We start from the raw sequence: 72,089 nt of genomic DNA, 5'->3' as shown, positions 1-72,089 counted from the left end.
TTCAGCTTTTCAAAGGCCAAACTCGCAGATTCCCCAAGTTTAACACAAAGTTGATGGAATGAAGTTGCTCTAAATTGCATTTTAGTTACGCACAACAAAAAAGCAGCTTCACTGATGGCGCTCTCAAAAATCATATGATGGCCGTACGGAACTCAAACTCGGACTGAGCATGCGGGATGAACACACCGATTTAAACAACACAGCATTGCCAGATCACTCGCTGTATTTTTAGTTTCATTACTTTTCTCATACACCTCCTTAATGTAGCATCGACAAATGAGGAATCAGATAATAATTATCAAGACCCTAAGCAGTCCATAGGCGTTGATATACATCAATGGGGACAGTTGAAAATGAGTGCCCCGACCGGGACTCGAACCCGGGATCTCCTGCTTACATGTCCGAAAGCACAGATACCATCTTCATGTAATTAAGGCTAACCGACCATTGACCTTCTTCTTCTGTGCGGATACACACGCAAGGCCCGAACTCTTACGGGACTCGGTAAGACTGGCTGCCGCGATTAATGAGCATAGTGGGCAAGGGCACTACGAAAGTAGTGTGTGGACATTAGGTTGGGAATGTGGGTCTCACGGGGAGCGTGCAAAGGATAAATCCCTGCAGTCGCACTATTCTCTGTGCCCACGGTGGCTGCGACGATTAGAGCGCATGCCATGAAAGCTGGAGATCCCGGATTCGAGTCCCGATCGGGACACACGTTTTCAACTGTCCCCGTTTATGTATATCAAAGCCTGTCAGCAGCTTAGGGTCTTTATTTAATTATCACTTCATTCGAGAGAGCTAAATGGTCACCGATGGTATCTGTTCTTTCGGACATGCAAATAACGGAATCCACTGACCCATGAGAACTTTCACGCAGGGAGGATTGCTATAGCCTGGCGTATTTGAACGAGCAGTTTTGAATCGGGGAAGCTTGTCGCCTGTTAGAGTGATTCTGTTTTGAGCAAATATTATTTTAGTAGTGAAGATAGTGATGCGAGCAACCAACTGAAAACGTCGATTCAACGGGTTTTTGGAACGCAATGGACTCATTTAGCTGTAGTTTTACGTATCGACTGATAATTCATTCATTCTTTAGATTGAATTCAATCTATGGGAGCAGCCGATAGAAAACAGTCGACGCAGTTCGGTGCATTTTGGTGTTGAATGCCAATTGGTAGTTTTCAGTCCAGTTTTTCGTCTATGTTTATGGACAGTCGTTTCTTAATACACTACTGGCCATTAAAATTGCTACACCAAGAAGAAATGCAGATGATAAACGGGTATTCATTGGACAAATATACTAGACCTGACATGTGATTACATTTTCATGCAATTTGGGTGTACAGATTCTGAGAAATCAGTACCCATAACAACCACCTCTGGCCGTAATAACGGCCTTGATACGCCTGGGCATTGAGTCAAACAGAGCTTGGATGGCGTGTACAGGTACAGCTGCCCATGTAGCTTCAACACGATACCACAGTTCATCAAGAGTAGTGACTGGCGTATTGTGACGAGCCAGTTACTCGGCCACTATTAACCAGACGTTTTCAACTGGTGAGACATCTGGAGAATGTGCTAGCCAGGGCAGCAGTCGAACATTTTCTGTATGCAGAAAGGCCCGTACAGGACCTGCAACATGCGGTCGTGCATTATCCTGCTGAAATGTAGGCTTTCGCATGGATCGAATGATGGGTAGAGCCACGGGTCGTAAAACATCTGAACTTATACTGTTCAAAGTGCCGTCAATGCGAAGAAGAGGTGACCGAGACGTGTAACCAATGGCACCCCATACCATCACGCCGGGTGATACTCCAGTATGGCGATGACGTATACGCGCTTCCAATGTGTGTTCACCGCGATGTCGCCAAATTCGGATGCGACCATCATGATGCGGTAACAGAACCTGGATTCATCCGAAAATATGACGTTTTGTCATTCGTGCACCCGGGTTCGTCGTTGAGTACACCATCGCAGGCGCTCCTGTCTGTGATGCAGCGTCAAGGGTAACCGCAGCCATTGTCTCCGAGCTGATAGTCCATGCTGCTGCAAACGTCGTAGAACTGTTTGTGCAGGTGGTTGTTGTCTTGCGTACGTCTCCATCTGTTGACTCAGGGATCGAGACGTGACTGCACGATCCGTTACAGCCATGCAGATAAGATGCCTGTCATCTCGACGGCTAGTGATACGAGGCCGCTGGGATCTAGCACGGCGTTCGTATTACCCTCCTGTACCCACCGATTCCATATTCTGCTAACAGTCATTGGATCTCGACCAACGCGAGCAGCAATGTCGCGACACGATAAACCCGAATCGTGATATCCTACAATCCGACCGTTATCAAAGTCGGAAACGTGATGGTACGCATTTCTCCTCCTTAGACGAGACATCAGAATAACGTTTCACCAGGCAACGGCAGTCAACCGCTGCTTGTGTATGAGAAATCGGTTGGAAACTTTACTCATGTCAGCACGTTGTAGCTGCCGTCACCGGCGCCAACCTTGTGTGAATGCTCTGAAAGCTAATCATTTGCATACCACAGCATCTTCGTCCTGTCGGTTAAATTTCGCGTCTGGAGCACGTCATCTTCATGGTGTAGCAATTTTAATGACCAGTAGTACAGTAAACTTTGTGTCTTTACCTGAATGCCGAAAAGCTCAGTAGCTTGGGAATCGAAGAAACGATATGACTGGATAAAAAGTGAACATCAGTATAAATTCAGGTCAATAAATAGTATCTGTAAGGATGATTCATAGAATGGAACTGTATCAACTGGTCTCTGTTCACGTCACTTCAGTATTTACTGAAATAGAATTATCGGTCATTGGTGAAAATCAGCAGGAAGAGAGACAGACAGAATTTAAATAAACTTAAATAAAAAATAATTGTTCATTTATTTAAACGTAAATGTATAATGAAGCACTGGTTAACCTTTTAAAATCAACTAATAATCCACATTTAATGCGAAAAAGACGAGAAACTCGCATTTAAATAAAGAAAAACATAAATTTTGCAAACACTTCATTTTTAGAACTAATTTATTTTTCATTCACATCTCCTTGGAATAAGAAGGTTTATTTATCTCTAAAAAAGTTGGTAACCCTTTTAATGGCACACGTTGAAGCGAAAAGGTTGAATAAACTATGTAAAGAAAATAATACGTCAAACACGGAGAGTGACGGAAAACATTCATATAGCTTACATGTACGCAGAGACCAGTTTAAAAAGAAAAAGAAAAGAAAAATCACTAGTTAAAGGCCGGTGAACCAACGAGTAGGCGGCAAGGAGTTGTATGTCCTCACCTCAACACCAGTGCTGTATTTCTAATAAAAGTAGTGGGAGATTGACTTAAAGCAGATCCCATAATTTGGAGTGTACTTCAGATTGCTGAACTTGTAGATTAGCCTTCTCGCATTTTCTCTCCTCGGCCTGCTTGTGTGTTTCGATCGATTCTTTGTTGTAATGCTCGAAGTTTCATAGAAGCAGCGGAAGTTCCCAAATTGCAATGAACTGTAAAAATGGGAGATGGGAACCAGACTTCTGCAACGTTACCGTAAATAAGTTGAATGTGCTGAAGTCTCTTCCACAGTCCGATGTGCTCACAGGGAGTGTAACAACACAACCAAAACCTGGTTTCAGGTTTTCAGGAATGTTCTCTCCATTATTGTGAGTGTAATCTTTGAAATATTTCTTACATTTATAAAATAAAGAATGAAACGTTCACACAGTTTTCTTACGCTTCCTCCCCTTTCTAACCATGGGCTCGCAATCTCTTACGGCCATCTTTTACTGTCCAGAATATCAGTGTCTTTATGAACGATTTGAGTTCTTGATTGTCATTAGAAATTAGCGTTTGCCTTAAATTGGCATTAAGGCATTTTATATTAATCCCGAAAGTCATTCTGCTTGATTTTCTTCTAGGAACAAGTAAAATGACTTTGAAAAGCCCTTATGAAAGACTTTTCTTTGCTTTCTTCACGCAAGAACTGACATTTCCTTCAGCTCTTCAGTGGCCCTTCTTCACTTCATAATTGCCCTGCATGACGACGGGATACTAGCACCGGTCTATTGTAGGTTCTGTGAGAGGATACCAATCTCTTCAAGAACATCAATAAGCAGTAGAATGTTGCAAGCGAACTCAGGACTCGATAGTATTTTCTACGGTTTCTGAACTCGTCCCTTACATTTGATTTTCTAATCACGTCTTTCGAACACCTATTAAAATGAGCATTTAAAGCCTGGTAGGACTTCCATTCTGCTGGCACTAATCTAAATGTTGAGGCCACCCAACGCACTGAAAATACTTTAGATACCTAGATAATTCTCCAAACAGTTCTTGGGCAACAGCTGACAGAGCAGTGTTTTGCTCTCGTGGTGATTATTTTGAATCTGTATATCCACAAGCTTGTGAAAGTTTAAATACTATTTTTTATTTTTTGCTACTTTCCCTTTACTCACAAAAATTTATTTCTAGTGTTCAACTACAAGGTTTTACACAACACACTACTTTCTCTTCTTTCCACGTCTGCATGTGGTTAAATGGGCTGCAGAATTCCCATGTTTATAAATTTTTTTTCTCAATTGTTTTACCTTGAGCTTGTTTACCTCCACAAACTAGACCCATCGAAATACTAATCTGTGATTTACTCACTCTCATATCCCGTACATCTTTACAGACTGAGCACCACTAGCTTGTGTTCTCCACACACCATCCACTAGTATTTTGCCCTACATTCTCTCGACTTACTGCCGTTTCTAGACACAGAAAAATTAGATTTGTTTTGGTGCTCCAAATAACAAACAATTACATAACATAATTAGGTTTTACCTACAACAATACCTGTATCGCTGCTACTATTCGCATTTGAAGTAGATGGGCCGTTATCATCAAAACGTTTTTTCGAACCACGTGGACCATCTTCTGTAGTTGAAATCCCGGAATAAGATTTACTGAAATAATCTACTGTACTGTGTTTCTTACTGACAAAAAGGGCACCAAATACTAGCTCTACTTGTACACTTATTACTTAAAAATGTAATGCATCAGGCCTTAAAATATGAAAGTAATATGCTGAAATGCAGAAGTCAACAGAACTGCTGATTACAACGCCCATAACTACACAGAAGAAAACTGAACCGCTGTAGCTGTGCCGTGACTAACGATTAAAACTGCCAACAATCGGTCTGTGAACACAAAAACGAAAGACCTGACAATGGTAGAGAAACTGGCCAGGTGCGATTATGTCTCGCACACTAAGGGCTCCGTCCAAACTGAATTATGTATAGAGACAGTACGTCCATTCCAGAAATCGTGAATTCGACTACTTTTGTTGTTATCGACAATGATACTAGCAAGATATCGGTCCCAGATTTCCGAGAATCTTTTAATTTCAATAATATAAAAGTGGCCAACAGTCACACAAGAGACAGGCGACCATTATTGTAATAATCAGTAGTTCTCTAGTCAGGCTGACCGGGTAGCGGGAATTGCTTATATGTTACTAATTTCTTATCTTACAGCTTAGGTTTCAGATAGGAGTCAAGTCTGGTTCCATCATTAAAGAATGCAACATCAAAATGAGGAAGAAGTGTGTTTAGTCTTGCCACACGTTATTTTCGTGGAGCTCATTATACAATGTGAATATCTGAAGTGTCAATTTACTTGTGAGTATGTAAAGTGACACACTAGCTAAGTGCATGCTCCACCGCAAGAGATTTGTTCTTTTTTTATTGGGTTGTCTGTCAACGCCATTTAGCAATTCTCAGTTGACTTCGTATGTATTAAGCTCTATGAAGTAAAACTGAGCATTGAAAATAATTTAATTAAGAGACGTGACAAAAATATATTAATGTAGTAAGAAAATTAGGGGGCGGGGGATGGCACCCACCCGCGTTCCTGCCATGCTCCTCGCCGAACGCGGAGGTTGCAGGCTTGTCCGCTCTGTAAAGCGGGATAGGCGGCGTACTGTGGCAGATCTGGCCACACAGTACAATGCTGGTGCAGTTACAAGTGTTTCGGAACACTTATTCAGCGCAGATTATTGAAGATGGGGCTCTGCAGATGACGACCTGTACGTGTTTCCATGTTGATCCAACAATAATTAACAGCAATCGCAGTGTGCACAGACTTGTCGAAATAGGACCATAAATTAACGGAAACGTGTCGCTTGATTAGATGAACCACATTTCTTGCTATATCAGGTCGATTATGGTGACCAGATACGCCGTCATGCAGGTGACAGGCTGCTCGAAACCGGCCACGGACGCAGGCCGGTGTGGGGAGTATTATGCTACGGGACTCATTCGCCTGGGCATCCATTGCATGTGTGGTAGTACTGGAAGGCACCACGGCAGCTGTGGACGAAATGAAAATGATTTTGGGCTCCTTGCAACAATTCGTCAAAGGAAGAAGTCTGTTGATGTGCTACATGGACCATCAGTTTCATATCGTGCCCATGCTGATTTTGTACTAAGTGATGTTGATGTTCAAGCAGGGCAAGCTTGGCTTACTATTTTATTGTTCGTTTCCATTCTGCATTATTTTCATTAGTTACTTGCTTGGAAAATTTCCCATCGCTTGATATAACTGCATATCGAATATTTATGGTAACGCAAGCTGAAATTTCTACAAGGACTAACATTAGTTATCTTACAGCAGGCAGGTATCGAGCTACGGTGACTCCGTTGATGTGTCTTTTTGCATCGTCCTCTGTTGCATGTCCTGTTATTTTCATGATTATCACTTTGGGTTCATCTAATTACAACTAAATGGAAGTACTTCTTTTTGGTTCCACCTATGAAATGTACACACACACTCACGCACACAAACACACACACATATTAAGGAAGCAAAAAAGTAAAATGCATCCAGATGTACACCTAATCACAATAAATCCCCACCGATTTACACCCTCGCGTACACACACACACACACACACACACACACACACACACACACATGTACCAAAGGTATTACCAGCCCATGTTCGACAGTTGGAAACAACATGCAACAGTTAACAGCGACATCCAAAACATCATGAAGTAAATGGCTGATCAGTTCTTAGTGCTGTACAAAAAAGTTATAACTGCGAATGGCAATAAGCCGAAGAACAGGTATAGAACAGGAAGAAGAACATTTGAATAGCAGCATCTACGAAATCTCGAAGCAGAATTTTAATTATTATATCATAAAGGAATCAGAAATTGCGAGAGATATTTATTACCTAGATGAATAATGTCCAGAATGTAAAATAAGACACTGTAAACGCAGATATGTATATATTTCAAAGCAGTGATGATGCAAGGCTTGGACAAAAATACACAGCGAAGGGAACGTATGCTCGGATATACGTGTAAATGCTGCTGGTAGCCAAGGATGCAGGTTGCACTGTTGTATTTGAACACGAACGACACCTGTCCAAAGTCCTCCAGTGAATTCTAACGTGGGCGACTTGTTGGTACTCGTACGGTGGATACTTGTGTAAGTAATGGAGCCGAAGTGTTTGGTGTTGCAAGAAGCACCGTATCGAAGTTTAACGCCGCATACAGAAAAAGCGGAAATACTTCATCTGCTAAAACACAACGCGGACGACAATGTGTGTAGTGCCGTTGTGATGGACGGTCATTGAAGAGGATTCTGGCGACAGCTACAGAAGTCACTGCAAACCTGGATGTCGCACCTGCGAACCATGTCGGTGCCAAAACAACGAGGGAGATCCGTACGCTGGGAATTGCAGGGCGAGATGGAAGGCTCGAACCTCTCATCTGCGGTACAAACGCGCTGCTAGAAATACATGGTCGCGAAACCATAAAACCTGGTCTATAGAGCAACGGAACAAAGTAATTCCGTCGGATAACTTCTTTCACACTAACGTCTCACTGGATTTAAGTTCAGAGAGTGAAACATGGCGGAGATCAGTCTTGATACTCCGTGGGCCCCACTGTTACTCTGCAAGGATTACGTCACCGCTTTGGCTGATCAGGTCCATTCCATGGTGCAATGTCTTTACCCCAGTGGTGGTACTGTTTTGCAACAGATCGTATGGTCCACGACTGGTTGCGCGAGCACAGTCAGCAGATCTCAATATTAATGAGCAATCAGCATTTAGCACTGCTTGATCGAAAGTCACTTCCATCATCGTTACATCCACTTGCAACTATTTTGCAGCAAGAGTGGTATAAGAGTCCCTTGAAAACCCTAACGAGGGCTTATTAATTCATTCCGAGCTGTCTTGAATGCCAGTCGTATTCGCCACGGCAGTGTATCCTTGTTTTGTGTTTGCACATTTTTGCCCAGCCACTTTAGCTTTCAAATAATAAAGGCAAACTCGTTTCATCCAGTGGTAACTAAACGAACCCAAAGTGATAACGTGCTACAGTGGTTTGAGGAGCACGACAAACTCAAGTTGATGTCTTAGATTAGCCTCCTGATAGTGAGATGTATGACGTCAGCTCCGCAACCACAATGCCTCAGTCGGTAAGTTACGGGAATTGTGTAAGCTATAGGTAGTCATTCGGAGCTACACATCTCCAAAGCCCACCAAGGACTTTTCAAATCCGTTCCAAACAGAATCGCTGCTATATTGTGTTGCAAAGATTGACCACGACGCTATTAAGCACGTTGTGATAGTGTTTTTGATCGTGTAACACTTACTTTCCCTTTACATATGGTACCCTCCAGACGTTCGCTCAATTCGTAAAGATCGTCTCATTTAAGAAGACACGGATAAGTACACAACCAATAAAAGTATGATTTCACACAAATGGAAATGTTATCGGCTTCATTTCCTAACATCATTATCAGATCATCTGTGTATGAGCTCGTCAAAGCACAGATGAACCAGCGAGGAGAGGCCGTCGCTGCTCGAGTCCAACCTGACCTCCTTAGTTATCCTTTGACAGGTTTTCAGTTCATCTGGTGACGATAACAAGCTAGAGAACATAATACTCACAATTCCTTTTATTTTACCAGGGGCTGGAAGATATAATACAAATCTTCATTTAAGCATTAAATAAGTTTCGTTTTATAGAATATTTAATAAATTTAATACGTAAACAATAAATAAAGTAACTACTATGAGATAGGTTGCTTCCTAACCGTATGCCTTCAACCCAGCAGGAGTTTATTTAGATGCTTCTGGTAATCAGAGACGGAACGAACTTCAGAATGAAAACCAATAGGTCTTCATTGGTGTTGTTGATGTGGGAATACTATATGCGGTGACTTTATCCTGTATCATGAATGTACACGATTTTTAACGTAATTTATCTGGGAAATAGCTCAGATATCCGTACAGATATATACACACATCAAAATAAGTTGTCTATCACCTCGGTTCCGAGAGTTCCGAAACATGTACAGAAAATTGGAATAGAGATCAACATAAACATCAATTCCGCCCTTTTTATTGCTCATGAAAACCATACGCTGTATGTTGTACCACCATACAGTGAGACCTTCACAGGTGGTGGTCTAAATTGCTGTACACGCTGGTACCTCTGATACCCAGTAGTACATCCTCTTGCGCTGATGCATGCCTGTATTCGTCCTGGGAAGCTATCAACAAGTTCATCATGGCACTGTTGGTCCAGATTGTCCCACTACTCAACGATGATTCGGCATAGATCCCTGAGAGTGGTTGGTGGGTCACGTCGTCCATAAAAAACCCTTTTCAATCTATCCCAGGCATGTTCGATAGGGTCCTTGTCTGAAGAACATGCCGGCCACTCTAGTCGAGCGATGTCGGTATCCTGAAGGAAGTAATTCAGAATATGTGCACGATGTGGACGCGAATTGTCGTCCATAAAGACGAATGCCTCGCCAAAACGCTTGCACTATCTGTCGGAAGATGGCATTCACGTATCATACACTCGTTACGGCGCCTACCATGACCACCAGCGGAGTTTGTCGGCCCCACATAATGCCGCCCCGAAACAGCAGGGAACCTCCACCTTGCTGCACTCGAAGAACAGTGTGTGTAAGGCGTTCAGCCTGACGGGTTGCCTCCAAACACTTCTCCGACGATTGTCTGGTTGAAGACTTATGCGACACTTATCGGTGAAGATAACGTGATGCCAATCCTGAGCGGTCCATTCGGCATGTCTTTGGGCCCATTTGTACCGCACTGACATTGTGTCGTGGTAGCCAAAATGGCTCTGAGCACTATGGGACTTGACATCTGAGGTCATCAGTCCCCTAGAACTGAGAATTCCTTAAACCTAACTAATCTAAGAATATAACAAACAATCATGCCCAAGGCAGGATTCGAACCTGCGAACGTAGCGGTCGCGCGGTTCCAGACTGAAGCGCATAGAAACGCTCGGCCACAGCGGCCGGCTCGTGGATGCACAGATGGACCTTGCCATGGACGTCGCGAGTGAAGTTGCGTATCCTATTGCGGACAGTTTGAGTCGTAACATGACGCCTTGTGGCTACACGAAAAGCATTATTCAACTTGGTGGCGTTGATGTCTGGGCTTTTCAGAGCCATAATCCGTAGGTAACGGTCACACACTGCAGTAGTAGCCCCCGGGCAGCCTGAGCGAGGCATGTTATCGACAGTTCCTGTCTTTCTGTATCTCCTCCATGTCAGAACAACATGTTCACTCCGAGACGCCTGGACACTTTCCTTGTTGAGAGTCCTTCCTGGCACAAAGTAACACTGCAGAAGCAATCGAACCGCGGTATTGACCATCTAGGCATGGTTGAACAACAGACAACACGAGTCGGGTACCTCCTTCCTGATGGAATGACTGGAACTGATCTGCTGTCGGACCCCTGCGTCTAATAGGGTTGCTCATTCATGGCTGTTTAAATCTTTGGGCGGGTTTAGTGGCATCTCTGAACAGTCAAAGGGACTGCGTCTGTGATACAGTAACGACAGTCAACGTCTGTCTTCAGGAGTTCCGGGAACCGGGGTGAGGCAAAACTCTTTTTGGTGTGTGTATGAACGTGATAAATTCACTTTAGTCCAGGAAACAGCAGGCTTTCACAAAATTAGCTGGCTTCCATACAGTGCATCTCTTTGTTCCTTAGTGGAATATTAAAAAAGAACTCGCAGGCTTCATTCCAATCTGTGATTCTTCTTACTTGATACAATAAGGGCAAACACTACTCCCGTTATCCTAAATATCGCTAATTCATCTTTATGCATTAAGCCGCTATTACATAGCTCGAATTGCTTCAGCTTATAACATCCATTTTCACCTCGTTTATTCTATTTCCGAGAATTACCACTAACGATACCATGTTCCGAATGCTGACTCAAAGCTTGCCACGCTGCTATGCCCACAATTGCTCCTTGATTATAGCAAAGTATAAAACAATTGAAATATCCACCTTTCTGAGAATGTATTTAATTTTCAATATTTAATTCAAATCTAAATAATTTTCTACTTATGCATCATCACAGGTTGGTTCAAATGGCTCTGAGCACTATGGGACTTAACATCTTAGGTCATCAGTCCCCTAGAACTTAGAACTACTTAAACCTAACTAACCTAAGGACAACACACACATCCATGCCACAGGCAGGATCCGAACCTGCGACCGTAGCGGTCACGCGGTTCCAGACTGAAGCGCCTAGAACCGCACGGCCACACCGGCCGGCCAACATCACAGGTCAAACGAAATTAATCATCAATGAGTCTTCTGAAATGTATGTCACGCAAAGAAAAGAAAAAAAGTTACTTCTTTCTACGTGATAGGAGTAGAGTGTTCAGTGAAGTAGCTGCGTAAAGACGAGAAGACGGGATTGGTCCACCCGACAGCGCTGAAAGAGAGGTTAAGAGAGTACAGGGAATAAGTGATTCCATCTTTTGATTTATATTTCCACTACTTTCATAGTATAGCTTGTTCAGCTGTGCATATGAAACATTGTAGATTGTCTGCTGGCATGAAAATTCCTTGCGGATAACAGTTTCACTGCTAGGTCATTCCTCGTGAAATCAGTAACCCTGTTTTTACTGCAATCATCAGCAGTTGATGTATGGAAACCTTCGGGAGTTTTGCTAGTACCGATAGTGCTTCAAGCGCAAAAGCATTAATGTGACTCCACTTGATCTGAGGTATTCTTCGACTATGTTGAGTGCCGTCGACATGGGGACTTATTTACTCGGTGCTTCAGTCTGGAACCGTGCGACCGCTACGGTAGCAGGTTCGAATCCTGCCTCGGGAGTTGATGTGTGTGATGTCCTTGGTTAGTTAGGTTTAAGTAGTTCTAAGTCTAGGGGACTGATGACCTCAGATGTTAAGTCCCATAGTGCTCAGAGGCAGTTGAACCATTTTTAGCTTATTTACTTTGTATATCTATTCCAACATTTTTTCCTTGTCAGCAAATAAAACAGTCATGTTTACTTCTGAAACTAATACACTCATTAACCACGTAGGGAGGCCGGACAAACCGCGCATTGCTCGACTTCCAGGAGCATATGAAAAGTACTTATCAACGTGGTCAGTTTACATAACGTCTATACCCACAACGTTGTCATCAGCATAAGGCTGAAGAAGGGTTAGGAATTAGTGGCTAAGTAATGGCGAAATGACGTGCTTTGTTTCAGAAGTTTACTAGCAGTGTTGTGAGAGATAGCGTTAATTGCTTCGAGTGTTTACTGAGCTCCGAAGAAAGGGCGATCTTTTACTTGCAGCCGAAGCATATAACTGTAGATATTTTCGACTCCAGCCGCATCTGACAGCTGATTGCCTGTAGATAGTATGCTCAAGACCCGTCCCTCGCTATCTTATCGCTGTATCTATCGATTCGAATAGATCCACGTATCACGGATCTATATGTGTCTGGACTGCAGTTATTCGAGCAATATATATCGCTGAGAAGCCACAACATGTTCTTGCTGCTCATGCTGTGTACTTCTTTCCTCGCGGTTCATGGTGAGTCTCTTCATATTACTCAGTTATCGATAAATGTCTTCGTCGTACAAATCGTGTATTATTCGGAATAAGAGGCTGTGGTTTAACTTACGGTAATCTGAACGTTTAACTGCAGTTCCTTAAGGTGTATAAGATGTAGTGAAGTCATTTTCATCGCGTATAAAAAGTGATATGGTGCTCATAAGTCAAGTTGTTACGTATCACTTATTTTGTTCCTCTGTCTTTAAGGAAGTTATTGTGACACTAATACTATAATATACATCGTATAATTATTCCTCCTACGTGAACATCCTTTCTCAAATTTGAGCCTCTGTGCGTGAAATAGGTGTGTGATGTATGACCTTATGCACTCATTTGTTTATATCTATCACTCATCCAGTCGGTGTCCATATAGCATTTTAACGGGTAATAATTTCAAGCTATTCAGCTGCATTTACGCTACTGACCAATAAAATTACAAGAAGTATATAACTGACGTGAAATGTACAACACGCTCAGATATGCGAGTCATTAACATTTCAGCGGAACCATGTGAAGTAGACAGGAGTAAATTCTGCATGTAAAGAAAGATTATGAAGTTGATATATCACTCAAAAATCGTATTTGAATATTGTTTTTTTGTGAGAAGATCATGTTATACATCGTGTAAAAACGGATTAATTTTTTATGCAAAGGTATAGTCTCTGGATTAAATAGTTTCCGAGGCCGGAAAACCTAGCCCTTTGTTTGTAGCCATAATTCATGGAAAGGAAAGCGTTTTACCTACTGTGCCAGAGTACGTCATATAATTTGTGGACAAGCCACATGTTTCAATGTTAATCCTTTCATTGTACCAGGATAATCAGTCTTTTTTGTTATTTCATAAAATGACATTCGTGAGATCACCTTTGTACGACTTGGCAGCAGGCTAATGCAACAGTTACGGGTGTCTCACTGAGCGTAGTTCATCTTGGATCGTTAAATAAAGGTTAATAACATGCTCAGATAACTCGATTAGACACACAATACGTAGCACACAATAAGGCTTTGAGAGAAATGAGTAAACTGTATGCTTCTGGTGAACTCTCTCATTACTTTACTGATGAAAGTATACGTTCACGGTCGCAGTCGGTTAACATAATGGTTTTCGAACCGCGTCATGTTGTAAAATAAGTGTAATGGATGAAAAACAAACGACGTTGCGTACACTGTTGCAGTGGACTTACTTTCGTTTTTCTGAGGTAAATGACGCAGAGGAATGGAATGGCAAACTTAAATGAATCGTTTCTTTTGTTCTTTTATTTACTGTTATTTTAAACATGTTGCTGTTCTACATCTTGGAAATTTTTATCATAATTTCTGTGGTTTTTATCCTCGAGGAAAGCAGATCCACAAGACTTTCCATAAAAATCGTCTCAACACATACTGTACACCATTACATCATTTACGTACAGTCATACTGCGGTACAGTACAATAAGTAATCTGTTCCTCATTTCCTTTCTCCCTGACAACTGAAGCTTATTAATTAAAAAAAATTTAAAAATAAAAGTTTTTTATGCCTAGACCGCAATTTTCCTATCACAATTAATGTTCGATAACTAGCGTCGGTTGCTATCTGCACCACCTTCAAATCGTTCAACACATGAGGAGGCGATGAATGAGCATTGGAAAGTATCGTTATCTGTAGTCATACAGCAACGTGCATTTTGTAAATATCAAAACAATAAAACAGTAACTAGTCGAAAACGTCATCGCGAGTGAGCCAGTTGGATTCATCGCGATGACGTTTTGAACTACGTACTGTTATTGTTTTGGTACTTACGAATGGATGTTGTGGCATGATTACAGATAACGATGCTTTCCAATGCTTATTCACCTCCTTTTTATATTTTGAACGATTTGAAGATGGTTGCAGATAGAAAACGAAACTAGCAATCGAACATTAACTGTGGTAGGAAAATTGCGGTCTAAGCATTAAAAGCTTTTATTTTTAAAATTTTTTTTATTTAATAAGTCACACTAAGACCACCGTCTCTCTCACCTGACCATGGCCAGGCTTCACTGAAACTGTATGGATATTTGACTGAGTCCATGATTTATTCTTCCTGTGACCAATGATCTTTTGCCTTTCTTATATGACAGGAAGGTACGGGGATATCTCTCCTTTTCGTACAGAGTCAATCAGTTCACTACAATGTTACTAGCTTGCGAGGTCGATAGTCTTCTGCCCAACATATACAAGGTAAATACCGTACGCGTGGTCGATTCAGGATACTGAAACGAGATATTCGGCAAACGATGGCCCGAAGAAGACGACGTAATTTTAACGTTAATCGTCTTGACTCTTAGTATTTACAGAGATACCGAAGCTCACGTGGATCGTTTTGTGGAACAACACACGTTGTTAATTGGATTCAAACGCACCTGAAAAGAAGAATGTAACGCTTATTGATATTGGCGTGTGTGAAAAACGAGCTAGAATTGAAAGGCAAGCTATCGGAATCGGCCAAAGTGGGGAAAAAAAAAAAAAAAAAAAAAAACGCGGGAGGACCCTTATGGAATCTAGAATCACACTTCAAGAAAGGTTGTTCCAGAGCAGTCCGATAAAGTACTATACGACGTGAGAAATCGAGTCTTCAGATTGTCTAATATAGTGATAGAAAAAATGGTTCAAATGGCTCTAAGCACTATGGGACTTAACATCTGAGGTCATCAGTCCCCTAGACTTAGAACTACTTAAACCAAACTAACTTAAGGACATCACACATATCCACGTTCGAGGCAGGATTCGAACCTGCGATCGTAGCAGCAGTGCGGTTCCGGACTAAAGCGCCTAGAACCTCTCGGCCGCAACGGCCGCCATAGTAACAGATGTGTGGAGTTTATGCCGATGCAAGACGCAAATAAAAGTCGTCTGGCTGAATTTGCATTCGTTGCTGATACGTCTCGTGCCACCGTGCACATTTACAGGCGTCGTCAAGAGAGCAGCTTCATGTTCTCCGTCACAACCTTGTTCAGTGTATTTCGTTCAGTCTGTCCGTTCATACCAGTGTCGTAATAAAGCGTGCAAGTACCTGGCGATCAGAAAAGCTATCCCAAACTCACCGCGCTGTTCTGCCACACTATTCGCATTAAACAAGCGTGTCTCGTTTCCACTCATTTATGAACATCTCTCATCTCAGGAACACTAGAACAGAAATGCTCTGACGACAGACGACACGGTTCATTTTACGTTTTGCGGCGCATACATGTAAACATCAGTGTGAAAGAAATTCAGGAAGAACAGCACGATGGGTTTGGGATAAATTTTCTGATCGTCAGATACTTGGGCGGTTTATTAGGACACTGGTATGAACGGACAGACTGAACGAAATACACTTAACAAGGTTGTGACGGAGAACATGAAGCTGCTCTCTTGACGAGGCGCGTAAATGTGTACGGTGGCACGAGACGTATCGGCAAGGAATGTGAACTGAGCCAGACGACTATTATTCACGTCTTACATGGGCATAAACTCCATACATCTATCACTATATCAGACAATCTAAAGATGTGATTTCTTACGTCGTATAGAGTTTTATCGGAATGCTCTGGAACAAGCGACAGATGATACTACTTTTTTTAAATTTGTTGATGAATAAACGTTTAATAACAACGGTATGTATATTTACGTAATATGCGCTACTGGACAGAAATCAGCGCTCTCTTTTTTAGGTATAATTGGAACGACCGTGAAGTGAAACGTGTGACGTGGTATCGTAGGGAATTTCATTGTGTTGTCTTACCTAATCCCAGACGTGCTACATGGAAATGCGTACGCATGCAAACATTCTCCCCGTAGCTGTACAAGAGATACTACTGTGTTAGAGACTGTGTATGTGGTTCCAGCATGATGTCTGTTCCACTTGTCAGTCGTGTTGCAGCGCAAACATTGAATGAAATACAGACACACCATTGGATAGGGCGAATATTAAAATAGAATTACCTGGTAGGTCGATCTATCTGACTCACCTTGATTTATTTCCGTGGCAGCATTAAAAGAAAGAGTCTACCATAAAGCACCGAACATGCCAGGTGACATGAGCCAACGAAACGCCATAGGGTGCGCCGCCACATCATTCACTGATGTGTCATGTCTTGATATATCGAACGGCGATTAGAAACATTCCTTGCAGTTGAAGCGCCGGCACAGTTTATCGGCGTTAGTAAGTGAAGTAGCAGCTCTGTCACAGCAGTCGCAAGCAGGCCGCGGTGCCATTAGACGCAGAGCGGACCGAAACATTATAACGTCAGATGCGGAAATACCATCAGGCCGTTTCTGTATTGGAACCAGGGGCCAGCGCTCGCATTACTGACGACGCAGCGGAACGGCAGACCTACCACAACAGGAGCAAGCCAGTTGCCCACTCTGTGGTCGCTACCTTATTTCTGCGTACGTGATTGAAAGCAGTGAAAGAAGAGGACACCAAACCTGTATAAATACCCATCATTTTCACTGTAGGCACTCTCAGTCCTACAGTTACACAGAGTACGCGAAGGAACTCGCCCCCTTCTTGCAGCGGTGTAGCGTAGATCTCTAGGAGAACGTAGCGTTCCGAAGGATTCGAAAAGGGCACAGGTCTTCCCCGTTTTCAAGAAGGGACGTCGAATAGATGTGCAGAACTATAGACTTATATCTCTAACGTCGATCAGTTGTAGAATTTTGGAACACGTATTATGTTCCAGTATAATGACTGCGCTGGAGACTAGAAATCTACTCTGTAGGAATCGACATGGGTTTCGAAAAAGACGATCGTGTGAAACCCAGCTCGCGCTATTCGTCCATGAGACTTCGAGGGCCATAGACACGGGTTCACAGGTAGATGCCGTGTTTCTTGACTTCCACAAGGCGTTCGATACACTTCCCCACAGTCGTTTAATGAACAAAGTAAGAGAATACGGACTATCAGACCAATTGTGTGATTGGATTGAAGAATTCCTAGATAACAGAACGCAGCGTGTCATTCTCCATGGAGATAAGTCTTCCGAAGTAAGAGTGATTTAAGGTGTGCCGCAGGGGAGTGTCGTAGGACCGTTGCTATTCACAATATACATAAATGACCTTGTGGATAACGTCGGAAGTTCACTGAGGCTTTTTGCGGATGATGCTGTGGTATATCGAGAGGTTGTAATAATGGAAAAGTGTACTGAAATGCAGGAGGATCTGCAATGAATTGACGCATGGTGCAGGGAATGGCAATTGAATCTCAATGTAGACAAGTGGTAATGTGTTGCGAATGCATAGAAAGAAAGATAACTTATCATTTAGCTACAATATAGCAGGTCAGCAACTGGAAGCAGTTAATTCCATAAATTATATGGGAGTAGCATTTGGAGTGTTTTAAAATGGAATGATCATATAAAGTTGATCGTCGGTAAAGCAGATGACACACTGAGATTCATTGGAAGAATCCTAAGGAAATGCAATCCGAAAACAAAGGAAGTAGGTTACAGTACACTTGTTCGCCTACTGCTTGAATACTGCTCAACTGTGTGGGATCCGTTCCAGATAGGGTTGATAGAAGAGCTAGAGAGGATCTAAAGGAGAGCAGCGCGCTTCGTTACAGGATCACTTAGTAATCGCGAAAGCGTTACGGAGATGATAAACTCCAGTGGAAGACTCTACAAGAGAGACGCTCAGTAGCTCGGTATGGGCTTTTATTGAAGTTTCGAGAACATACCTTCACCGAGGAGTCAAGCAGTATATTGCTCCCTCCTACGTACATCTCGCGAGGAGACCATGAGGATAAAATCAGAAAGATTAGAGCCCACACAGAGGCATACCGACAATCCTTCTTTCCACGAACAATACGAGACTGGAATAGAGGGGAGAACCGATAGAGGTACTCAAGGTGCCCTCCGCCACACACCATCTGGTGGCTTGCGGAGTATGGATGTAGATGTACTTCTTACGACAGGCGACGGGGTGACATGGTTTGCAAGTTGGCACCACGAGTCTTAGGGTCCACCGCTAAAAAGTTAACTTCTGCCTCTAAATATATTCCTGTGAACTTGGTGCAATCCAACTAGTGAACCTCCTCGGGCTCCCTTCATCTTAAGCTGGGCTTCTGTCATAGAGGGCAGCCGTTCGTAAAATGGCTCAAATGGTTCTGAGGACTATGGGACTTAACGTCTGTGGTCATCAATCCCCTAGAACTTAGAACTACTTAAACCTAACTAACCTAAGGACATCACACACACCATGCCCGAGGCAGAATTCGAATCTGCGACCGTAACTGTCGCGCGGTTCCGGACTGAGGGCTTAGAACCGCTCGGCCACCGCGGCCGGCAGCCTTTCGTAACCGGGATAGTGCAGCCAGCCGTCCGCGTTTATTTGTGAAAACAAAATGACGCTGTTCACTTCCGCTCGCGGGAGCTGACACCACTGCTGGGGGCTATCTTCCACTACAAGAATCACGGCAGGGTTCAAAATCTGCAGGTTCGTCCTGCGCTGAATTACAGAGTCATGTCACGACGGTGGGCGATCTGCGAGAGGCGTCCCGCATGGAGCAGCCTTGCTCCGCTGTTGACGTCAAGCAGGCTACTGGACAGCCACTGCATCAAGAAACGCGGGCTCCACTGCTATTAGCCCACACCAAGGGGGCGTAACTATTTTGGAACGATGCTGAGAGTGCTGTAGCGTGTTTTCTAATAAAATGTGTGACTTTTCGTATTTCTTCCTTGAGCCATCAGCGGTCAGCATCCTGACGTTCACCCAGGGTCTCAACTCAACCCTACCATTGTAGTGGCCATCCGCATACGGCCTCGACACAGTCAATGGGAAACAACTTGGACTTATACATTAAGAGAACCATAAAGCTAGGAGAATTACTGTGGGTGATATGTTTAGTTTACTGATTTGTCTATTAAATTTAATTACATTTTCCAGTGGCATCAGTACTCATAGGTGTCCGACAAAAGGTATTTTATCTTTAAGAAGCATGTAATACAGCAGCAACTCTTCCTGAACTCAGAATTCAACACAAGATATTTTCCGTGGATAGTGCCCTTTTTCATTATTGAAAATAGGTTGTGTCTCTATTTCAGTGGTGATAGGTAAGTGGCCCTGGGTATAGGTAAAATGGAAATATATGTGCCGAAATGCAGATGTTCCAGAAAATCTGTTCACTCGAAAACGACGATGTATACACGCTGGAAAAAATTTACCAAGCCTCTTCTGACGTACTAGAAGTTAACATTTTAGTTCCATTAGCAAAAACCATAGCTGCGCCCTGTATGTCTTTATGAAGTAGGACCAAGAAGAAATATATTAGAAAGCCCGGACTGAAAGTCCGACTGGCGGCCTTTGCACCTTAACAGCCGATTCCGGCCGAGTTGCGCTTGAGTTTTAACATGTTTACGTTTCGGGAAAAGTTTTAACGCCAACTTTGACGAGTGTTCTATCTCGGTACTTGCCTTTTTAAGATCTTACGAATTCTGATAAAAATTTTAAAAATGCTTGCTTCAGTGTCTCGGTTGATACAAGGATTTAGAGGATTATTCTTGCAACATAATTACGTGCCTCTCTGCGTTCGCCGGAAACCTACATCTACATCTACATCTACATTGATACTCCGCAAGCCACCCAACGGTGTGTGGCGGAGGGCACTTTACGTGCCACTGTCATTACCTCCCTTTCCTGTTCCAGTCGCGTATGGTTCGCGGGAAGAACGACTGTCTGAAAGCCTCCGTGCGCGCTCTAATCTCTCTAATTTTACATTCGTGATGTCCTCGGGAGGTATAAGTAGGGGGAAGCAATATATTCGATACCTCATCCAGAAACGCACCCTCTCGAAACCTGGCGAGCAAGCTACACCGCGATGCATAGCGCCTCTCTTGCAGAGTCTGCCACTTGAGTTTATTAAACATCTCCGTAACGATATCACGGTTACCAAATAACCCTGTGACGAAACGCGCCGCTCTTCTTTGGATCTTCTCTATCTCCTCCGTCAGACCGATCTGGTACGGATCCCACACTGATGAGCAATACTCAAGTATAGGTCGAACGAGTGTTTTGTAAGCCACCTCCTTTGTTGATGGACTACATTTTCTAAGCACTCTCCCAATGAATCTCAACCTGGTACCCGCTTTACCAACAATTAATTTTATATGATCATTCCACTTCAAATCGTTCCGCACGCATACTCCCAGATATTTTACAGAAGTAACTGCTACCAGTGTTTGTTCCGCTATCATATAATCATACAATAAAGGATCCTTCTTTCTATGTATTCGCAATACATTACATTTGTCTATGTTAATGGTCAGTTGCCACTCCCTGCACCAAGTGCCTATCCGCTGCAGATCTTCCTGCATTTCGCTACAATTTTCTAATGCTGCAACTTCTCTGTATACTACAGCATCATCCGCGAAAAGCCTCGTTTCGATATCTTTAAAAGGTGATGAAATAAAAAAGGTGTTACGTCTAACTCTATTCAACTTGTAGAGATTCAGTTTTGCGTTGTTCCTTCCATGTGGCAATGACGGTTTAGTTTCGAAAAATTGGAGGAAGACGTGAGAAAAATTTTCTCGAAGGTATGGATAAAACATTGAAGTGTAATGCTCTGTATTCGGTGAGGTCACTTAGGGCGGAGGATGAGTTCAGTTTGTAGGTAACTAGGAAAGAAAATCGGCCGTCCTTTCCTGAGTAACCATCTCACGGTCTGCTTGAACCGATCTAGGGAAACCATGGGAGACCTCACTTCATCCGCTAGCGAATCTAATAAAATCACAGCGATATCTAACCCTGTAGAAACATCGAGATATCATGACACATAATTGCCCATAAAAGACAGAGACCTACACTGAAGCTTTCATCACGCGCCTCTCGTGCCTGAGAAAACTGAGGTGGATTTAATTTTAGCCATCACACAAAAAGGAAAAAAAAAACAGCAAGCAACTTTATATTATTACACATGAGTTTCAGGGATCATACTCTCAATATCGAGTGCTTTTGAACCATAGAGATAAAATGAGGGATACGATGCTTCAGAGGATAAGAAGGTATGAGGAACAAATGACCCAAAATGCATTATTTCCGTGCTTGAGGGTGCTTAGCTAAATATAAATCCACAAATTCTCTCTATCCCTCTCTCTCCCCCTAAATCGTACCACAATGAAAAAGAGACTGGTTACACCTCATGCCTACATAAACTGCCAGTAATGTTATTGCGCAATACAACTCGATTGGCCAATAGCTTTCTTTGTAACTGGTTTTCTCAAGACTGTTCTTTCAGTGAGAGGGGCAGGGTATATCTCGTTCAGGTCATCATGAACGGACCGTCAGTCCCTCAAGACAGTCACCCATAATCGCCGCCAACACACTGTCGCAGAATCGTCACTGGTTATTTGGAACCATCATATTCGGGAGATTCTCTGCGGCTCAGAGAGGGCACGAAGAGAAGGGAGTTAGCTATTGAAATGAACTGTATTAGAATGAACTATATTGGCAGGTGTATGGAGAGTGTTAATTATAAGTTCGTAGGCTTCCACGGCCGCTATCGCTTTGGATAAAATAATTTTGGGTATTGGGGCAGCGTCATTGTAAAGTACAGAAACAACTAAATTGCCGACGTTCGATCGACGTGCTGTGGTTCTCGTTCACAGTCAACCACCCTGAAGAGTACCGCAGCAGGTGGGTCGAAACGTCGGCAGGCTAGTTGTTTTAGTAGTTTGCTATGACGAGGCCCAATATGTATAATTATTTTATCCGACGTGTTAATTATTTCTCGCTTGTTCCTTATCCTCTAAAGATCGTTTCTGACAGTTTCTTCCCATTCTTTAATATCGTCATGTACATCTATAGCATGCAAATTGTTCTGCACATTGGTGTAATTTGATGTATAGCTAATAAGCTTGAAGGGGGGAGATTGAGTCTCGAAATTCATTGCAGTTTTTGTGGGTAAAATATAGTGACCCGATCGAATATTTGGCGGTCCTAGCACAAAAGTGGTACACGTAAGGTATTTTACTCGTTACAGCCTTTCATTCATTATCTCAGACTGAACAGTGCGTTGTTATCCATGTCAGTCAGTATTTTCCACTTGTAGTGGCCGTGCCTACAGCAGGCTGTCCGCCTTCCCACAGGCTCAGCGCAGGAGCGCATCGTGGGCGGCGTGGATGCGTCTCCTGGCGACTTCCCGTACGTGACGTCACTGCACCGCAACGGCGAGCACAACTGCGGCGCCAGCGTGCTGGACTCCTCGTGGCTGCTCACCGCCACCCACTGCGTCAACTTCGAGTAAGCACGCCACCTGCTGTGGCCGATACATCGCTCGTAGAAAACGTGCCACTCTTGAATTGGAGCCATTGCTGCTGTCATTTGTGTTACAGGTCCTACTACAGCACTTAAGAAAAGAGAAAGAATTGCAAGGAGAGTAACATGCACGTGTGTGTACAAACAAAAGCAGAGTACAAAACTTTTACCATTTTGTATGAATCAAAAATAATATAATTACACATAAAGAACTCGCTCATTTGAAGACACAGTTTAAATGGTAGTCCAACCAGGGAGCAAAGATATCGTGTATGCCGCTAGCAAAAAATATGCCAAGGAAACATGAATAATACAAAAGATATTCGACAAAGGACTAGCTAATCACAAAAACCATCTTCATTGTCTAGAATAGTGAGGCGATAGAATTTTGGATCGTACACTTGTAACAAAAACACACTGGCGTTAACGTTTCAATAATTTACTGCAGGGCCATACCGGAAAATTTTTCACAAGATTTTTGTTTTGCATAAATTAACTAATGGCAATTTTTAATCACACTTGAATATGACGAGAAAGTGAACTCTATTAAATACTGTTAGGAATTTCATTTGGCAACGCCTTTTTGTTTGTTCAGAAACGTGTCGTGAATAAGAAATTTCTATTAGAGTCCTCCTTTTGTTAATGTTTGCCAGGTGCACTGTTCCTACTATTTCTGGCACCCATATTCAGCAACACTTATCACAAAAAAGTATTTCTTTAATATTTATCTACTTGAAAAATCCTATATTCACATATCTTCTTGTTTCACCCGTGTATATCTCCAAAGTTAAATTACAGTTGAGTTTATGTCTCCCGGATGCTACGATTAACTTTGTACTTCATTTCATTACTTATGTGATAGCTGATTCTAATTATTGGTTACTCGGAACAGATTTTCTGCATTGTAAGAATTTTTGGATGATGATGAAGAAATGCTGGGAGAGAGGTAAGAATCTATCAATTATATTCTAATACTGGAAGAGAGGCAATAATCCATCAATTGTATTCTTAGATGTTGAAAAAAGTCATGAGAGTGTTGAAAAGGAGAAGGTATGGAAGTACCTGAGAAAAAGAAATGCATATGAAGGCCTGGTTACGTAAATCCAGATGCTGTCACAGGGCTGTATTCAGCAAGGCAGTGTACTGTCCCCACTACTGTTCATCACTGTTGTGGATGATATAAAAAAGAACACCAAGAAAAGTATTTGCGAACTAAATGCAGTGACTTTGATGCATATGTCATGATCTGGGGAGAAACAGAAGAGGAAGTTCCGACTGGACTAAAGATATAGAAGTCCTGGTTTCAGAATTGTAACCTCCACATCAGTGAGGCCAATACAGTGGTGATGGCAGTCAACAGAGATCGGTATCCCACAAGTATGAAACTGCTAGGAATCCACCACATAAAGTGTGCAGACAGTTTTCCATCCCTCCGGAGTATAATTTCTATGGAAAATTCGATCAGACGGGAGAGCTGCTGAATTCTACCAAAAAGTGAGAACCCTTTTACTTCGGACTAAGATACCAAAAAAGGCAAAATTAGTTATGTTTAATAGCTACTTCATACCGATATTGTTCTACAGTATAGAAGCAAGCAGCATCACAAAGAGAGTCATCGAGGCATCAGGCATCCGAAATGAATTGCCTTTGACACACTATCCAGAAAACTAAAGTGGAAAAGTTAAGGAATGAGGAGATGAGGAAGAAATCCAGAATCTTGCCATCCATTTTAGACAGAATTAAATCCACACTACTATGGTAACGGCATGTAATGGCCTTCGAGACTACAAGAACACCCCAAGTCAAATTGGAAACAGAGGTGGAACGATAACGTCCAGTTGGAAGAAACAAAACTCGTTGGTTGGGTATAATCAACGAAGGCATCGCTGTCAGAGGAAGGACAGTGGATGATGTCCTCCGTGACAGACTCTACATGGACGGAAGAAAACGGAAGAGGCTCAATAACAGAACGCTGGAAACCGGAACTGTACAAAGATGATGATATGAAGTTTGTCTATTCTGTTGAGTTCTGCTTTTGACTGAAGTATTTTGTACTCATTCAGCCGAAATGATATTTTAGTGGCTAGATCATATGAGGGGCTTGTTTCATTAGTGGTACAAGTCCATTTTTGTTCATTTTGACATACAGAGTTCTAAAGTTAAATGAGTGCTAAAAAGTCTGCGGCTGAGATAACAGAAATATCAAAGCATATGGCTTCTTGCTAGAGATGAACCTTTCTCTCTGTTTGTTTGCATCACTAATTTCAGAAGCATTGTAGGCAGAAAAGTGGAGGTAATGGACTTGTACAACTACTGAAATAAGAGAGATGAAACATTTACTTGTCTGGTGATAGACAGTCAAGATGATATTCTGATATATCGTTTTAAATTTCTTTCTTTTTTATTTTCATTGTATTTTACTTTTTATTTTTATTTTCTTTGATTTTTTCGGTAATCTCAGTTTCTTTTACTGACTTTTAGTAATGGTCGTCACGTACCTAGCCACATAGGTAAACGTTGTAAAATGTGAGGGACAAAGATTGTATAATCTTATAAAATCGAAGTCGAATAATGCACTTACTAGAAGTTTTGTCAGTTACAGTATCTGTAGTCCGCAGCTCGTGGTCGTGCGGTAGCGTCCTCGCTTCCCACGCCCGGGTTCCCGGCTTCGATTCCCGGCGGGGTCAGGGATTTTCTCTGCCTCGTGATGACTGGGTGTTGTGTGATGTCCTTAGGTTAGTTAGGTTTAAGTAGTTCTAAGTTCTAGAGGACTGATGACCATAGCTGTTAAGTCCCATAGTGCTCAGAGCCATTTGAACCATTTTTTTGAACCACAGTATCTGTATGGACAAACACCTGACATTCCAGCCCACTCCACATAGCATCATAAGATAACATAATATTTAAGCATTTTTCAGACGACCCCATCTAAGACATTTCCAGCCTGCGGAAACAAGAAGCTGTTGAAACATCGTCACTATTAGACGTCCGAACCATGTCTAATAGTACATAATAAGTTGTATTTGTCATAAAAAGCAAAAACTCTGATCTAACTATTTACGGTGTGTCATTATGTGAAAGGTCGGAGTTATTTTTCTGCTATAAAAATATATCTGGAATTACTTTATCCCTAGAAGTCACACAAATGTAACAGAGCATCTGATAAGAGTGAAAGTTCGGGATGGATAGATGAAAATCTAATAATCATGGGGGATTACAACGCAGTGGTAGGGAAAAGGATGAAAGCCACATTTATAGAAAGATTCGGCTCCTGTAGTAGGAATGACACAGGAGGAGGTCTCCTTGAGTTCTGCAATAAAATTCTACTATTGACAGCAAATACACTGTTCGAGAATCACAACAGGAGGGGGTATACTGGACAAGGCATTTGAGCACCGAAAACTACTAGCTGGTTCACACCATAGGAGACGGAGTTTTCGAAATCAGTTATCACTTATTATGATGTACTGAGGACATATATACAGGATGGTACAAAAGTCCGGAAACACCCTGATAAAATCCAAATGGAGTAGGAAACAAGGAAACAGAGTCCCTACACACGAGGAACGGGAAGGGGGAAACTTTATAGGCTATGCCACCAACATGGCGGCCATCTTGAAAGCCGCAATCTTGGATTCAACTCCAAAATTTCAAATGGGAATGTGGTCATGTGACATATCAAACAGATAGAGAATTTCACCAGAAAAACAATGCCGTTGTTATTTTAAACATACCTTTATTCATTCTCGGGTTATAGCCAATTACTTGCGGCAGCAGTGGGACGCTCGGCAGCGTAAGTATTACGTATTGAGAACTCCTAAAATAGAGTCTGAAACGGTGCAATCCCATGCCTGATATGTTACATATGTTTAACTGTTAGGTATCATTTACTCATGCTACCGTTTTAATCATTGTTTCCTTATTTACAGTTTACAAAATGTCCTTAACACATCAAGAATGCATTGAAATCATCTTGATATCAGGAGAAAGAAGCACACGGGTCATTGCTGAGGATTTGAACAGTCGTCACCCAACCAGACAGCCCATCACTCACAGCGCAGTTGCCAAGTTTTTGGCCACATTCCGAGCAACAGGTTCTGTCGCAGATAAGCCTAAGGCTGGAAGACCAAAATCCGCCACCGATGAAGCAACAACAATGAGCGTGTTGGCATCATTTAGCAAGAGCCCCCAACGGAGCACTCGTCGCCTGTCACAACAATGTGGGGTTAGCCGTACCTCCATACTGCGAATTTTATCGCAGCACAAATGACACCCGTATAAAGTCAGCTGCTCCAACACCTGGGCGAGGATGACACAGACCGTCGGGTACAGTACGCAGAATGGGTGACACAGCAGCTGTAGATAAACCCACGTTTCCCCTATCAGGTGCTGTTCAGTGATGAAGCCAATTTCTTTATCATTGGCGAAGTGAACAAGAAGAATCACAGATACTGGTCCGACAGAAATCCACACTGGAGTTGTGCTTGCAAAACGGTCAACTCACAAAAACTGATGGTCTGGTGTGGTGTGTGGGGTACCAAAGTCGTTGGACCATTTTTTTATTGATGGTACGTTAACAGCCAACGGTTATCTGAGGCTATTGGATGAAGAAGTGTTTCCCCCGTTGTTAACAGAGGACAGGACATTTGCGGAATTCTTCCAGCATGATGGAGCCTCACCACATTATGGGCACAATGTGCGAGCATACCTGGATATGCAGTTCCCTCAAAAGTGGATTGGTCGTAGGGGTGCTGTGGAGTGGCCACAACGTTCACCAGATTTGACTCCTTTGGATTTTTATCTTTGGGGTCATGTCAAAGCACTGGTTTATTCTGTGAAAATACAGAATTTGCATCATCTAAAGCAGCGCATTGTTGATGCGTATGGTCAAATTCAGTCAGATGTGTTGGTCAAAGTTCATCAGGACTGGGTTCGGAGGATAGCATTAACAATCCAACATAATGGACAACATATCGAGCCATTCCTATGACTGTTGGTGGTCTCTTGGGACTGTGTAACATCGGCGTAATGTCTCTTCGGCACATAACACACATGCTGCCTAGCGTCCCACCATTGCCACATGTAAATGGCTGTAACCCGAGAATGAATAAAGGTATGTTTAAAATAACAACGGCATTGTTTTTCTGGTGAAATTCTCTATCTGTTTGATATGTCACATGACCACATTCCCATTTGAAATTTTGGAGTTGAATCCAAGATGGCGGCTTTCAAGATGCCCGCCATGTTGGTGGCATAGCCTATAAAGTTTCCCCCTTCCCGTTCCGCGAGTGTAGGGACTCTGTTTCCTTGTTTCCCACTCCATTTGGATTTTATCAGGGTGTTTCCGGACTTTTGGACCACCCTGTATACTTAGATCATAGTTTAAAATCAATGTATAAAATGTGGGATAGTGAAAAATGTGTAATGATGGGTTTGAACGTGCCTTAGGCTGTAGATATTGCGAGGATCTATGAGATGACGATCGGTTTGATTTTAAGCATGATAAGGGCATCAGATAGACTGCAATGTAAACTGGCGCGAGATTTTCAGAAAAATATGTGCACGCTCTATTGACGAACGGGTGATATAAAATGTGTACAAGAACCAACACGGTACAATAAGAATGGAAGACCAAGAGTCAATTGCTCAGATTAAAGCAGGTTTAGAGAAAGAATGAACTTTCTCTCCATCATAGTTTAACTGTATATCGAAAGCAGTGGTGGAAATAAAGGAAATTTTCTGAGTGGAACTGTCATTCAGGATGAAACAAAATCAGTGATAATATTCGTTTATGACATTGTTTTTATTATTGAAAGCGAGGAAGAATTACAGGACCTTTTGAAAGCAATAAACATTTTAACGAGCACAGTGCGTTGACTGAGACTTTTTACTCCTTTGATCCTTTGTTTACGCAACAGTTTCTTTTCCAGTAATTTAGTGAGAAAATGTTGGCTTTGAACGTCAATATTCATAAAATAATTGGTCTGACTGAACCTATTAATAGGATCGTTTGCAGACTCACTATCTGTACATGTTACACGATATATGTTGTTGATAATACTGTCCTCTACAGGCAACTTCCACTGATGTAATTACTAATGAAAACGACTACAGCTCTATTAGTACATATTTACTGCGTCACAACTGGTTTCGTTGTTTTAGAATATCATCTGGTTGCCGATTTGTGCCGCTATCACGAAGTAAGAGATATTGTTGTCGTACGTAACATAAAAGACAAAATTTGGAAACGATGGATACTTACTCTGCTGACCACCTAACGGAAGCATTGGTGAGCAGCAAGTGCGTGCGATACGGCATGTGCTAGTGTGCTCTACATGTCGTCTCGCATGCTGTAGCAACCTGTAGCAATGAGTACAACTGCAGCATACGATTATGTAAGCGAAGTATGCAGATGTAGGGAAAGGAGTACAAGAAGAGGTTACAGGATACCATGGACTTGGGACAAAGAATGAGAGAGGAGAAAAACTAATTGAGTTCTGTAATAAATTTCAGCTAGTAATAGCGAATACTCTGTTCAAGAATGAAAAGAGGAGGAGGTATACGTGGAAAAGACCGGGTGATACTGGAAGATTTCAGTTAGACTATACCACAGTCAGACAGAGACTCCGAAATCAGATACTGGATTGTAAGGGGTGCCCATAAGCAAATGTAGACTCAGATCACAATATGGTAGTGTTGAAAAGTGGGATGCAGAAGTACTATGGCATGACATGATACGCTTCAAGTTCCCGTAGGCTATAGATGTAGCAATAAGGAATAGCTCAGTAGACAGCACAGCTGAAGAGGAACGGACATCTCTAATAAGGGCAAACACAGAAGTTGCAAAGAAATGCATACGTACGAAGGGCGTAACTGTTAAGAAACCACAGGTAACAAAAGAAATACCTCAGCTGATCGAAGAAAGAAGGAATTACAAAAACGTTCATAGAAATTCAGGAATACAGAAATACACACACCAAAATTAGTTTTGCATCATCCCGGTTCCCAGAACTCACGAAGATGGACCTTGACTGTGGATACTGCATCACAGACACAGTCCCTTTGTCTGTTCAGAGATGTCACTAATCCCGCCCAAAGATGTCAACAACCATACATGAGCAGCGCCTATTATACGGAGGGGGTCCGACAGCCGATCGTTCCAGTCATTCCACCAAGAAGGAGGTATACGGTTCGTGTTGTCTGTAGTTCAACCATGCCTAGACGGTCAATGCCGCAGTTCGATAGCGTCCGCATTGTTACTTTGTGCCAGGAATGGCTCTCAGCAAGGGAAGTGTCCAGGCATCTGACCCAAAGCAATAATGTTCGGATATGGAGAAGATACAGAGAGACAGGAACTGTCGATGACATGCCTCGCTCAGGCCGTCCAAGGGCTACTACTGCAGTGGATGACCGCTACCTACAGGTTATGGCTCGGAGCAACCCTGACAGCGACTCCACCATGTTGAATAATGCTCTTCGTGCAGCCACAGAACGTCGTGTTACGACTCAATCTGTGCGCAATAGGCAGCATGATGCGCAACTTCACTCCCGATGTCCATGCCGAGGTCCATCTTTGCAACCACGTCCTCATGCAGCTCGGTACAGATGGGCCCAACAACATGCCGAATGGACCGTTCAGGATTGGCATCCAATGAGTGTCGCATATGGCTTCAACCAGACAATCGTCGAAGACTTGTTTGGAGGCAGCCCGGTCAGGCTGAACGCCTTAGACACACTGTACAGAGAGTGCAGCAAGGTGGAAGTTTCCTGATGTTTTGGGGTGGCACTATGTGTGGCCGACGTACGCTAGTGGTCATGGAAGGCACAGAAACGACTGTACGATACTTGAATGCCATCTTCCGACCGATAGTGCAACCATATCGGCAGCGTATTGGCCAGCCATTTGTCCTCATGGACGATAATGTGAGTTCGCAACGTGCACATCTCGTTAATGACTTCCGTCAGGACAAAGACATCGCTCGACTAGAGTGGCCAGTATGTTTTTCAGACATGAACCCTATCGAAAATGCCTGGGACAGATTGAAAAGGGCTATTTATTGCAATGTGTGGTTTTCATGAGCAATAAAATGGGCGGAAATGATGTTTACGTTGACCTCTATTCCAAATTTCTGTACAGGTTCCGGAACTCTCGGATCCGGGGTGATGCAAAACTGTTATGGTGTGTGTACAAGTCGCTAAAGAATGAAATGAAAGGGAAATGCAGGGAAGCTAAGACGACAAGGCTGCAAAAGAATGTGTAGAAATCGAAAAATAAATCATTGCTGGAAGGGCTGACTTAGCATATAGGGAATTCAGAATAAACTTCGGTGACTTTAAAAGCAACGGTGGTAACATTAAGGGAGAACGGGAATTCCACCGTTAAACGCAGATGGGAGAGCGGGAAGGTAGGAAGAGTACATTGAAGGCCTCTATGATGTGGAAGATATGTCTGATGTGATAGAAGAAGAGACAGGAGTCGATTAAGAAGAGAAAGAGGATCCAGTATTTGAATCATAATTTAAGAGAGCTCTGGAGGACTTGAGGTCAAATAAGGTAGAAGGAATACATAACATTCCATCAGAATTTCTAAAATCATTGAGGGAAATGCCAAAAAGACGACTATTCATATTGGTGTGTAGAACATATGAGTCTGGCAGCATACCATATCAAAAATATCATCCACTCAATTTCAAGGACTGCAAGAGCTGACAAGTGCGAGAATTATCGCAGAATATGGATTCAGAGTAAATCGAAGAAAGACGAAGGTAATTCCAGCGAATACTTTCATTTTCTCGCAAATCGCGTACTAATGTATAATATTAAAATGATTTCATGGTCAAAGATATGCATTGTATAGGGCGCGCGTGCATACACACACACACACACACACACACACACACACACACACACACTGCATGGTGTTCAACCTGTCTGTTATCCTCCAGCAAGCCCCTAGTATTAGAATGTAAGAGGCAATTACAGTGCGGCCCCATGTAGTATATGCTCTAAAGTACCCGAATGACCTGAATTATTAATAACAAAAATGCGTCACACAACGCTTTCCTTTCCTCCAGTGATAACCTAGTACTAAAATTCATGATCCAGTTCCGGTGTAGCCTCATCTGGACTCTCTTCAAAAGTATCCTAACGACCTGGATTATTCGACCTGAATTATTCATGGTGAAAATTATGTCACAGTCCTCTCTGTAAGCCAATCAGAGCCTGTATTGTAGCCCTATTTTGGATGCGCTAAAAGGGCAGAGAAAATTTATCAAATGACAGGTCATTGTAACTGAATTGTCTAAACTACCAGTCTTTTCGCAATCTCTCTTGTCTGAGTGTATCTCAGCTCCCTCGCGTCGCAGCGATCGCGAGTTTTACTCCTACCTCGATGTTGTGGGTGAATACGTTGTCCTTACAGTGTGTTCCTGTTTGGGAAAGGAATCTCAAGATATAAGAGTGAATGCACCTGTAATATTACACAAATGTAAACTTGAGCGTGTACTTGTTTCAGCACAGAAAACCTGACAATCCTGGCTGGTACAGTGGATCAGACGTCTGGAGGCTCGTTGCATACGGTCACAAAGGTGGTAATCAACCCTGACTACAACCCAAGAGATGGATATGTCAACGACATCGCACTCATAAAGGTAAATTTCGCACTTGATCATCGCTAACGTTATTCAGCGCAATTTTAGTATCATCAGAAATGTTTGAGGTAGACTCGGTTATTAGTTTCAAAACACAATCAGAATCTAACTCTGATGACTTCTGTTGATGGACTCGGCAGAGACGGAAATGTACACTTGTGGCAACAGTCAAGAAAATCCTTTGTGTCGGGTTGGAAACATCTAAATTTTTTGAGCGATTTATTCGATATTATTGCCTATATTAAATCCCCCTCCCTCTCGTCTAAAATAAGTCTCACTTGCAACAAGTGGTGATCAACTTGGTATTATGGTGTCATACCCATTTTAATAAACTGCCTAGTTACATTCATTGTGAAGCTGCAACCATTCTGGTTCAAATGGGATTTATTGCTTAGAATCATGGACATGAACTTAGAATGACAGCTGTTAGCAGTCTTCCAACTGAAATTCCTTTTACACAAAGCCCTAGGTGTGGTGTATTGCACGAAGCCTCCTGCTTTTCACGTTCCTATCATTGAACGCGATTTATGACAACGGAATATGTATTCTGTTTGTATTGTGGTGTGTTCCCACCCTCGACTTAAGATTCGCTTCACCAACACATTATTTGCTGCGTCCCAAGAGATAGTTAAGTCTCTTTCTAGCTAATTGTTTCTGCTGCAACATACATTTCAGCTTTCATTGTCATGCACTTTGTAATATTAAATTTCAGTAGATACTTTTATATTTCACTGAGACGTATCAATATGAATCTAGAGTTAAGTTAAATTCGAAATTGTACTTCTTAAGTTTTCATTAGTTTGCTCTGCATCACCGATATATTTATAGTTAATATTCAGCTATGATGTATAAATTATAACGGCTGTTAGTGGCAAACAAGCGATGCTGGACTGTTGAGATCTAACAATATTTTTAAGCTTTTGTAATTTTCCCCTACTGGCTGGCGTTTCTTAAAATTGAAATGGCATTTGATAACAGTGACCTGTAGGTCAGTTTCAAGATGGATAATTTTATTTCACAACTGTAATAAAAATTACATTAGCAAGATATTCCGAATTTTTTTATATTAGTTTTTCTTGTTTGCTCAGTTTCCGTTTAAAGTAAGAGAAATGTTAACGTGAAGTTCTGGGAAGTTAGATAGACATTTGGTTAGACTCAAACAGGAGCAGTGCGTTACTAGCAGATATGATTAAAAGAAATTTTGCCCATGTACCTGATTATCTGAAACAGGACACCACACGAAGTGACATATGATGAGCTGAGAATTAAAGCCTGGGACATACAATGAGGTCACAAAACTCATGGTATGGCGATAAGCACCTACTAGATGGCGGTACAAAGGTACAAAAGGTCAGTGCGTTTCCGGAGCTGTTTATACTCAGGTGGTTTATACGAAAACTTTTCAAATGTTCAAATGTGTGTGAAATCTTATGGGACTTAACTGCTAAGGTCATCAGTCCCTACACACTACTTAACCTGAATTATCCTAAGGACAAACACATACACCCATGCCCGAGGGAGGACTCGAACCTCCGCCGAGACCAGCCGCACAGTCCATGACTGCAGCGCCTTAGACCGCTCCGCTAATACCGCGCGGCGAAAACTTTCCACCTTATTGTGGCCGCACGACGGGAATTAACAGAATGATAGTTGAAGCTAGGGGCATGGGACATTCCATTTCGAAAATAGTAGGGAGTTCAACATCCCGAGATCCACAGCGTCGAGAGTGTACCGAGAATACCAAATTTCAGGCATTACCTCTCAACAAGAGCAATGCAGTGGCCGACGGCCTTCACTTAACGATCGAGAACAGCGTGGAGTTTTCAGTGCTAAGAAACAAGGAACACTGCGTGAAATAACCACAGAAATCAATGTGAGAGGTACGAACGTATCCGTTAGGACAGTGAGGTGAAATTGGGCGGTCCGCAGCTCGTGGTCGTGCGGTAGCGTTCTCGCTTCCCGCGCCCGGGTTTCCGGGTTCGAGTTCTGGCGGGGTCAGGGATTTTCTCTGCCTCGTGATGAGTGGGTGTTGTGTGATGTCTTTAGGTTAGTTAGGTTTAAGTAGTTCTAGGGGACTGATGACCATAGCTGTTAAGTCCCATAGTGCTCAGAGCCATTTGAACCATTTTTTTGAAAAAAAAATGGTTCAAATGGCTCTGAGCACTATGGGACTCAACATCTGAGGTCATCAGTCCCCTAGCGCTTAGAACTACTTAAACCTAACTAACCTAAGGACATCACAAACATCCATGCCCGAGGCAGGATTCGAACCTGCGACCGTAGCAGTCACGCGGTTCCGGACTGAAGTGCCTAGAACCGCACGGCCACCACGGCCGGCCCATTTTTTTTTATTTTATTTTTTTTTAATTGGGCGTTGATGGGCTGTGGCACATGACGACCGACAATAGAGCCTTGAGCCTTTCGCAACAGAACATCACCCGCGGCCCCTCTCCTGCGCTCGTAACCATATCGGTTGGACCCTAGACGACTGGAAAACCGTGGCTTGATCTGATGAGTCCCGATTTCAGTTGTTGAGAGGTGATAATAAGGTTCGAGTGCGGTGCAGACAGCATGATATAATGGGCCCAGGTTGTCAACAAGGTACTGTGGAAGCTAGTGGGGATTCCATAATGGTGTGGACTGTGTTTACATGGTTATATTCGGCTACTTGGGGATCGTCTGCTGCCATGTATGGACTTCATGTCTCCAAACAATGAAGAATTTTTTTGGACGACAATGGGCCATGTCACCGATTTGAAGAACATTCTGGACAATTGCAGCGAATGATTTGACCACCCAGATAGCCCAACATGAATTTCATCGAATATTTATCGAACGTAATCAAGAGGTCAGTTCGTTCATAAAATCCCGCACACTTTTGAAATTATGGACGGCTATAGAAGTACCATGGCTTAAATATTTTTGCAGGGGACTTCCAACTACTTGTTGAGTCCATGGCACTTCGAGTTGGCGAAAGGAGGTCCAAAACGATATTTATTGTTTCTTCAGACGTCTACAGGTCGCGAGGAGATTGTAACTCTTTATGATACGAATGTTCAAATATTATTTCTATTGAGTGATCTTTACTTCCTAGGAATGCCAGACAAGATATGGAAGCCGGCCGGTGTGGCCGTGCGGTTCTAGGCGCTTCAGTTTGGAACCGCGTGACCACTACGGTCGCAGGTTCGAATCCTGCCTCGGGCATGGATGTGTGTGATGTCCTTAGGTTAGTTAGGTTTAAGTAGTTCTAAGTCCTAGGGGACTGATGACCTCAGATGTTGAGTCCCATAGTGCTCAGAGCCATTTGAGCCAAGATATAGAAAATAATTTTGTCAGTCATTTCTTTTACAGATACGCTGCATGTTTCTGTAAATTTTTATATGAATCACCACATGGCGACTACGTTCCCGATTGCAGGATGTGCTGTCAGATCTATTTGTGACTAGAGTATTAGATACTGGACTTCTCTTAATGATCTTTCACGTATAATTAAGTAAATACTTTCGGCTATTTATGCACACGTAATATTTGCATGTTTTCAGGATCAACCTTTGCTCTAAGTATTACATTAACACTGTGTCAACCGCAGAGTCGATATCGGATACACAAGGCGCATAAAAGCCACTGTTGAACGAGCTGACCTGAAGGACAATGTGGAAATGGTTTTATTCGAAACGGTAGTACATACAAACACATTGTTTACGGATCCCACATGAGGCAACGATTGTCCACGATTGTGTGGTGCTTTACAAGGGACGCTGCAGTATCTCATTGGACGTGCAGCGACGGCGTTCATCGTTATACAGTATTTAGATGAGAAAGCCATTGTAACATTATAGCGTGTGGGATAACGGCAAGTAGAAAGACATTACAGAATTTTGACAGCATTACTGAAAAAAAGAACATTTTTGGCTTCTCGAGCACGACACGCAGTTCTCGACTTCTCTGGTGATTTCTGTAAAATAATTTGTCAAATTGTGGAATGAGCCAAAAAGGAACCACAATTTGTCACGCAGCTACTTTGGTACTCCGAAATCGTTAGATTTGCTCTATCAATCATGTCTAAATCATACCAAATGGAATGCATTGAGAGTAACAATGATTTATCTTTCTGCACTGGGATACTTTGTGTTTAACACCTTTTTGACGTGTTTCTGACAGCACCTTCTTATATGGGATAAGGTTCGATTTCAATTGCTATGTCTTCCTATATTTGTTTCTGTTCGCTGTATTTATTAAGTTCGTGTGCCAAGACATTTTTCACGTTGTGCTTGAGGGGAATTGTCAATACGAAGTCCAGTCCCGCAGCACCTAGCAACAACCCCACATGAGCTCCTAGAATATCGTCACGATACTTGACAGCAGCTAACCTTGCCGATTCAGCCATACAAGTTCGTTAGGAGGCGTTCCAGTGTTCAACATAATATCTGCTCACACCGTTAGGGACCGTTCTTGATATCGGTCTCTTTCCACAATGTTTGGGTCCAGAAATCGTATTTCACGTTTCCTCCAGATGCGAAAGCGTCGAGAATCGCTCTCCAGACCAAATTGTCACTCATATGTGAAAAGAAAATTGGCCCACTATTCGACCGTCCATGTGGCACGTTGACGGGTCCACTCTAGACGTTGCCTTTTGTTAAAACTCGTCAGAGGTACACACACAGCAGGTCTCTGACTGTAAAGGCCACTCCGCCTAAGCCTTCTGTGCACCGTTTGCATCGATACAACACCTCTAGAGGGTGCTCCGATGTCAGATGGCAGCTGTCGTGCAGTACTAAGACAGTACGGCCGCCCCTCACGCCAAATAACGGACCTCTCTTTCTGATGTCACACGTGCTCGGCTTTGATCTGCTTACCAGGATACAGTTCCGGTCTCTATAAACCGTCGCCACATCCGAAAATCAACAGAACGATTCACATTAAGCCATCGGTCCACATAAGTTTGCGGCTGTCCTGCTTCCATTCTTCGTATGTTCCTCCGCTGCAGAGAGTCTGGTAGGCGTCTTCACTGTGCCATACAGCATCATTTACGACTGTGTACACAATGATTGTGAATTTTGACTACCAGGAAAACACTACCCCGTTTGACAGGTGCCGTGACGTCATTGTTGGCATGGTTGTTCGTAGACCGTGCAGTATATAATCGTACGGACCGCCTCTGACTGTTTGTATGATCATCTCGTGAATTAGACACGGGACGAAGCATTAGTGGTTTGTTGCCTTAACTTTGGATACCAGTATATTTATACACCGCCAGAAATTGAGAGTGATACGCTAGTAAGTAGCGGTCCATAATTTAACGTCTTTTTTTTTTTTTTTTTTTTTTTGAGCCGTTTTTATGCGAGGCGCCACGAACTTCCTCTCTTGTGTCAATCTCTACACTTCACAGCAACACTTGCCTCCTTATTTGCTGGGTGTGTCGCAACTTCTGTTTCCCCTATAGCTTCTATGCTCTTCGGCTTCTCTAGTATCATCTAAGTTATTCCCTGATGTATTAGTACATATCCTACCATCCTGCCCCGTGTTCTTTTAAGGGTTTATCGCATGTTTCTGTGTTCTCTGATACTACGCGGAAACCTCACTCTTCATCTCAGAAGTGCACCTAATTATCAACATTTTCCTATAGCATCAAACATAAAACGCTTCGATTCCCTTTTTTTCTAGTTTTCCCACAGTCCATTAATCACTACCGTACAGTACCATAATTCAAAAATCGTTCTCAATTGTTGCTCAAGTAGACGTTTGGGCAGGAATACCCTCTTTTGCCTGTTCTAGTCCACGCCTTACGTTCCCGCTGCATCGTCCTTCCTGTGTTATTTTGATTCCAAGTTAGCAGAATTCCTTATCTTTGTCTGCGTCGAGTGCCTGCTTTTAAGTTAAATTTATCTCAAATTTTAATTCTACTACTCCTCATTCTTTTCGTCTTTCCATGATGTACTGTTAATCTATACTCTTGCTAATTAAACTGTTCATTTTAATCAAAAGTTCTTGCAATGCTTCTTCAGTTTCCCTGAGGTTGGCAGTGTCAGCTACTAATCATAACCTTCGTCTTCCTTCCGTACTCATTACAATGTCCATTCCGCTCAACAGGACCCGTACATCTTTTCCATTTTCACTGGGGAGAGGAATGTCATCAGTGAACCTTATCACTGAAATCCTGAATATCAATCCCATTCTTGAACCTTATAGTTATTTCCCTCATTGCTTCTTCAATACAGTCTAAAAACTGCTTCCCTGTCTTACACCCATTTTAATCCGAGCTCTTCTTTGTTGTTAACATTTTATTTTTGTGGGGATTCAGGGTCTGAAAACGTTTTGAGAACGCAAACGCGGGCAAAGTTGGGTGTACTCTATTTATTATAACAGAAGTATGCATACATGGACCACGTTTTAATTCCGAGAACTTAGTTTCTGCCCTTCCATTCTTAGCGTTCTCTCTTGGTTGTTGTATACGAGTAAATGGTACGTTATTCGTTTCCCTATAGCTTACTATAGTTTTTCTTAGAATTTCGAACATCTTGCACCATTTTACGTTATTACGTTTTTCTAGATCGCCAAATACTGTGAAAGCGTAATGATTTTTCTCATGTCTTCCTTCCATTATCAACTGAAACGTGAGAAATACCTCTCTGGTGTCTTTACTCTCCGAAATCGACAGTGATCCTGATCCAACAGATCCTAATTTTTTTCATGCTTCCGTATATTAATCTTAACAATAGTTTGGATGCATGACCTTTTAACCACAATGTGAAATAATTCTCGGACCCGGCCCATGCTGTCTTCGGGATTGTGACTATGACACTTTTCCGAAGAGCTGATGGTATGTGTCCGGTCTCAAACACTTTACACATCAAGTTAAATAGTGAAGTGTTTGTATCGTGCCCTAACGATTTCAAAAATTACGAAGATATGTTGTCCATTCCTTCTGCATTATTTTATCGTAAGAATTCCATGTTAATGAAAAATTATAAAACTACGTTCCCTGTATGTTAATCAGCATTCCCATTTCTTCTTCCTTTGCGTTATCAGGCAAGTTCTCATCCTCATAGAAACCTTCAGTGTACTCATTCCACCTATCTACTCTCTCTTCCACGTTTGTTAGTGGAAATCTCGTTGCACTATTGATGTTGACACCCTTGCTTTTGATGCTGCTGAAATCGCTTTTGACTTTTATTTATGCTGAATCATTCCATCCGACGACAGTTTGTCTTTCATTTCTTCGCGTTTTTTCAGTTCGCCTTATCTTCTCTGGCCTTTCTACTTAAATCCAAAATGACTTATACTGTAGTATTTCTGTCTTTCCCTGAAAATTTCTTTACTTCTTTCGTTGGTCGTTCAGGTGAAGTATTTCTGTTAGCCAAGGGTTCTGCGCAGTTACCTTCCTTGCACAGGGTGAAAAGTATTTTAACCGACAAACTCTGGGAGGTTGTAGGGGACATAAAAAAAATGTTTTTCCCTAATGTCATTTTTTCCTATGAGGAGTATTTAAACCGGTAGAGGAAGATTTCTCTGGTGGCAACTCAATTAAACCAACAAACACTTTTCCATTTTTTATGACCAAGAGACAACACATTAACACACAACCCAATTTTCAAAAATGCCTACATTGACACGTGAACAAAGGTTACACCGTCGGATCATGTTCTGTCTGACACGGGCAAAAACCCCAGGAGTATTCTGAATTGTTCCTGCTGCTGCTACTATCCGGGCAACCAGATCCTCTTCTGATGCAACAGGAGTTGCGTAAACAAGGTTGCGCATCTCTCACCACACAAAAAAGTCCAGAGGGGACATATCGGAGGATAGAGCAGGCCATGGTACAGGACCACCTCTGCCAATCCACGTTTCTGGGAACCGTCGGTCCAGGAATCGACGCACACGACGACTGAAATGTGCCGGCGCCCGTCATGTTGGAACCACATGCATTGTCTCGTAGGGAGCGGGACGTCTTCCAGCAATTCTGGCAATGCTCTGGTGAGAAAATTATAATAGTGCCTGCCATTTAATGGCCTGTGCAGCAGATACGGCCCAATTAGACAGTCCCCAACAACACCGACCCACACATTAACGAAGAACCGCACTTGATGAGCGCTAGTAACTGTGGCATGTGGGCTATACTCACTCCAAACATACGAATTGTGCATTTTGAAGACTCCATCACGCCCGAACGTTGCTTCATCGGTAAACAACACAGAGGGTGGAAATGTAGGATGCATTTCACACTGTTCCAGGTATCACTGCGAAAACTGTGCTCTGGGTGGATATTCAATTGGTTCCAGGTTGTGGAAACGCTTTAAGTGAAATGGACGTAACAATTGCCCTCGAAGGACTGTTCTTACATTCGTCTGATTCGTCCGTATGTTACGTGAAATTGCACGAGTGCTGATTGAAGGATCCCGCTCCACATGCTGCAAGACAGCTTCCTCAAATTGCAGCGTTCTTACCGTGCGATGGCGTCCCTGTCCAGGTAATCTGCTAAATGACCCGGTCTCACGCAGACGTTGGTACACAGAGGCAAAAGTCGTATGATGCGGGCTACGGCGATTAGGATAAAAATTCAAATGTGTGTGAAATCTTATGGGACTTAACTGCTAAAGTCATCAGTCCCTAAGCTTACACACTGCTTAACGTAAATTATTCTAAGGACAAACACACACACACCCATGCCCGCGGGAGGACTCGAAACTCCGCCGGGACCAGCCGCACAGTCCGTGACTGCAGCGCCTGAGACCACTCGGCTAATCCCGCGCGGCCGATTAGGATAGTTTTGTTCATAAACCCGCTGTTCAGCTCGTCCGTTGTGGTGCGCTACGTAGTACGCACCAACCATATCAGTGTACTCACTCCGGGTGTATCGCTCCATTAGTAAACAGAGACAATGCACTACTACACTGGTGGACAGCAGTTGCCTACAACTGAAAAGCATAATACGCCTTCTAACAACTGAAGATAGTAATATGGCCTCTAACAACTGAAGTGTGTAATACGGCCTCCACCGGTTTAAATAACCCTCATAGGAAAAAATGACGTTAGGGAAAAATATTTGTTTTGATGTCCCCTACAACCTCCCAGAGTTTGTCGATTTAAATACTTTTCACCCTGCATATCTGTCTGTTCAACTTCTGTGTTCCTTATGGCAGTCTGTACAGTCTTACAGAAACTGCAACGCATTGGCGTCGATCCGACCGCTACAAACAGAAATGAGACTCATTGCTGAATGTCACAGACTATCCAAATTGACTCGGGCACTACACCATACTGTGATGTGATGGCAATCATACCATTGATATGGTGTTAACAAATTACACATAGCAACCAGTGAGTCTAACTCCCAGTAATTTTCTACGGCAGTTCCTTGATGGCACAATGTAGTTAACCTTTGCGAAGATTTCCAGCTATTCGTGAGAGCCAGTTCTCATGGTGTTCTCCTTCTGAAAGGAGTCGTGTCTGATCTCGGCAGGCTATAGTCCTTACAAACTTGTCACCAATAGTTCCGCAGTCATTGCACTCAGCCAACTTAGAACGACGTTACACACCTGTACTCTGTTGCTAAATATCGCGTCCTTTTATTACGTTATTACGAGAAGCTGGTCAAGTATACTAAACTGCGTGACCGTGCTGCAATCTTGAGTGGCTGTCATCGTTTCTAGCTATGGATTCAGAGGTAATAATAAAATCTACAATTGGAGCACTACCTTTACCTGAATTAAATCTCTTTTCAAATGTTGACTACGTGTAGACTTCTTTGAATGTTGTTAAGGATATCGTAGTTATTTCAAAAGAACTAGTGGAAATTTAACACTACACTTCACTGTTCCCTTTAATTATCGTTTTAATAATTAGATTTTTCCAGTAAAAGACGATGGCAACATTTAATAATGACCAAGGAGCCAATACAAACTTCCCTTGATTAATTTAGTTCCGAAAATAAGTAATAGCACCTTCTATGTTCGGTTGTTTGTCCTGAGGAGACAAATTATAATAATACTTTTGTTCATCGCTTTATTGAAATAGTTAATAAATTCTTCTTTTAACAACTGCAACTCTAGTACCAGAATGAAACTCATAATAGACTACTTCCCTCTTTTCCACAATCACTTTAAAAACTATTTAAAAAAACATTAGTTATTGTTATTCGACTGAATTCAATTTCGTCTTGAGAAACTAAGCAAACTTTGTTAATCAAGTTCTGTTACAATGCAGCCCATCAAAATTGCATGTACCCACTTTCTTACATAAATCAGCTATATAATTTTTACGTTAACTGCCATTTCTTTCCCAACTAACAATATTTTAGGATAGGATTTAAGGTACGTATATATCAGACACTTGAAAAAACAAAATAACACCGTTGAAAATTAATTATTACTTTACTATTCCCAAAAAGCCTGTCACTATAGTTTCTGATAAAAGATAACTGTCTCTCCTATTACAAGTCTAATTACGCAAGAAACTGTCAGCAGCTCGCTATTTAGACACTGTGAGGTTGAGAATAAGGAGAAAAAGTACTTTCATACTATCTACACGCCTCATACGATGCGCCGTACTATCCACCCTTTGAAATCATTCACGAATAAAATTTGCAACTCTTTGCCTGGTATTATCTTTTATCTACGGCTACAATTTCAACGACACGAATCGTTATGCAAAAGTGCTGCTTATCGCCTTTCTCCGTAAATTCCATTATTAATAACACGAAACATTAAAATTTTGTAGAAAGCATTGTTATGTGAACCTTAATCAAACACTGCGTACTGGCTACTCTCTTCACCTGTCTTTCTACCGCACACCTCGTTCAAAGAAAAGGCATACTAAAAGCGGGAAGGACTAGGCCAGCTGCTAACACTACAGTGACACTGTCCGCCGGGTCAGCGCACAGTTCATTTCTTCCGTATAAATGGCGAGTCAGGAACGGAAACCACAGCGGAAGAAGCTTGGTAGTTAACAGGTGTATTGGCTTCCCTGTTGCGGTAGTTGAATACCATTTTTTTCTTTATAAAAAATTATTCCTTTCTCAGGAAAAGAACAGACGTTCACAAATTTGATTGTTTGGAAACACCCATGTGCATAACAATATAATAAAGTGACCAATAGCAAATTACAAATTACTTATACAATCATCTTATGACATCTCGTTCCCATTTTCAATCATATTCTAATAACAGTAATAAGCTGCTACAGCATATGTAACACTGATCCATTACAGATTATCTCTGTCATCTGTCGGTATAATGCCGCCATGTCGCTCATGCTGGTAATTCAGCATTTCTCGAAATCTGAAAGATTGTGATATACTGCTTCTGCTCGTCCATTATGCATGCTGTGATCTCAGTTCCACAAGGAAGGTGCCAGTAATGTTGGACGCCTACCAAAACCGTCATGTAATCACACTGACTGTAAGCAAATCTTTTATCTGTAGTAAAATTGCTAGAAAATTTTAATCTACATCTAAAAAAGACATAGGAATGTCAGTTTCGTAACGTATGGTCAAGACATTCATGGTGTAACATTTTCTATTTCTGTCAGGGTACTTGCATATGTGAATGTGATGACAATGGAACCGGTATTACGTTGAACATATTCCATACGTTCCCAGACGCGTGATGGCTCGAAAACTTCTTAAGTAATAGTACCAAGTATGTTGTGCTCGACGGTGTGTGGTCGTCAGAGACAAGGGTGCCCGGAGTGGCCCATGGAAATGTGACAGAACCACTACTGTTTTCTACACCATCAATGGTCTGGCGGGCAGGTTGGACAGTAATTTGCGGTTGTTTGCTGATGACACTGTTGTGTATGGGAAGGTGTCGCAGTTGTGTGAGTGTAGGAGAATACAACGGAAAATCCAGGACGGATTATGATAATATTATGAGAAGGAAAGTTCCTACTCGCCATATAGCGGAGATGTTCATCGCAGATAGGCTCTCACAATTAAAGCAATAGAGGACAGAGACACAGACACACACGCACACACACACACACACACACACACACACACACACACACACACACACAAACGGAACTTGCATACTCAACGGCAGTCTCAGACAACTGAAACCTCACTCTGAAACCACACTCTGATGAGTGAGACAAAATTTCTAGCTGATGTGATGAAGGGCAGCTGGATCTATGTCCGTCGGAATAGGCCTTGGAAGGCTCAATGGTACCGACCGGCCATCATTTTATCTTCAGTCCACAGGCGTCGCTGGATGCGGATATGGAGGGGCATGTGCTCAGCACAACGCTCTCCGGGCCGTATGTCAGTTTAGGAGACCGGTGCCGCTACTTCTCAATCAAGTAGCTCCTCAGTTTGCCTCACAAGGGCTGAGTGCACCCCCCTTGCCAACAGCGTTCGGCAGACGGGATGGTCATTCACCCAACTGGTAGCCCAGCCCGACAGCTCTTAACTTCGGTGATCTGACGGGAACCGGTGTTACCACTTCGCCAAGGCCATTGGCAGCTGGAGCTAAACGTACAAATAATTTAATTTAATGAGACTGAATAGGAAAAACAAACCCGTAATATTGATACAGCATTAGCAGGCTCCTGCTTCACACGGTCACGTCGTTTAAATATCTGAACGTAACGTTCCAAAGCAATATGAAGTGGATCCACCATGTTAGGCTTGTGGTGGGAAAGATAAATGATGGGTTTCAGTTTATTGGGAGAATTTCAGGAAAGTATTGTTCACCTGTAAAGGAGACCGCGTATAGGACGTTAGTGCGACCTATTATTGAGTGCAGCTCGACTGTTTCTATCCTCACGAGGTCGGAATACAGTAAGACATCGAAGCTGTTCAGAGGCGGACTGCTAGATTTGTTGCTGGTAGGTTCGAGGAACAATATTGGGGAAATGTAGACAACCGAAATATTCAGCTGATTGCGAATGGTTCTACTACCAGCAACATACGTTCCTCATAAGGACCAAGGAGAAAAGATACAAGAAATCAGAGCTCATATGGAGGCACACAGACAATCGTTGTACCCTTCCTGTATCTGCGAATGGAACAGGAAAGGAAATGGCTGGTAGTGGTACAGATTACCCTCCGCCACGAGCTGTACAGTGACTTGTCGAGTATTTAAGTAGATGTGGGACACGGGATATATTAAAAATCCAACAGTGGTATTCATATTACCTCAGCCGACATCCTATTTACATCGGAACACAAACAATAGATGAAGCATCGTTCCTTCCTTCCAGTGAATTTTAACTACCTAATGCCAGGTTTGAACTGATATGGTAGTTCTCCTGTCTCACACTGAATCAATAATACTCGTTTATAGGCTAACATTGCGGGGGTCGCCACTCCCAAAGGCATTTAACAACCCTAGGAATGTATCAGTGTACGCCTGCTGACTGTGTCTACGGTAACGGCGTGGTCAAATGTGACACCGTGTTACAAACTGTTTATGTATCGTGTAGTTGAGATGCAATGTGGGACACGGTCTGGTATTTACCTTGGTGGATGTGGGGAGGCGACTAGGAACCACTTCCAGGCTGGCCGGCACACTGGCCCCCATCGTTAATCAGGGAGGCAGATTCTATCGAGAGCGGAGGCTTCTACCCGTGTTCTGGAGGAAAGCGATTTCACGCTCCCCGTTATCTTGGCGGATGTAGGTCAAACATATTAACATTGAAAATAAGGAAAAGGAAATGGAGGGAAGGTTTTGGGTATGAAGCTTATACTACACTTCTAAACATTAATATAAATAATGCCATAGATCATGATGACATACGATAAAAAGCTAACATACATGCAGGTGGTCACTGATGGGAGTAAATAAAAGGTAACAGGTGTTTTTCATAACTCGTGTTCTTTAATTAATGTACAGTATAGTTATTGGTCACTAAAACAAAACAAAGAACTCTGGCAAAGAAATGTATTTCAAACAATTGTGTCATCATCAAAGACACGTAAAGTGACCTGATACATTCGATGTATAAGTTAAATTTCCATGAAAGATAGGGGAGGACACGCTGCAGTGAAAGTGTGACGACAATTAGAACTGGAATACAGCTTATTACTGCCCCCCTCCGACGCCCTCCCCTCCACCCATCCCCAAAACCTCCACCCCTTTTCCCTGCCCCAACTAAACACCAATACATTTTTGTACCCATTCCACAAAAATATATGGACTAACTTGTGCTGATTGTTCTTCTAAGAGTTCATGAAGAGCTTCTCTGGTAGGAGCAAATTTCATATTCTCCCAGTCTCTTCGTCTCTAGTTTCCCAACATGGCACGTTTTATTGTTATCAAATGAGGTGCTCTAAACAGTTTCATGAACATTCTCCTGAGTTTAATTCCCATATTCATCAGCAATTTCCATACTTATGAAGGTACAAAAGTCCCTATGCGAGCAATAATTTACTTCCGATGGAACGATTATCTCGATCCTTTTCGGTATTTCTCATATTGTCTAGATGAATTCTTTAAACTATGTCTACGTATTCCCCAGCTTTGTGAATTATTAAGTCTTTATTCACATATCACTACTCTTCATAACTTTTGTTCTGTGCTATTTAACCCGTCCACCCAAGGCTTGTGTCAAGTTGACCTTACAGTTTGTCACTAGCGCTACTGCAAGTCGCGATAGCCTGTTTTATTTTCTGGATGTAACGTAGTTGCTTCAGCGTGGAGAGTTTAGCCTTCGTCACGACTGTGTGCGTGTGTGTGGTGTGTACAGGTGGAGCCCGAGCTGGTGATCGACAACGTGACAGTGGCGGCGGCCAGGCTGCCGGCCAGGGGTCAGGACACGCCGGCCGGCACCCCCGCCACCATCATGGGCTGGGGGCTGCTCTCGGTGAGTCATGCGCTGCCTTCCTGTGAACTCTGCCGTTGTTAATTCGCACACGCCGTAATAAGCAAATCATTGGATTCTAGATACACTGTTAGTTACTGTAGTTTCTGAATTGACAATAATATACATTTTAAACACTTCTAGTCTCCCAGAATATATAGCTTTCCGAGTTCGGTAGCAGCACGTAAGGTTGAAAAGGACATCCTGTCAAGTATACACATGAGGAGTAAACCACTTATATTACGTTGATCGAGCTGAGATCGTTATTTAGAATTTTCACAACGTAAAGATACCAAAAGAATCTGGGAATATTTTTAGGGTTCTCTTCATCAGTCGGTATCAGTGCAACTAAAAGATGTGACCATTCATGTTATATATTTTGATACTTGCAAATTCACTTATCAAAATCATAGGGTACTTCCTGTTGGTTTAGAATCATAAATATCACGAAAATAATCCCAAAAATGTTAATTTTTATATATATCAACCAAAAAAAACTTCTTCCGTCGTCCGTTATCCGACTTTGATTTTGTAATTAAAAAGTTATCGAAAGACATACAGGGAATAGTGTCAGTAACAGGCAAAAATCGTGGAAGTCCTCAATTCCCGGAATGAATTAACCTTCTCCATAGATTGTACGGAACCCTCGTGCACTAGTAGTCCTACTCGTGCGCGAGGAAAACTTTTTTTCTTGATTTACAGTATGATTTTACCGCAAGGGAAAGATTATCTGGCATTACATTCTTAACGTATGTTAATTTCTGCTCAGCGTCATGTTAGCCTTCATCGTTGCTTTTTTTCTGAAAAAAAGTTTTCTTAAGAATAAGACGTATAAAAATGTCTATAAGTTCGTACACAGACACACATAATGCACACACAGTGTAAAGCGTCATTCTGCAAAGGTCCCATAAAAATCATTAGTTAAGTGATCGTTTTAAGGCTTTAGGTGTTCTACATAGGCTCGCCACACTTGATTACAACGCGTAGAACATTCATGAAACTCATAAAACTGTCAGAGAAGTCCTTCCGTGGAATGTTATTCAGAAGACGACGGTTACGTCTTTCAAGTATTGACCGTTCAGTTGCAGAAATTCATGTTGTGGTAGGTTTGTTTCGATAACACTGAGTATTAGCACCCGTGATGGTTTGTTGCAGAGAGAATTGTCCGTGTTTTGCATTTCAATCAAGACGTTTTCGTTCCGGAGCCAAGGTATGTGGAACTAAATTTGCATTCTGGATGAATGTATTGAACACTTATTTTAGAAACGTTGCTCGACTGCAATTTGTGTCACAACAACGCTGACGTACCATAGCCGCGCTTCCAGTATTTACCACTCCCTACACAAAAATCACTAGTCGAATGTCTTTCTGTTGCTTACAGTTGTTAGTTCAAAGTGACATCATTTATACACCAGGATTAAAATCCGTCTCGTAACTTTTTCGACGGATGGTGTACTTTTATTTAATACTATAAGGTCGAAAGAATGATGTCTAATACTAGTAAGACATATTTGGAATACAGTTACACTATAAAGTATTTGTCTAATACATGAGTTTAACAGTGTGTAGATAGTGGAAAATTCTCCGAGCGCAGTACACGAACACAGAAAAGGAAAGTACAATAAAGAAACTATGATTCCTATTTACATAAACATCGCCAAACATTCATGAGTAAAGAAAGGCAATTTAGTAGGAAAAAGAAGTATCCGTCTGTAGCACTGTAAATGACAGGCTGAACATAATTATGGTTAGTTCTTAGGAGACCCTCCTTTCCTCTTTATCATATCTTGCATTCTCCTTGGCTTCGATTTCACCAGAAAATGTGTTGTTTGCACTGTAAGTTTTTGCCGCTCCTCTAGTAGTGTTCTTTAGATCATTTCTATTCGATATCTGATGATTCCACACATTTTTGTCTAGAACATTCAACAAATACTCTATTGAGTTAATGACTGGGAATTGCGGTTGTGTCAGCATCCATCGAGTGTTTTATACAACAGCCACTGCTTTGCATATAGAACTGTATATTTTGGATCATCATCTTGTGTTAAAATATAATCCCTGGAGGACCCACGTTATTCACACTCCTGGGGAGACGTGTTTTTAAGAACTGCATGAATACCTTATGGCCCTTTATTCCATCAGTGAAACACAAACAGCCCAGACCTTTTGCACCCTTGCAGCACCAGGCAAATACTGAAGCTCCACCATGTTTAACTGGGGCTGTTGTAATTCTCTCTTCAAGTTGATAATTCTTTCTTCCCCGCACATCTACTCTTCTATTTGACTTAAACAGCCCAAATCGACTCTCGCCAGTAAACACAACCTCCTTCCAGAAATCAAACTCACCGGATTTATGTTCTATTACAAATGTAACTTGTTTCCTTCTGTTGAATTTATTGATAAATGGTTGCTACAGGCTGTTCAGCCTCCATACCCAGCTTCAAAAAGCAAATTTCTTACAGTCTGTGTTGAAACACACCTTCCTGCATGCATCTTGATTGCAGTAGCAAGTTTTAAAGCGCTTAGTTTTGGATTTTTATTGACTTCTCTATCTGACGTTTTCCCATCTCGAACAGAACTGCATTACGGCCGCTTCGTGATTGGTTCTCGTACGTTTTGCTCTCATTAAACATCTGTGCAACAGTCCTCACTCTAATGGTAGGTCTGCAAGTGGTTTCTCAAACTTTTTGAAAATATTTTCCTTTTCGAAACAACCTTATGCAAATTTCTCTCTCTTTTTTTATAGTTTCACGACGTTTTGATGTATATTACTTAAATATCACTCAATGGCTACGAAAACAGAGAAGCGACTATCCATTGCAATGGATGAAACACAAGTGCATAAAGGACAGGAAGAATGGTGTGTGTCAGAGCTGCACCAACGTGCGATATTGCCTGCGAGATGTCAACTGGGGAGTGTTTTCAAACAACATGGATTTGTTCACTGATTAAGCAAAATAAGACTCAAAATAGCCCTTTATTTCTAAATAAAGGTATTAATCGATATAAGGAAATAGCTATTGTTTGCCTATTAGCTATATTTTTATGTTTGTGATTGTTATATTGTACGCGATATGATCGGACGAATACTTTTGGAGTCATTATACATCGCTTACGTTCGACCTACCTCAGTTGTGTTGATTTGAAGAAATGGATCGGGTGTTTTCTAAAGGAAGAGACACTGAAATGTCTCATCGAACTTAGGTAAAAATGTGAGAGTCACGGAAAAGTGTGTGCAGTGTTTCAGGTGAAACATTTAATGCCTAATGGCACTTCAACACACACACACCAGGTTACTTAGTCGCTGAACAATTTTTCTTTATTATACGAGAGATGTCGAATAACTAATGCAACTCATTTTTTCCTCGGACGATTTCGGTGAAAAATGTAGAATTTGTTGTGGGACATCATTGAGTATTCCCGCTTAATCCCCCGTAGATTCAAGAAGTTCCGATAGGTGGCGTCGCTAGACGTAGCCTTCAAAATGGCAGCTGTAACGGAGATAGGTTGCAAGAGTAGAACTGTTACTGAGTTGACGGAAAACCAGAGCGTCGCAGATATTCAGAAGTGTTTGCAGAATATCTACGGGGAACTGGCAGTGAACAAAAGCACGGTGAGTCTTTGGGCGAGGCGGGTGTCGTCATTATAACTAGGTAGCGCTAACCTATCCGATCTCCTGTGCTGGTGGAACGTACACATATGTGACTCCTGCAATAATGGAACGTGCAGACATTCTCATTCGAGATGATGGACGGACCATAATCAATCACATCCATGCTCAAATGGACGTCTCTGTTGGTAGTGCTGACATACTCGCCCGCCAGTTTATGGTTGCCCACTGAGTTCCTCGCCACCTAACAGGAGACACAAAGAGCACCGAAGGACCATCTGTGCGGAAATGTTTGCTTATTACGAGGTTGATCGTCACAATTTATTTTCGAAAATCGTCACAGGCAATGAAACATGCGTTCATCACTTTTAACCGGTAACAAAACGGCATTCCAGGCATATCACCTCCTCTTCGAAGAAAAAATTCAAACCCTCACCCTCAGCTGGTCAAGTAATGCGACAGCCTTCTGGGACTCTGAAGCGGCTATTCTGTTTTACATTCTTTCTCATGGTATAACGATCAAATCTGAAGTGTACTGTGCTACCCTCACGAAACTGAAGAAAATACTTAAGCATGGTCGTCGCCTCAAAAGTGCAAATGAACATCTCCTTCTCCGAGACAACGTAGGGCCTCAGCCAAGTCCGCGCATCCAAGAGAAGCTCACAAATCTTCATTGGACTGTTCTTCCTCATCCACCATACTGCCCGGATCTCGCACCTTCCGACTTCCATCTGTTTACCCTAATGAAAGATGCACTCCCTAGGAAGCAGTGCGTGTAGGATGGGGAAGTTATTGATGCAGTAAGATGATGGCTCCGGCATCGACCATTAGAGTAGTACTATGCGGGCCCACAGGCCCTGCCAGTAAGGTGGCGCAAGGCTGTCGCACTGAACGGAGACTGTGTTGAAAAATAGGGTTTTGCAGACAAAAGCCTGGGGAATATTGCAGTGGATTGGAATCCTGAGGAAACAATATCTGCTTTCACAAAAACAAAAGAAAAAATATTTTGCGTTACTTATTGAATGCCCCTCGTAAGCGAATGCTATTTATTTATTTTTTCAGTTCTCTTTTAGCTACTGGACATCCTCTTTAATGGGAGCAAAAGAAAACATGTATTCTCAGCCCATTTCAGTTGAACTCGTTGTCTTCAGTTATGAATACGCAAGTCGCCACGTGTGCACTGTTGAGTTTTGATTCCTTTAAGGGCACCTCATTTAAGAACTTGATATCTCTTTTTACAAGATTTTAGCAACAGCATTATATTGCGATGGTGATATGACAGCACGTGGTTGTACGTCTTTTCGTTCTGAGAATTTACCGTTCTTGAATCTTAAACTACTCTTCTGGTCGTGTCATGTCTGACAGGTGAAACGTCCCACTGGTACCTTTCTCCATTTCTTTGACCTGTACCGATGAGAACGAACAGCAATCGGTGTGTAAGTTTTCTTAGAGAGAAACGATTCCAAGACACGTCCTACGTAATTTTCCGGCATGTGGTGTCAAATACGATGTCATTAAACTGTGAGTCTACCTCTCGCAGCAGTACTAGTAGCGAAACAAGGAACGTTGCTTTATATGTGTGAGTTTTGTAATGAAACTGTTTTAGTATTTAGCTATAGGGTTTCTGTGTATATCGTGAGAAATAGTCGAAGAGAAAGGAACAGTACGTTATCTTTTCAGAGACTAATTAGGTACCCTCTCCAGAAAAGACGAGAGGGAATATTTGGTTTGTTCTCGACGTGAATTGGTCGTGTTTTCAGCGGGACGTAGACCTGCTGCCCAACGTTCTGCAGAAGGTCGACACGGTGATCGTGGACCTTGAGACCTGCCGCGCCGCCTACGCCCCCGGAGACCCCGTATACGAGAGCCACATCTGCGAGGAGGTGGCGCAACCGGGCAAGGGCGCCTGCAACGTGAGTACGCCACAAATATCTGCTGATATCTGACACGTTCTTGTGATCATGAGTTATGACTGCTCTGAGAGGCAATGGTGAAGGTTGGGGGATGTTAAGATGGTTCACCAAACTCAGTTTGTAGGAGAAGAGTGAAGAAGGAGCCACTGGTTCCGAAAGCTTGATGGCTTCAATACATTTACATGAGTGTTCTACCACTTTTTGGTCAGTAGATTTTTCTTATCCATCCAATTACTTTACATCCGTTTAGTAAGTTGTGATTGCAAAATAATGACATAAATTATTTACAGAATAATGGGAAAACTGATTGCCGCTGACCTGTCGGGTGATGAGTTTGTGGTTTGAGAAATGCAGGAACAATCAAGGCAATACTGACCCTATACCTTACCTTAGAAGATGTTCAAGAAAGGCAAACCCGCATTTATAGATTTAAACAAAAATTTTACATTTTGACTGGAATATGCTGTTTGAAATTTTGAGGCTAGCAGGGGTAAAATAGAGGGAATGGAAGATTATCTACAATGTATATACAAGAAACTGTATTGCAGTTACAAGAGATTAAAGACATGAGAGGGAAGCAGGTTACGGTGGGAGTGAGACAGGATTGTAGCATATTCTCAGTGTTATTCAATCTGTACATTGAGCAAGCAGTAAAGGATTTCAAGGAGAAATTTGGAAACTGAATGAAAAGTTCAATTAATATAGCCGTAAGCTGTCAAAATTGCCGCTCTGCAAGTGATGGAATACGTAGTTACCCGCAGAATTCAGTGTATACTTTAACACGTGTAGACGGACAGTGGTTTACAACAAATAATTTTTAACACTGAATGCAACATACACGGGTTGAACAAAAAATATGGAACCGCCACGTACACATTATTACGTCTAATATGTGGTAGGAAACTCATTGGCATACAAAATAGGGATGGTGGTTAGCGCTGAATCAACTGGTTTTATTATATTGTTTTTTCCTGCTCCAGTTTAATCTGATTGTTAAACCACTCATAATAACCGATTATCGGGTTTTTGCCACTATCATTACCTGCAATAAATGTAGAAATCGGACAAAGACTGAAAAAACTGAGTCTCTCAGTTTCAAGATACATAGAATCAAAATATTAAATTTAATAGGCAAGTAAAAGAGAACTTCGTCCACCGTTCGCTGCTATTCCCAAAGAGTGACAATTGGTTGAATACTAGTTGAAATTATCACTATATTAATTTTGATTCTTATTTTCTGAAACTCTGCTGAAAAATCATGATGTAACCAGGGATCGTATAAGTATTTGGGCATTGCGAATAGTCAACGCTAAAGGACAAAAATGGAGGTTGAAGAAATCTGTTTTTCATGTTAATTTGTCCGTTTTCAAGGGCTACAAACAGGTAAGGGCATATTATGTACACACTGGCAGCAGATCAGCTACCTTATATTTTACTGTGCATTATGAGTGTTCACTCGTTAAGTTTTTAATGCATTACTGTTACCGTAATCTCTTTCCTCTTTCATGAATTCACAGAAATAGCAGACAAATCTGACTTCTTCCTGCACTATCAAAGGCCTTAGAATATATAGTGCATGACCAGTTCACCAACTACCTAACTACTAACAACCTGCTAGACGAATACCAATCAGGTTTCCGTAAACATCACAGCACAACATCCGCACTGATAAAGGTGACAGATGACCTGAAACTTGCCATGGACAGACAAGAAGCGACTATCATTTGCTTCTTAGATTTCAATACTGATCTCGATGCAATATCAAAATGGGCACAGGACATAGGACTAAAACTAAACGCATCTAAAACCCAAGCGGTACTTGTTGGTCACTCTAAGCTCATTAGCCCAAAACTTCGGGAATCATTACCATCTCCTATCCTAAATGGAACAATTATCAACTTCTGTCCCTCAGCAAAGAGTTTAGGAGTAATAATAGATGAAAATCTAAATTGGACAGAGCACGTAACTGCAGTGTGCAAAAAAGCATCAGCATCCCTTCATGTCCTACAAAAATATAAAAAAACTCTTTCCTTTCGATCTGAAAAAGACATTAGTACAAACGCTTATACCTCCAATCATTGACTATAGCGATATTATCCTACAAGGCCTCTCTCAGGAAAACTCGAGACGTCTGGAACTGGTCATGAATGCCTGCGTCCGATATGTTTGTGACGTTCGACTTTTTTTATCACATTTCACCAGCATATGCAAAATTGTCCTGGCTGCTTGCAGACAAACGCAGAGATTTCCATACACACTGTCTCATCTACTGCCTTATAAATGTACATTGTTCCTCATATCTCTCCTCGTTCTTAACACTTATGCCGGAACAACTTGACAGAAACACACGTTCGCATTATAATAAAATCCTCTCTGTTCCACTGCATCGATCAGTCACCTTCTCCATTACAGTAGCGGGAACCCGACTATGGAATAACCTCCCTCGTTATGTTAGAGAACTTAAAAACATGTTCGGCTTCAAAAAACAGTTATTGACGTATCTACTTAAGCAACAGTAATGCCTTCCTCTGTACATGAATGCACTTCACGTCATTACTTCCCTCTTTCCCCCTCCTTAAAACTCCCTCCCCCAAAACTCGCTATACTAGTAAACATCTACTTTACACATCAAGATATTAATGTACATCCGCACAAATCTTCATTACTATCGCTAATTTTTCTCATGTTTATCATTATTATTTGATTTTCTTACTGTTACTATTATTGCTTTTATCATAATTTGTATGTATAGCCCCTGTTGTAAAAATACTGCCAGTACTTACTTTATTAGGTCTTAGTCATTACTCTTTATTCATATTGCGACTAGAGTAATCTAATTTTCTTATTTAAAGTATTGTCATGATGTAACTCTGATGTGTGAAATGCTGCATGTGTAAAACACTGGTCCGATGTAAGAGAGGGTCTGATGGCCCTCATCTGATCAGGTTAAATAAATAAATAAATAAATATTAGTTGCTCGGCGATATTCTTATTAAAATAGCACCTACCGCTTATCACATTTTCTGTAGTAACACAATATTTCAAAGTAAGACAAATCTTACGTATAAAAATTTCTTTCTGTTTTTTAGAAAGGTTTATTTAAAAACGAAAAAGTTTTGCACTGTTGCTATGGCTTATTGATATTCTGGGTTTTTATTCGGTTATTAGTAAGAAATAAATAAAATATATTATAATCGAGAACAAACATACGCAGAGGAATACCCGTTATTCGGAACTAAAATACGGGTATGGGATTCAACCAGTCGGTTTTTCCCATCCCTGATTTACAGAAGCTTCCATTCTTGTCAGAATAGATAAATAAAGGATCTGCATGGTTTTCAAGAAAATCTTATGCCATTCTTCCTACAGAATAGTGTCAAGTTCAAGTGACAATGAGGGAGGTGAAAACCGATCACACGAACTTCTCTCCAGATTAGTCCACAAAGGCTCAGCCACATGGAAATCTGGTCACTGTAGTGACCAGGGAGATGCGACACTTCACCTTCGTCCTCACAACACCAGTTTTGGACGATGTGAGCTGTGTGAACAGGAGTTTTGTTGTCTTGGAACGTAACATCACCACTGCGGAACAAATATAGTATCATGGGATGTACCTGATCGGCCTAAACGATCATATAACCCTTTCCATTAGAGCGAACTTGCAGTGCAAGCGCCGGCCGGAGTGGCCGTGCGGTTATAGGCGCTACAGTCTGGAACCGCGTGACCGCTACGGTCGCAGGTTCGAATCCTGCCTCGGGCATGGATGTGTGTGATGTCCTTAGGTTAGTTAGGTTTAAGTAGTTCTAAGCTCTAGGGGACTGATGACCACAGTAGTTAAGTCCCATAGTGCTCAGAGCCATTTTTTTGCAGTGCAAGCATGACGTCTGTGCAATAGCACGATGTGGCAACCCAAATCATTCCTGAACTGGCGCAATGATTCACTCTTGCGACTTAAATTCAGTCAGAAGCTGCAAACGGTATGCGATAAAACTCATTCAACCACATGATTTTTTTCCTTTGCTCCGCACTCCAAGTTTTATGGCTTGGGCACCACCATTTCCTGTTATAGGCAATTACTTCACTGAGCAGTCGTTATAGAACTCCTGCCCGACTTCCAATTTCCTGCTTACAGAATTCTAGTCGTGCTGTGTTGGTGTTGAAATGGTTCGCGATGCGACATTCAGGCCGGCAATGACTTTTGCTGGTGTCGTTACAATTCTCTTCCATGAGCATGTGTTGTAATCACTCTACACACACTTTTGTTCGCGTTGTGACGTAGCGGACGATATTTTTCCGCTTTCGCGATATGCGGTATAAATCTTGGATACGGTGACTCTTCAAGTACCAAACAGTTCGTCAGCCAAGGTTACGGAAGCTCCCACCATACGAGAACCAACCATTTGCCCACGTTCTAATTTACTTCATAGAACTATTCACAACTATACAGAACGTTGTTCTGACCACCACTGACACTCGCAACGTATTGAAGACATTGCAACAGATGCCGCTCTTCTCAAATACAACGGCGTAACCTACGGGCTTGGCTAGCAACGGCGTTTACGTTCAAGCATGCATTTCTCGCCGTTCTTTCCCTATTTTTGTCCAACTCCTGTACATTCCACAGACAGAGAGGACGAAAGGAAAGTCGCATACGAATGTCGTTCTCAACATATTAAGTATTTTGCATCAGCTCAAGAAAGTCGCACCCCTTTCCTCCTATTAAAAAACGAAAGCAAAACAAAACTAGGGATAATCTGTCACAGAGAGAGCAAAGAGTTCGGAGAAATTAGCACCCAGGACTTCCCTTCAAGTTGAGAAGTACTCTACAGGTGGCAACAGGACGGACACCGAACAATGTTTCGGCAGCCTGAATGGACGTTGTAGCCGGATTAGGAATCTTGCAAAGTGCTGGGGAAATGGAAATTATTTTTACATTATCATTAGTCATTAATTTTCCGTAACAGGATATACAGATACACTGGGTGACTCCTTGTTGATTTCGAGGAATAATGGAGAACGGTAAATTTATCAATTTGATATAAGGGACCGTGGTTCGCAAATGACCGACTCGAAACTTACAAGCGAATAACGCTCTGATGCTTGTGAGAGATGACATCTGTTACTGCAAGTTTTTTGCGTTCAATAGCTGGGGAGGACCAAAACAAGAAAAACATATCCAGTTAACATGGGCTCGAAAATCAATACCCTAAGGGCCGTGTGTGGTGTCACCGCCAGACACCACACTTGCTAGGTGGTAGCTTTAAATCGGCCGCGGTCCATTAGTACATGTCGGACCCGCGTGTCGCCACTGTCAGTGATCGCAGACCGAGCGCCACCACACGGCAGGTCTCGAGAGACTTACTAGCACTCGCCCCAGTTGTACGGACGACTTAGCTAGCGATGCAACACTGACGAAGCCTCGTTTAATTGCAGAGAAGATAGTTAGAATAGCCTTCAGCTAAGTCAATGGCTACGACTTAGCAAGGCGCCATAGCAATTGATAGTTATCGTATGAAGCATGTCTCATCAAGAACGATGTATACAAATGATGGATTAAAGTATTCCAGCAGCTACGTACTTTTCTTTATAGCATTCATTACGTATCCTGTTTCAGACCTCACGCCATCCTGCGTGAGCTTATAGCGTGCATTTCTGCCTTCCCTAGCTATATAACACCGTGAGCACTTAACTCTGCTGTTGTTAAATAACAGCCCTTCTACTGAACAAATGCTCATAGTTTTTAAGACATACATTTTAGAGCCCACGTATGCTAGATAATTTTTTCTTGCATTGGTCCATACTACCTCCTCCCAAAATATGGAAAGCAAAGAGCTTGCAGTAGCACAAATCCACTGTCTGAGGTCTCAGAACTTTTCCTGCTTTTAACTGTCAACTCTGTCGTTTCCGGATTTGGTTTCCTTACTTCAAATTGGTACCTTTAAGCTTCTCGATCATACCTGAAAGTCTGTCACATTATCACTGAACCACCGTGTACGTCGATGATAAGTAATGCCTTCAAGGCAGTCCCCACTCCAGTTTGTAACAAACGTAGAAAATATTGCATATTTTCATGCAGAGAACTTGAGAAGTGGCAAAAGTCCTTCTAGTGAAAGTGATCCGCCGGCGTCAGCATACCTGTACGTAGAAAGTGAGACAGTAGATAGTTAATTTCATAGAACTTAATGAACGCCAAAATCATGCAGGATTAATGTCTTATTTGGCAATACATATACTACAATGACTGATACGGAAAATTCTAAACGGAAACGCAGGACAGTCTGTAAGACTAGACTAGACTGTAAGACTAGAGACCGCCAGCCTCTCCCAAATTAAGTGTTCCGCATCCCTTGTTTTAAGTAGCCAACACAAATCGCCCTCTCTGTTCTTTAAACCATTTGTGCAGAAAATTCGTAACCTCTGACAGCTTCTAGCTGAAATCTATTACAGAAATGAATTAGAATTTCTCTTTTCGCATTTCTCCTTCCAAGCCCACACACTTCCTTAACCCTTCCTTCTGTTGCCTCACCCATTTCCGCCTCCCAGTCTCTCAGGATATTACATTATCATCTCTTTTACATAGTGAATAGCGTGTGGAATATTTTAGTATACTTACTTTATCTCTTGATCTTCCGTTTGTGGCGTCGGCATGTATACCTGAACTTTTGTTCCTGGCGTTGGTTGACGTCGATTCTGACGAGAGCAAACTATCACTGAACTGCTCATTGTAACTCACTCTCTGGCCTACATTCCTATTAATAACGTATCTTCCTTGCGTTATATGATTTTGTGCTGCTGTCTGTACTACCTCATATTCATCTGACTAGGAACCAGTTTCATTTCATTCAACTCATCGCCGTTATATGTACATAGATTAGATGTTTTCTTTCTCTTTCAAGGTGAGACACTGGACGAAATTTCAAATGTTAGATATTAGGGGTTGCGACATCAACTTAAATATCGGTAACGATGTGTAGAATAAAACCAACAAATTTCAGCACATATGTGTAATTTAAAATAAAACTTTAAGGACATGACGAGGAAAGACACTAAGTCTTGCGCTATGTAGTGAATCCTGGACTAAAAAAATCAATTGTAGTGTCTAATGAAGTGAAATATGTAAAAAGTTGATCAGGAAATGATCTTACGATAACAAAGGAGAATGTACGAGAAGAATTAGGAATATTTAATTTAAACGACAAAGTGCAAGAATTTAATGAAGACTGGAGGCAAACGTATGGAAGAAGATAAAATTTCTGTCAGTGAAAACAAATACAAGTCCTCAGGAAAAAGAGACATTCGAGAGGAGAACGTCTTAAAAATGTGAAGTCTGAAGGGCAATCCTACCATGAATTGTTCAAAGCACACTCATGATCATAAAAAATATCTTGAAAGACTAGAGATAGGACGTTATTTTTCAGAGGACATGAACATTAGTATGTTCTGCGGAACTGATTAGCCTCCCAACCATATCGGCCCGGGGATTCAAGTTCTACATCAATATCTTGGCGCAATTCCACCCACGGGTAAATTGTGCCTGCGGCTCTCGATATCGTTATAAACCGACAGTAATGGATCAGTATGGCTTGACCAGACGTGCAGGATGCCTCACAGATGTATGCGTGAACCGTACCGTCAAATCAGTGCGTTTGGAAGAGGGCGCGTTATTGGCAAGAGAGAATGTGATGCATCCATCCGGGAAACTGCTGCTCGTGTGGGATGAAGTGTTTCTGCAGTGCAATGGGTGTCTGCAGAATGGTTCACCGCAGGCCGCACTACCCAGACCATCCCCCGAGAAGATCGACACCTTATCCGAAAGTCATTGCAGGACAGACCTGCGTCCTCCTCGGCTCTGGCGAAACAGCGGAACATTGCATCATACCGTGACACTCCGTCGTCGTTTATTACGGTGCGGGCTACGTGCATGTTGTCCACTTCTCAACCCATCTTTGACGAATCTGTAGAAGCATGTCAGACGTCAACAGTATGTGCAAGGGTAGCATTAATCTCACGCTATGTGAGGAGAACCCTATGTCATAGTGACGTAACGCTACGTCATCGTGACGTAAATAAACCTAAATCGGCTTCATGAGTACGTATATAGATCTTTGCAGTTGTAGCACAGAGGTTCCACCGATAACGTGAAAGCTAAATGAAAATAGACGTGTACAAACGAAGTTAGAGCAGTTGTGTGGTATGCTCATCCCAGCTGAATTAGTTATTAAGCTGGAATCCTAACAATTTCGGATGTTATTGTGTGTTTCTTGAACATAATGAATGTCTGAACAAAGGAACCATAACGAAAGTAAAGAAAGAAACGCTTGCAGTAATTTTTTTTATATCCTATGAGTCGCCCATAAATCATATGGACAGAAACATGAAATAATTAATTATTAAGCTGTAATCGAATGAATTTGGGATGTTATTGGATATTTCATGAACATAACGAAAGTACAAAAAAGTTTGTAGTTATTTTTAAAAAATCCCATGAATCGTGCCTGATTGTGCCGACAGAAACATGAAATAATTAATTATTAAGCTGTAATCCCAAGGATGTGAGATGTTATTGTCTGTTTCATGAACATAATGAATATCTGAACGAAGGAACCATAACCACAACGAAAGTCAAAAACGCGAGTAGTCATTTTAAAAAAAAAATCCGATTAACTGTTCATAAATCACATGGATAGAAGCGTGAAATAGGGAGAAATTAAAGTGTTCCATATTTTTATAAAATCCAATGGATTGTACATAATTCTTCTGGGCAGAAACGTTAAACCGAGAAATTAATGTGGTTCCAAAGATAATTCCGAATGTTGCTCGAATTTTAATTTTGCCTTCATGTTGCAGATCAACTCAGAAAATTTTTCTCTTCAGAAATAAATTATTATTGATGATTATAATGTATAATGTAACCTGTTAATAACACTTGTCGTATTTTATATGCTGTATACTGTGAAAAAACAACGATATTTCGTCTATAATTCTTGCTCACATTTCAATATTTAAGCAGTATCAACTATTAAAAAGTAAGTTTTCTAGTAGTTGCCAACTGATGTTGAACAGTGTCTGTCACAATTGGTGAGCTACTTGACAAAATAACCTCAACAGCCCACAGTTTTTAGCAGCACTAAGTGATGTTTCATATACGATAGTGGAATATTGTCTTTGATTATTCTCTTAATAGACATGGTATAAATTTTGGTAGTGTCTGGCATGATTACTACAGCTATTTCCATATTGTCTAAGAATCATACAAACAGTAGCTGAAAATGGTGACAGCACTCACTGCTTTCAGTTGCTTAAAATGCTGGTAAACGTGACTTGCATGTCATTGTTTTTTCACAGTATACAACGTATAAATAAATATAATGACGTGTTATAACAGGTCAGTATATTATAATCATCCGCAATAATTCATTTCTGAAGAGCACAAGTTTCTGTGCTGATCTACAGCATGAGGGAAAAATAAAAATTCCTGCCAAATTCGGAATTATCGTTGGAACCACATTAATTTCTCAGTTTAACGTTTCTGCCCAGAAGAATTACGTACAATCCATTGGCTTTTATAAAAATACGAAACACTTTAATTTCTCTCTATTTCACGTTTCTATTCACATGATTTATGCACAATTAATCGGATTTTTTTTAAAAATGGCTACTCGCTTCTTTTGACTTTCGTTGAGGTTATGGTTCTTCGTTCAGACATTCATTACATCAAGAAACAAACAATAACATCCAAAATAGTTGAGATTACAGCTTAATCAGTAATTCAACTGGGATGAGCATACCACACAACTGCTGTAACTTCGATTGTACATGTCTGCTTACGTTATTGGTGCAACCTCTGTGGTTCAACTGCAAAGATCGATAGACGTACTCATGAAGTCGATTTAGCTTCATTTACGTCACGATGACATAGCGTTACGTTACTATGACGTAGGGTCCTCCGCACCTAGCATGAGATGAATGCTACCCTAAATGGAACGACGTGACTGTAGAGAGAAAAGTCATCAAACAGTGTTTTCGGACGAATCCAGATTCTGCTTGTTTAAAAAATGATGGCAGCATTTTGGTTCGCGCATACAGGGGGAGCGGATCACAGTGACTGCATTCGCACAAGGCATACAACGCTCGAGGCCTTATGGTGTGGGATGGTATTGTGTACTACCACAAAACACAGTTGTTGTATGTCTAGGGCACTGCGAACAATGTCACGTACGTACATCCTGCGACCCGTAGCCATACCCTTTTTGTAAAACACCCCAGACGCCATTCTTCAGCAAGCCACTTCCCGACCGCATGTTGCTGCACGAACACTTGCCTTCTTGGTGACACAGGTTGTCAGACTTTTGCCATGGCCCGCCAGATCACCAAACTGGTCGCCAGTCGGAAATGTGTGAGATATGGAGAAACAACGGGCGCAGTGCTGTGACCCAATGCCGACCACCACAGATGACTTCGGAAGCAGCATGTATGGCTATATCACAAGACACCATTCGCGCCTTATATGTGTCGATGCCATCACACATGGAACAAGTTATCAGTGCTCATGGCGGACCCTATACCTACTAGGCAACAGGGCACATGCTTAGCCGATGTGACTGAAATGCTAATCACTTCCGCAGAACGTATTAATGCACACATCCTATGAATGTGAATGTCCTATCTCTAACCGTTGAAGATTTTCTTTTTCTTCTTCGGCACATGAGTCTGACCTATCTTCCTGTTCACATCGAGTCATACTCCCGTTACACTATTTCCAGCTGTTGTAATATTATCCCATATTCTGTCTGATCAGAGATCCTTAACTTCTTCATTTTGTTACGGTACCATCCCGTCACGACGCGTGCTGAATCCAAATCTCCCGCTGCCGATCGGAGCGTGGGGCGTGCGCGCTATCCGAGTAACTTCCTGACGCCTCACAGACAATGGAGACGCTGCGAAGTCGGCTGCCGCTCGTCCCTCCGGTAGGCGCTGCCGCCCTTTCCTCTCAGATCAGCCGCGCGACAGCGCCTGGAGTGATAGCGGGATCTCAGGAAGTCCCCTCCGCGTGCCGTGTCTCCACCGACTGGGTCTCATTGCTGGACTTCTTAATAACAAACTGCCTTGGTTCGCTATCGATCTGCTCCAGTTTCGTTGCGGTGCAAAACTTCGCGTAGCGAGGGAGTTCCTGTGTCTTCTAGGGCCCCACTTCGGTTCTGCTGCTGATTAGTTGCGAAAGTCACTATTTCTGGCTAGATCAGTGAACTGGAATATGTGTTAAATTTCTTAGTTCACCGCGAGCCAGTGGTCATATAAATTTACGTAACTGCATTTGAATCGCTATTTGCCAGTGGGCACAGCTATTGTTGAAAGAGTGTGTTATTCCCTACTGGCTGGCAAACAAATTGCTGTAAGTTCTTTATTACCCTGCTGCACAGCGTAGTTAACCTTAATTCTAGTTATTCCATATTTTGGCACCCTTCCCTCTGGTGGTTAATAATTAACCGATTTGTGGCTACGGTGTTTTAGGCTGTAGTTGCTAATGATTCCTGATTGTTTTGTGTGAATTTTTACAACCGTTTCAAGAGAGTTGAGAGACTGATAATATTTTAAGTAAATAAAAGGAGGGCATTAATCCGCATTCTTGAGATAATGGTTCAAGCTGCGAGCGAGCATTTTATTTGCTTCAAAATAAATTCACTTAAGGGGTTTAATTTTTTGTTCTTGAGCTATTGTTACTGGATATTGAACTGACGAAGTTGTGTTGATGTTTTACCTATACGTGCATGTGGTTTTTCCTTTTGAATTATGAACGTACTTGTAAATGATAACTAAATGCACAGCCCTTCTGGGTGGTAGTTGATTCGATTTTTTTAGTGTAAATAAATGTCTTTTGAAATTAGCGGACGCCTTTCAACACGACATCACCACTCCAAATCCTAGTTCCGCTACGCATTTCACTTCACTGAACTGCACCTGCTAGATTGTGCCTTTACATTTCGCTTTCCTGATTTCCTGGCTACCGCGTTGATAACGTCGCTGTTGAGCTCGCATAAGCTCCATCCACTTCCTTCCTTTCTAGCCCCCCTATCACGTTTAAGATTCTCAATTTCCACGCTCAGTCTCGTAGAATGTTTTTCTTTTCGTTGGCTGTTTACTCTTTTTCCTTTCCCAGCCCTAAACTTATTTCATCATTTTGATGTAATCGAAATGTGTCACGTAGAGTGGCAGGGCATCTGTGAGCGTTCCTCTAATACTGTAAGAACATTGGATCACAGGATGGCGAACTGCAGAATGGCGGCCGTCAGCTGCAAAGTTAAGATTAGACGCTACACATGTTTGTTCCTTAATCAAACGTCAGGAACCAACGGACCAAACTGCCGAGCAATAACCAAGCAATCAAAACTGACTTCATAGCGGAGCTTCCTCGTACGACCGCGTGAAGCGTTGCAGCTTCGCCGCCAGCACAGATCTTGTGGGACTCAGCGCACTGGGTTAGTCCAGAACGGTATACCAGGAGTGGCCGGTCTGGTAGCATGTTCCCCTACTTCTGAGAATTCTTCCATTCATTTCCGCTCGGGCGCCATGTGGCAAATTACGCAAAACTGAAATCTTTAAGTCATAATGGGGAGATATCATCACAATTGACATTAATGCCTGATGTACCTCACGGAAGTATAATAGGACTGTTATTATTCACGAAATGTGTATACCTGACAGTTGTGATTTTAGCTTCCTCACGCGTTACACAATGCAACCTCCGCCACATACCATATGAATGGCTTAAAATTACATCTGTAATTCCTTCTCCCATCAACTGTGAGGCTTGATCTACAATGAAGTTTTCCATAGGAAAATACAAAGCATCAATCTAAAGTCAATGTCGGCTTTATCTATTTCATTAGTAAATCAGCTATGGAGTGACAGATTTATGACGTCGTGTAAAAATATCTGTGACGAAGATTGCAGTAGCCAAATGTCCCTCACCAATGATAAATTAGTAGCAATACTAGGAGTATCCCAGATTTTAATTCCTTAGCGGTCTCCTGCACGTACTTGTATTTCAGTGATGTATAATTTAGAACCAAGGGATGGATATGCTACGTGCAGGTGACTTCAGACAATGTCCCACCTCCCACTACTGTTTCCCTAGTTGTACTCAATGGAGATAATCTTTCTGGCTGACACTGTGCTAGGAATCATTTGACCATTCATAGTTTGGTACTGATTTCTACCTTGCGCTGCATCTCATGGATTAGTCCGGAGAGTATTCACAATGTCAGGAGGTTACAGCGGCTGATCCCACGGTATGTCAACAGCCTCAGTCGCAGCGGTGATACTGCTGGCATCTGAAACCGTTTGCAATACATCTCCCCACAAATCTTTGAACAATATTGGTTTTCTTCGTATCCTAGGGAATCATGCTTTTGCTATGCAAGGAAATAGTGAGGCAAAGTTTTCACGCTGATCGTTTTGTGTTGTATGAGAGTGGGGCAGTCCCCTCAGCAGTTACGACCTACTGCCCGTTTTTTCTTCCTTGTTACCGTAGTACAGTTTATACGTCTGTTTCCTTACACCTTGTGGACGTCGTGTGTGCAGGGTGACTCCGGCAGCCCGATGGAGGTGGACGGCGAGGTGGTGGGGCTCGCCTCGTGGCAGCAGGGCTGCGGCCTGCAGGGCTACCCCACCGTCTACACCAGGGTCTCCGCCTTCATCGACTGGATCGAAGAAAACAAGAAATGACCGCACGCAATCTGACTGAGGATTGCGCATTTCCTACAACAACAATAAAGTAGATAGCGCAACATGAATTCCGCTTGTTTCCATTTCTTTAGCTATGTGGGCTACTACTTGGTGTAAGATTTTCCTGTATCTTCGTATCAACGCTTTGTCAAATTTCTTACAACTTTCAAATGTTTTTCTCCGAAATGAAAGCGAGATGAAATCTTATACTTCAGCTCTAGAATCCTTCCAGAGTGATTGACGACGAAATCCCTTTGACAACAAAACTACGAAAACTGTTTATTTTTTAAGGTCCGATCTGTCACTAAATGGAAACCACAGTGCAAAAATTGAGAAATGTTTTATTTGTAACATTTATCTACACCTTCCTGATGTTTTCCACAAAGTAGCCGGGCGCTAATAACCTCGGCGTTGAGTGCCCGTAAGCTCCGAACACACATAGGCACAAGTCGCCAAGCGGACTTAAATATTTGACGTTGCCATATGAGCAACAGAAGAGTAAGCAATCAAAGACCTTAAACCAATGTGACGAAAACAAATCTAACAACGCGTTACCAGCTATCCAATACCCTCGTCAAAGAAGGCAGCCGCCTACCCTTTCCACCACTCCTCTACGCTGGTCTGCTGCTCGTTGTCTGTGTCGAAATGCTTTTCTCGTAGTCTTTGGCTCATACGAGTTAAGAGACGAAAATCAGAGGGAGCAAAGTCCGGGCTGTATGGTGCACGATCAGATACTTCCCATCGAAGAGACTGCAACAGGGTATTTGTTGCAGCTACTTCAAAGTTCCTGTACCAATGCCACACTTTGCTGTTATGCGAGGCAGGTTATTGTAGGCTGCATGAAACCAAGAACCAGATAGCGCACTTGGCGGGAGCCACAGTCGTTCTAGGCATCTTTATGTGCTAACTGTGCACCCATAGCTGGCCGTTGGTGGCCGAGCGGTTCTAGACGCTTCAGTCAGGAACCGCACGACCGCTACGGTCGCAGGTTCGAATCCTGCCTCGGGCATGGATGTGTGTGATGTCCTTAGGTTGGTTAGGTTTAAGTAGTTCTAAGTTATAGGGGACTGATGACCTCAGATTTTATTTTTTATTTATTTATTTATTTTTTTGTGCACCCAGAGATGAAAAAAGTTGAGTGATGCGATTGATAGACGTGCTAGAGACACTGTGCCACATAACTGCACAAAGCTTCATCGGATTTGAAGTGCGGTTTTAATTTCCCAACCGATCGGACATTGAAGAAAAAGCCGTCATACCAAAACTTATTTTGAACCTTCCAGGCATATTAAAACTGTGTACCAGACCGTGACTTGAACGTGAGACCTTTGCCTTCGTGGGCAAGTGCTGTATCGACTGATCTATGGAACCATGAACCGTCCGCCAGGATGTGTCAGATCTGCATACCCTTCACTTCAGAGCGAAAATTAGCTGTGGTTAAAATTACTTTATTACAAAATAACACTCAGCGTTTGAATCTTAGTCCTTCGGAAATCTATTTACACAGGTTTTAATGAAATAATTTTAGCAACAAATGTATACATTTTGTAGAATTATCATTAGCTGTGTCTCATCATCGCCTCTTCACAAAGCAGGCTCGACGTAGTTCGAAGGTGGCACACTGCGAACGTTCGAATTAGCTTCACTCCCTAGGGTGGCACTTTACACATGATGGAGATTTAATGAACATTTCGTTGCGACATAATACAGTTTCATAGAGTTTTAAGACGCAGAGAGCAAACAACAACGTGATTTATACGTGAACTACCACACTGTAAGAGTACACGCATCATCATAAGACAACAAAAACCATATAGCATAGGTAGGGTACTTATACCTACATGGAAACTGGAAAAGTGGAGGATTTCTGCAGTAATCTCGAATGTCGAGTTACCTCTTCTGCTATGGTCCATAAAAGGTTATCTCTATTAATTATAAATAAATAATACTCTTGTGATGGGAATGTTATCAGAAATCTGAAATCGAAGTACGTTGCTCTCATTTCTGTAGTACAAGCGAATTTAGCTTTATCGTCGACTATCAGTACTATCAGACACTAATATGCAGTGCACTTTCATCAGTGCTGAAACTGTAATAAACAGGGCGCAACGTCAGCTTTTATGCCTTTCAGTGAATTTATTATGTTCTGTTTGTAATGATTCTAACAAAAAACAATAAGCGATCTTACGTCGTTTCAGCGTAGTTATTCTCCGGAAAATCTGAAATGTGCTGGTGGATGTAGACTATTTTAGGTACTGGCAACTAATTCGGAGTCTCTTCGCGTATTTATAAGCTGAGGGGAGTCTACATGTGTGCTAGTGCGACCCAGTGCATGGTGCTTGGAAGGTTGGCTGTGGCTTGTACTTAACAACTGAAATTCAAGTGAAATAATGATTTATTCAAGAAGTTAATCTCCGTGCTGTCTCGATCTACCCTATCGTCCTACACACATCCCCATTACTTATACCGATCTGGATCGTAGTATATGAAATACTGAAAATCAGGTTATTCAAATTAAATAACTGAAATGTACCTTAATATAAATCCATATACATATATTGTTTATTAACTACTATAAGTGTTACATATTAGATGGGTAGATCGCATAACTAATGAGGAGGTACTGAACAGAACTGGGGAGAAGGAGTTTGTGGCACAACTTGACTAGATTCGGGATCGGTTGGTAGGACATGTTCTGAGGCCTCAAGGGATCACCAATTTAGTAATGGAGGGCACCGTGGAGGGTAAAAATCGTAGAGGGAGACCAAGAGATGAATGCACCAAGCAGCTTCAGAAGAATGTAGGCTGCAGTAGGTACTGGGAGAAGAAGAAGCTCGCACAGGATAGAGTAGCATGGAGAGCTGCATCAAACCAGTCTCAGGACTGAAGACCACAACAACAACAACAAGCGTTACATATCATTTTCAAGAAGCGCCTTTATCACGCTCTTCCACAAGCTGACGTGAAATTCGTTATTCACAAAGTTATTGCAATGGCCGCTATTCGAACAGCCAATTTACGTTAATAGTATACAAAAGTTCCAACAATATTTAGTGCAAGAAATATGAATAAATTTCGGAGCTATTACACATCAGTTATGGTATCAGTGTTTGTCATTAACTGATTGCTGCTTTATGTGGATACTGACAGACGATTTTTTGATACTATGACTACTGGGGAGCGAATTGCAACCAGCTACCCGAAGGTTGATATTTAAATTTGGCAAGTAGCTCTGGTTTACCTCATGAGCTGCTAGTGGTGTTATGAATCTGGCTGATTGATTTCGAGCTTTCCATTCGGCGATGGGTCCAAAGGGAACCATAGTAAAATCTACACCAGAGCTCGGTCAACCTACGTTTCACATTTCAAGATAACAAGAATCAATACTCCTTTAAATTAACTTATGTAGTGGAGATTGTAAGCAATGTTGAGTAAATATGAGTTTGTTTTAATCAATGATTGCTACACAAGTCATCTTACAAGAGTGTACAGTAAATAGGAAGTCAAATCATTGTTACTAAAAGTGACCAATAACAATTCGTAAGTGAAAAAAATCTGTTATGCTTAAATCATTTGGCAGTTTTAACTGTTTATGATTGCAAGTTTTGAATGCAGTTTCTTGTAGTTACATGAGACATATTGGTGAACATGAAGGTGTTGATGTATAAAACTTCGACATTTTAGATTTGCAATAGTAGTAGGACGTCGTGACAATGTCGCCTGAACTTGAAGAATGGGAGTAATGGATCTTAGGTTGCAGGTGATCGTCTTCCTTCACGATATCGGCATGGTGTGGGATGGTCAGGAATCAGTTCGATTATCGGAATGCAAAACTACTCTCAAAGCACCATGCCTGCTGTTATTGCACGCATACGTGAAGCATAGTCGGATATCGTGACTTCATAGGCTCCCCCGGCATAATAAGTCTGGAAAGTCTCCTCGGATTTGCTGCCGGATACTGAAACCAACTTGCTTCAATTTTCGACAATTCAGCTGTTTGCCATCTTCAGGAGAACGCTGATGATGCTGCTGAGTCCCGCTGAGAACTGATGCCAAGGCTGCAAATCATCGTCCTATATAGGGCTCCGTGACGTACACGGCGCGTCCGCCGCCCACCACAGATGCTGCCCTCCAAGACTGGACAGGTGGCGCCGCCCTTAGTGGAGCACCGGCAGCAATGATATATACCTCTCAGAGACTATTTGCAAATACTCGGACTGGCCGCACCGGAGAACGTTATATCTGATGCAGGATAGCACAGGGATGACCATTTTGTTATCACGAACGAATGCATGGAATGGCCCATGTTTCAATAATTTCTTCTCTACTAACATGCTAGCACATACTATTGTGGAGCGAAATGCACCATGGCCAGAATCAAAACTGGTGGACATCCGTTGGCATGCATGTATATCCTCGCAAAGTGATCCACAGCTCGAGTTCTGTAGTCCCCCTGAGTATTAATTCCCTGTGGATACTTAACAGCCCCCAGAATCTCTTCGCTCTCTTGTGTAATTTTAGTCACCATTGCGATTCTCCTGCTCTTCCAGTGTACGAAAACTGAACCAAGTTGTTGTTTTATTCTGTGTAAGTCATGTTTCACCTGAGCATCCATGTGAGGGTTTGCACATTGCAAATTAGCGACAGTTGACTGAATAATCTGATTTACTTGCTGAGCGGTTCGTTCTTCTTCCAGATTTGCCCACGCATTTAGTCTGATTGCGAGGTGCTGTTTTCGCTCTTTAAACTTGGCGTTAATCACTGTTCGTGTTGTGTTTATATTTCTTCTTGCTTTGCAAGTTCGAATACCGTGTAATCTAAACTTTACTGCCGGATTCTTATTTCGTTCACGATGGTAAACAGACTTTTCATTTCCAGAGGAAACTGTTCTTCAGCTTTGAGCGACTCAGCTGTTTCATTGGCTGTTCCGTCGCTTGACTGGTGAAGTTTGCTGCTACATTCTGCTTGGTACGAAGATTATCTTGTCTAACTGCTAATAATTCGAGTTACCGCAAAATGTTGGCTATCAGATGTAGTACTCACACTTGATGCTTCACTACCCTCTTCTATTTCCTCTACGGCCTGAGTATTCAATAGCTGTAGACGCTCCATTCTAAACTGCGAGCGAGTTTTCACCATAACACATAAACAATTCTCTGAATATTGAAACTGTTCTGACCTACAGAGGTATACACTTAATACAAACGCTCACAACGTAAATATACGACAAGCA

General features: G+C 42.1%; 1 protein-coding gene across 1 annotated transcript; it reads left to right on the top strand.

The window, feature by feature from the left end:
* The first annotated feature begins 12,784 nt into the window (after positions 1 to 12,784).
* Positions 12,785 to 66,924, top strand: LOC124545537 (mite allergen Der f 3-like). Its single transcript, XM_047124486.1, has 6 exons — positions 12,785 to 12,888; positions 22,994 to 23,147; positions 32,677 to 32,812; positions 47,495 to 47,611; positions 52,979 to 53,131; positions 66,713 to 66,924. Exons 1-6 carry the CDS (start codon positions 12,843 to 12,845, stop codon positions 66,854 to 66,856), a joined length of 750 nt encoding a protein of 249 aa, XP_046980442.1. The 5' UTR covers positions 12,785 to 12,842; the 3' UTR covers positions 66,857 to 66,924.
* The last annotated feature ends 5,165 nt before the right edge of the window (positions 66,925 to 72,089 follow it).

This window comes from Schistocerca americana, chromosome 1, assembly GCF_021461395.2.
Source record: "Schistocerca americana isolate TAMUIC-IGC-003095 chromosome 1, iqSchAmer2.1, whole genome shotgun sequence".
NCBI classification, from domain to species: domain Eukaryota; kingdom Metazoa; phylum Arthropoda; class Insecta; order Orthoptera; family Acrididae; genus Schistocerca; species Schistocerca americana.
This window is presented reverse-complemented; position numbering and strand designations above follow the sequence as displayed.

What these genes read in the sequence shown, in the direction of transcription:
- LOC124545537 (XM_047124486.1), top strand. Translation starts at nt 12,843, where the DNA reads ATGTTCTTGCTGCTCATGCTGTGTACTTCTTTCCTCGCGGTTCATG. An exon ending in TGGGCTGGGGGCTGCTCTCG is followed by an intron (nt 47,612 to 52,978) that starts GTGAGTCATGCG and finishes TCGTGTTTTCAG; the next exon opens with CGGGACGTAGACCTGCTGCC. An exon ending in CGGGCAAGGGCGCCTGCAAC is followed by an intron (nt 53,132 to 66,712) that starts GTGAGTACGCCA and finishes TCGTGTGTGCAG; the next exon opens with GGTGACTCCGGCAGCCCGAT.